At 42.7% G+C, this 72,089-nt stretch overlaps 1 protein-coding gene and 1 long non-coding RNA gene across 2 annotated transcripts in view; both read right to left on the bottom strand.

The window, feature by feature from the left end:
- Positions 1 to 2,226: 2,226 nt before the first annotated feature.
- LOC121953658 (cysteine-rich motor neuron 1 protein) lies at positions 2,227 to 47,267 on the bottom strand. Its single transcript, XM_042500845.2, has 15 exons — positions 46,589 to 47,267; positions 40,512 to 40,673; positions 40,049 to 40,219; positions 27,433 to 27,675; positions 23,122 to 23,301; positions 19,557 to 19,760; positions 18,595 to 18,723; positions 18,081 to 18,234; positions 14,149 to 14,270; positions 12,426 to 12,644; positions 10,416 to 10,631; positions 8,486 to 8,707; positions 7,087 to 7,209; positions 6,522 to 6,700; positions 2,227 to 5,321 (listed from the first exon to the last, which is right to left on the bottom strand). Exons 1-15 carry the CDS (start codon positions 46,884 to 46,886, stop codon positions 5,133 to 5,135), a joined length of 2,811 nt encoding a protein of 936 aa, XP_042356779.1. The 5' UTR covers positions 46,887 to 47,267; the 3' UTR covers positions 2,227 to 5,132.
- A 4,257-nt stretch (positions 47,268 to 51,524) lies between these two features.
- LOC148187474 (uncharacterized) overlaps positions 51,525 to 72,089 on the bottom strand; it is a 61,012-nt gene continuing 40,447 nt past the window's right edge. The window contains exons 2-3 of the long non-coding RNA XR_015778703.1: positions 59,256 to 59,362; positions 51,525 to 52,708 (exon numbers count right to left, since the gene is read on the bottom strand). This is a non-coding gene — a long non-coding RNA (uncharacterized LOC148187474). The remainder of the gene's footprint in view (positions 52,709 to 59,255; positions 59,363 to 72,089) is intronic.

Here is a 72,089-nt window from a genome sequence, read left to right on the forward strand (position 1 = left end):
CGCATGTCGAAAAAATGACCAAAACAGCAAGGCTATAGTATGGCAAAATGTCAAAAAGTGGCATGTCCCAAAAACAGCTGAAAACACCTTAAAACAGTATAAAATACTCTGCTAAGACACGCTATAGCATTAAGACGTGCAAAAACGGCCAAAAAACCCATTTTATAACATGTCGAAAAAATGACCAAAACAGCAAGGCTATAGTATGGCAAAATGTCAAAAAGTGGCATGTCCCAAAAACAGCTGAAAACACCTTAAAACAGTATAATAAAGTTTGCTAATAAACGCCATAGCATTAAGACGTGCAAAAACCGCCAAAAAACCCATTTTTTAACATGTCGAAAAAATGACCAAAACAAGGCTATAGAATGGGAAAATGTCAAAAAGTGGCATGTCCCAAAAACAGCTGAAAACGCCTCAAAACAGCATAAAATAGTCCACTAAGACACACCATAGCATTAAAACGTACAAAAATGGCCAACAAAAACATAATTTTGCATGTCGAAAAAATGACCAAAACAGCAAGGCTATAGTATGGGAAAATGTCAAAATGTGGCATGTCCCAAAAACAGCTGAAAACATCCCAAAATAGTATAGAATACATTGTTTAGACACGCCATAGCATTAAAACATGCAAAAAACGCCATAAAAACATATTATAGCATGTTGAAAAAATGACCAAAACAGCAAGGCTAGAGCATGGTAAACATGTCAAAAAACGGCATGTCCCAAAAACAGCTGAAAACACATCAAAATAGCATAAAATAGCGTGCTGAGACATGACATAGCTTTAAAACGATTAAATACCGCCCAAAACCCCATAATATAGCATATCGAAGAAATGACCAAAAAGGTTATAATATATTATCAACAGAGGCATGTCATTGTATCCAGTATTGAAAAAACATCCAAAAACATCTCCAAATCCCATAAAACAGCATGTTGATGCATCATAGTATACAAAAAGGCAATAAAGGCCAAAATTGGCTATAAACCTCATAATTTAGCATGTCAGAAAAAATGGCCTGAAATGCCCTAAAAAGTCCCACCACACCATGTCGTCTGAAATTTCACCAAAGTCATACTGCAGCATGCTGTCCGAAATAATACCAAAAGTTAAACTTGCATGTGATCCGAAATTGCACAAAACATTCATACCGTAGCATGTCTACTAAAATAGTGCAAAAACGTCATACAACAGCATGTCGTCCGAAATTGCACCAAAATGTCATACTATTGCATTTTCTCCAAAACAGAAATCCCACCAAAAAGTCATACTGTAGTATGTCGTCGAAAACAGCACAAAAATGTCATACTATGGCATGTCATCTGAACTTCCATCAAAAAGTAACACTATAGCATGTTGGCCCAATTCGCACCAGAATATCATACTATAGAATGTCTGAAATTGCGCCTAAATGTCATACTGTAGCATGTCATCCAAAATCACACCAAAAGGTCATTCTACAGCATGGCATCTCTCACACCTTCTGCAAACTTGAGATAAAAATACTGCATGTGCAAAACTGGGGTATTATTTGTCTTTTTAATCTTAAAGCACTTACAATAATCAAATTTTATGCATTGACTATAGATTGTATTAATCCCCGAGGCTGAATAAACTTTTCGCATTTGTGGCCCCCTCTAGTGGCAGAATATCCAAAAACTGCTTAGCGAAGCTCAGACAAAGCATCCGCAACTGTGCAAACAAGTGTGGTAATAACTACCTCGTTCATTTTTTATTTATGAGTATTTATTTAATTTAAACTTAAAGACAAATGACAAATGTTTGGGTGGAATTTCAACTCACCTGCCAATTTCAGTGAGCTTTTGTTGGACATTTTTTTCCTGCATAAAACACTTTAAGTGCAGAAAAATTAAGAAGATTACAAAAAACACTGAGTTAAAAGGAGGAGGAAAAAAAGAGTTTGAAAAGAGAGGGTGAAAAAAGAAAGAAGGAAGGCCCCCCTATGAAACAACCTACCACCACTAAACACATCTGCAAGTGCTACTGGGATAAGAAAACAAGGGAAAACGACCAGATTTAAAGCAACTACAAGAAGACAAAGTCCCACTTAAAGCAGAAATCCAAAACCAGATGTGCATGAGCTCGCAATTCTGTAAGTTGGGTTAAAAACCACTAACAGATACCATCTTGAATGACATCACCGCATTTTAGGGAATTATTCCTCCCAGCTAGTTAAAGTATCATCCAAGTGGAGCCACTTTGGTTCACACATTTATTTTTCAAAATAAGTGTAAATGTTGCAGTTCATCATCTAGGAAACATATTTACAAGTTTTGCAACAGAGAAATAAATAAGGTTGTATAGAATATAGCAGATAGAAATGGTAAATAGTCTACAATGTACAGCAGCTTTGGCTACCAAAAGTTCATTTTTTCAAAGAAAAAAAAAATCTCAAACTATAGTTTAGTATTAATAAATAAAGCTATGTGAAAAAATAAATAAGGTACTCTTCTGTCCTACTAATTTAAACTATTTTTTTACACATAGAAGAACAAAGAATTGCGTAAGCTTTTACAGTCACCTCTTCATTTTAAAGCACATGGTCATGATTCAAACAGACACAAATCTACTGAGTTACTAAAACACTTCAATATAAATTGGTCTCTAACCAATTTTGGCATCAGAACGGTCTTTGTGTTGAGAAATTGGCAATGGATTGAGAACTCTGATCCCAAACCTTCTCCTATGAAACAACAGTTAGTTTCGTAATGTTTCTCAGACCCCACCCCCGCTCCTTACTGATCAGATTGGTAAGAAGCCTCTAGCTGCAACAGCATGTTCACTTGAGTGGTTTAACATCTCCGTGGGCTTAATATGCCGATATCAAATCCCTGATTAGGGACTTTATCCCTAAAAGAATCCTGCAGGGAGCTCTCTAAAATAAGACAAAAGAAAGCCCAAAGAGCTCCAAAGAAAAGTGCTATGTCTCTTTAACATACTCTGATGTTGTAGTGTGTACCATTACGTACAGTTACTAACAAGCCTACTTTACACTCTTCCACAACAGATAAATCACATGTGAATGAAGAGTTGAGGAACATGTGACAACACTTTTAGTTTCTCATAAAGGTCTTCTGTGTAGGATTTAGGCTGTTATTGACAGGTATATAATATAACATGCAATACACGTTTTGTTTTGTGTCTAGCATTGAGGTTGTAGAACTGAAATTTCTCCTGTGTCAAACATGTAGAACTGCGGTGGCAGATGCGAAAATGCGTACGGGCTTTCTACAGTCAGTGTTGGGTTTGCACGCTGGGCAACTGTTGACAATTTGAAGGAGGCATGCCCATGGATTTATTATAGCGTATGCCCAGGAAGGCCGCTCAGCCTTACCCCTAAATTCCACCGAGTCCGTCAGCGGCACGTTACGGCCGCGGCACGGGCATCTGAAACACTAAACAGACGCGCTTGGTGGGGTAGAGAGCCGTGTGGGGGACGGAGCAAAACAGTGCCGCAGCCGTAATGCTCTGGACATGATGCTGGCGGAATCCCGGGGTTATGTCCAATTTTTTTTCCAGCAGTGGTATTGCAGCAAAAATCCCCACAGACCACTATGTCCATTAAACGAATGACAGAACACCTCAAACTGCAAACAAAGTCAATTATGACTTTTTCTATTATGATTTTTTGAACCATGTGATGGTTTCATATTCGTAAAACTTTCCTTGAGCTGAGAAAAGCGATTTGAAAATCTGTCACACCACAATGAGCCAAGCAGGAACTAGAAAAAAATGTTTATATTAGAAACTAATGAAAAAAATAGTCGTGAATATTATAAAACATTTCTGCCAATTGATGCCCCTAAATCCCACACACTCGACCTTTAATGCTGGGTGAATGTATTACTGTTTTCAGATTCCTTGATATGGGCTCACACTTACTAAATGAAAGCAAGATATGCATTAAGGCTATAGAATTAAGGCTTTAAAATGAAACAACACTAATCACTAATGCTAGCATTCAGTGTGAACAGTACCTTCACACACAGACACACACAGACACACACAAACACACACAAACACACAACTGTGAATGAAGTTAGGAGTGAGGCATGATATTAAAGACATTCCACATAGGTCCAGATGAAGGGTCTGGCACCACTCTGCAGTCAGTAAAAATGACTTCTTGGATGAACATCACTTCAACTCAGCAATTATCGTGATGACGAAGTACAACCGATTCCTTCTGGAAGAGTCTTTGACAGATGAGGCTCAGGGGAAAGACGGAGACCGCTGGCTACCGTATTGCGGACGAGCTCAGAGCGAGAGTTCACATTTCATCTCATAGAATTGCAGATATCTGTCGGACTTTTTCTGAATGGAATGACTCGGGTCATCTGAAGGTAGAAACGGGGCTATTATTTGGGAAGCGTGTCCTTCCTGAACTTGATCGCGGGAATGTTTAGACTGGCATTTTCAAAATGTTTCAATCTGGCCTCACGGAGACACCCATAATAAAAACGAGAGGTGGCCAAGAACAACACTACAACTAGTACAAATACTGTAAAAATATACAAAAACTAAGATGGAAACCACACATTCTAAAGCAGGGGGTTGGATCTGGGGGTGTACGTAAAGCCTGTTGACTTATTATGATTTGGCTGCTGGTCCAACAGGATTATCAGTTCCTTTGGCCTCCCTGCTGATGAAGATGATTACATCCATGAAGCACTGCTGAATTCAGGGGGGGGCAGCATCCTCTACACCCCCTTTCAACTGCAACCCCTGACCTAAAGCTTTTATGCTCCTCTTATTGCCTCAAAGTTCCAGTTTCAAAAGGAGGCAATAATAAGCATTGGAGTGGCTGTGTCCTCTATACGTCCACCCGTCCATCCACCTCCCAGCATCTCACTCCACCACAAAGATCCAAGCACAGAACAATATGGACACATATTAAAAGAAACAGAGGTCACTCGGTTTGTCTCTTGTAGAGCATCCTCGGTTTCACACAGACAGAAGGGTGGGAACAAGGTGGCACCCAAGGTGTGTTTGTGTGCACTGTTTGCACTAATCACCATGGAGACAGCAGTCAGTGAGAGAGAGTGGGAGGTGCCGGACAGCTCTGATCTGCACACTTGTAGCTGTGTGTCTTGTTGTGTTTGTTTTAGCGTGGCGTCCAGTCATTGCCCAGCTTGGCCCTGGGGATGGTCATCTTGTCTGCACAGGTGGAGCTCATTTCTGGAGAGAAATGGATGATGCCGCAGTCGTTCTTCACGTTCTGAAATTTGTTCTCCTTGGAAGGCTCCATGTAGACCACTGAGTTCTTGTTGACGTGCTTCTTTAGGATCACAGTCTAAGCAGGAAAAGGAGAAAGAACATAATCTCTTGTTGTTAGACTGAAGCAGTTCAGGCTTTCATAGCGTGATGAAAGCTCACAAATGTATTTTAGTTTGCGTGAGATGGCTTCTGATAATACTCTAGTTCTGATTTTCTGACACAGTTTTGGATTTTATGATGGATGTGGCCTTGTTCCAGTTGAAAGAACATGAAAAAGGGAAGCAAGGGGCAGCCTCTAGCTCAGGGAGTAGAGCATTCGCCCCATTTAGGCTGAGTCCTTTGCAGCGGCATGGGTTCGATTCTGGCTTACGGCCCTTTGCTGCGTGTCATCCCCATTCCCACTCCCACTCCCTCTTCCTGTCACTCTCTGACTGCACTATGATGAAGGCAAAAAAAGGTTACGATATTGTAACCTTAGTCCTATTAGCAAAGGCAGAGCCCAGCATAGGAGCACCAGCCTAAGCCTACGCCACTAGAATTAGAGTTAAAATATCGTAACCTTTATTTTGTCTCACACAGACTGCGCCCTCTACTGACCACTATGGTTGGAACCCAATAAATGAGACGCCTGTCACGACAGGGAAGATGCTCAGCCTTGCAGCTAATTTCTCTCAAGGGCCACTTGCAGTATTACCTATAAGCCACCATTATAAAAAAGACGTCTAAAACTGTTGACAGGACACCTCAAACTACAAACAGGGTCGATTAAGACTCGTTCCGTTATGAATTTTTGAGCCACTGAGATCTTATATTTGGAAAACTTTACTCAAGCTAAGAAAAGACATTTAAAAATCTGCGACAATGTGAAGTCTATGACCCAAGCGGGAACTCACAGGCGGCGCCACCGGGATAAACACTACTGTGCATACCGCAGAACTAAATCGGAAAACTTGTTTGGCATATGTGCAAGGTGAACAGCTTCCCTGGAATGAATTGGAACCATCTTGGGGTGCAGTATCACCGCATAACATCAACGCAGCCACACTTCTCCTGTACAGCTAAAGGTTTGTCACCACAGCAGTCCCGAAGGTCTGTTCTAGAACATTAATCCTAATATCATGAAAATTTTAGCACTGGTTGTAGCAGAACCTGAAGAATTGAGGAGAAATCTCTGTGACCCATCCACACATTAACACCGTCCACACCGTTAGTTAAATAAGGGAGTGTGTAAACTTTAGCAGTATTTTAAGCATGCAATTTAAAGATGTCTTCTCACCTTCTTCGGGGCGCTGTAGCAGGACATCTGCACCCACTTCTTCTTCTTGTTGATGAGCAACGCCACAACAAGGAAGATAATAATGGCCAGGAGGAGACCAGCCAGGATCCAGGCTGCTGATTGGTAGATGACAGCCATCTCTGTTTGGCTGGGGTAATTCTCACCCAAACCTGGCTCATCTGCGGGACACAGACAACATTAATATCAGATACCCTATAACTTTTTCAGTACCATACCCACCCTGTTAACCAAATCTAAATCAAAAAACAGCTCATTTCTTTTTTTTGGCAGACATCCCAGCTCAAACAGAGAAAAATTAACACTGGGTGTCTAATGTTTAGGCAGAGTCCATTTATTATTATTGTTTAGGTTTAACATAAGTGAGTATAAGTTTCACTCATTCATCAAGGCAGCCCAAACATTCTTTATTAGTATAAACATTTAGAGGGATTGACAGGGAAAGTACACACAATGACGCCAATAACTAGGATTGAGTTACCACTACACAGTGTACTAAAGGGAATAGAAATAGCAGAGTGTGTGGGGGGATTTATTGCACAGGTACCAGTATCAGCAATGATGGGTGGTACAGTGACAGTGGTGATCCACAGCGCAGTCTCCACTGTAACAGAGGCTGTTGTCTTGGGGGCGTTGGTGGACACCATCACCGGAACTGACGTTGTAATTTCTGTTGAAAAAGGAACAAGATCCATTACTGATATCACTGGAGAAACACTCCACATATAAACATTTCAGACTGAGAGTCACCGTTTGAACTCCTCTGTGTCTCGACGAATAAGCTGCATTTATAGGAGCTGTCCCCTAAAACCAATGGTTCACAAGTGGGTTGCTGGTCCATTCTCAATGGACCGCAAGTAACTCAGGAACACGCTTCATTTTAAAGTAGTGTGAATTTCCAGCAGAGCTTTAATTTTGAAGTGTTGTTTCCTGCTGTAGCATGAGTTTTTTTTTTTCTATTACAGCAACTATTTTATTGCCTTGTTCTTGGTATTACTTGGCCGAGCAACTTGCTGTGTCTTTGCAGCATTTTTGAAACTGCATGATCTTAAAGAAATAATATACACTTCTTTTGGTTGCAATGCTATTTATTCATTAAATTGTAAGTAATTACTCCTTATTCTTGCAATATGTTTCATTTTATTTTGCTCTAGGCCCACATGTTTACATTCTGTAAAATATAACTGAGTATGTGGTATTATATCTTATGTGTGGGCCTTGAACCAATGACCAATGAGAAACCCCGTGGCTGGACCAGTTGGGAAACACTGCCCTAAAATTCCACTGCACTGCCTTGAAAAGGCATTACGTAAAAAGCTGTTTTCCAGTGAGCAAATAACAAAAACAAAGGCCAGAAAACGGCTACATATCAGGGTGAACAATAGGAGCCTATGCTGAGGTTTTCCTCTATAGGAAAAGCTGACATGGAGCTTTGCCTTCCTGTGCCGCCGCACAGTGAGCGTTGCGGGGCCGATCCAGCCGGCGACAGGAAACACGTGTGAATGTGCGGATGCTTGAGGAATGTTTTTGCTCCGAGCGTGTGTGTGTATGTCACATGGAATGTTGTTGCGAATGATGGTGTTTGCCCATGTAGCGCCAGAGTGGCTATGTCTAATGAACAAACACACACACATCCAGTCTGGTAACCGGCATTCCCTCAGTTACGCCCTCTTTTTGACAAGTAGCATTATGAATTAGAACTTTCCCAACAACAGGCTGTGCCTTGTTCCAGTGGTACTTACTTAAAAACTCTGACAGTTCTTGCTCTCAGCTTGTGGAAGTGTTACATAAACTACATTTTAGCATGTAATATAAACCAATATAAACCATATTTAGTGTAAAGGTGAGTATATTTTGGTGTAATAAAAATATTCAAAGCAGCTTTTTTTGGCACGAGTCCTTCTAAAGGCAGCTTTCTCTTTAATGAGGCGCACCTAAATACTCACCGAGGCAGTGTGGGCAGCACTGGCCCTTGCGTAAGACGGGCACCCGGCAGTTGGCAGCCGGACAGCGCTGAGAGAAACACTGAATGGTGCCGTTGTTGCAGGTGCAGCTGGTGCAGGCGTTGGCCTTCCAGGAGTCCCCGGCCAGCAGCACGTCTCCTTCGATAGTTATGCAGTACTCCTGCTGGCTGTTGTTCACTGGCAGCAAGGGGCTCAGCGTCTCCTCTGTGGTTGCACACAAGTATAAACAGGGTTCATAATGAAAATTCACAAAGGTTGAGGTAAGACACACGGCTGTCTGCTAGGTCATTTTCCAGGCTCTTTCCTTGCTTAACAGGACTTGGTATATAAGGTTATAGTTTAAGTTAAAAAGATAATTCATATTTTTTAAAGTGGGGGTATGTGACATACAGTAGACGACAGTCAGCATGCCAAGCAATGTGCTGCTGTGAAAGGTTCAGCAACAAAACATATTTTATTGACTTGAAAAAATCAGGATCAGTTTAAGTATTTTCACCACTTTACTTTCCCATCACACAGCCTGTAATTTATTATTATTACTATAATTTATTGTTTATTATTTATTATTATTATTGTGTGGCTTTGATGAATCAGAACTAACCCTTTTAAACACCAAAGTCACACAAGCTAACTTATTGAGGCAGCGGTTGACCAGCAGCTCCTGTGCTCAGCAATGTTAAATCAATGTTTTTCTTAACAGAGTTTCGCTTAGAAGAACACTCTTAAGGTAGTTCACTTAAATTGACTTTTCTTTGGGGGCTAAAATACATTTAGTGGCTTCCCCCATTCACAGCAGTACATTGCTTAGCTTCCATGTTGAACTCCAGCCTGCTTCTCCAAAGTGGAGGTATGCTGACTTACAACTGCTGTTTGTAATATACTGTCTATGCATAAGTACCTCATAAAACCCAACTTCAAAAAAATCTGAACTATCCCTTTAAGCTTGAGGAGCACTGCCATTTTCAAAGGAAAAAAACTGTCAGAGTTAAATATAGCTGCTTCTACATGACTGCTGTATTTATCCCATCTGTATAACATCTCAATCCACTGAAGTTATTAGGCCTTTAGGGTTACGTTCAAGATAAGATGCTTTACTGTATGTTAAACACAAGCACAAGTGACTCCATATGGCAGATGTCAGCTCAGTGAAAGGCCTTATCTCTCCGTCTCCTCATACCCCGCAGGCCTGAGATCTATGGCCTCCTCACGACCAAAGACTTTGGCGAGGTTGTACACACTGCACTACCCTATTGTACACATACATCATAGGGCCTGTCAGTGAGATGTGTATTATTCCCACATTCCTGGTGACCAGGCCCATACATATATCAAAGGCCGGCCTCTGACAATCTGCTTTTGTGAAGGGAGATGCAGCGATAAGGCGGCCCGGCATTCTCAAGGAGCGACTCTCAGGCGCAGTCATGCATTGCTGATTTGTCGGCCTCATGCTCGGGAGTGCTTGGGATATGTTGACTCTAAGTGTATGAGAAGAGGCTAGAGTGTTTGGGTACAGTTGTAAATAAAATATGCGTGCGGTTTTCGCCTAGACATTTGTGTCAAAGTTTATTCCCATAACGGGAGCATTAGCACAGATTCAGCAAAATTGGTTGCATTCTCAGCCTTCCAGCTATAAGCTATGTATGAAGCGCCGGTTTGGGCCGCTGGGTGAAAGCAGTCCACATGTGCTGCTGCCTGCCTGGAGGATGTAAATCCAACCGGTCTTGGCTGGTTTCTTTATGAGTCTGTGTGCCTAACATAAAACTGCCCGACAGAGTGCAACATGCAAGACCTTCCAAAACCACATGCTGATAGAACATCCAAAACAGCTTTATACTTTCCTGCTCACAACCCCTAATTCTGTTGCCCGCTGAGTTTTATCTGAAATTACCCCTGCATTCCTGTTTTCTGTTACCTGGGCATACGTGGCAACAGGTGTCCTTGTTCCTGATCGGTGTCTGGCAGAGAGCTGGGGGACACACTTCAGTGTCGCACAGGACACGTCCTTTCCTGCAGGTACACCGTGTGCACTCGTCCAGGTTCCAGGTCTCCCCCTCCACGTAAAACTCCCCCCCAGGGGCTCTGCACACCACCATGTCCATCCCCTCTGGCTGACCGCTGCCTGACTCATCTGCAGGAGAAAGAGGAGCGAGGGGAAAAAAACAGTCACGTGTGTGTATTCAAATTCACATTCTGGTCTGTGCCAAACATTCACTCAGCCCATAACAATAAATACCAGATGACAAAGTGAAACAACAGTAAACACTGTCATAGGTTACTCGAATTAAGACCCATGGGAGACCCGCTGACATTAGAAAGAAGCCTTGGGCAGTTTCGGGTGGCGTCCAAGTTGTGTTTTGACAGTTGAAAACATCTTTGTGTCCAGCAGAGTAGCAGACATCTGCAAAGAGTTAACCTGTTGTCCCCTGACTGCAAAGTGTGTGTAGCTTCTGATAGTTGTAGACATTCTTTCACTCCTAAATATTTGAACAGCCAACTGAGTCACTTCTCCATAAATATCCAGCATGAGTTGGAGGGTTGTGGATTTAAAAAAAAAAATGTGGGTGTGGATCAGTGTGCCTTCCATTTTTAGAGAAACAGACAGAGACTGTGTGTTTGACAGTCAAAGTAGTCAACAAGTCAAAGGCCTAAAAGCTAGCTAATGATCCAAAGATCTCAGATGAATGAGCTGTCAGGGGACTGTATGCTGTGGGTTGCCAAGAGTTTTGTGTGCCTGTAAGCAAGCTTGTGTATTATTCACAACCATTTCTGACAGGTAGTCGAGTGTGTAACCCTTTGAAACCTGGAGTGACATCACTGTTGGTGGTGCTTTCAGATGCCTTTCACAAGTATTTAAACCTGTGAAGCCTGAGCAAAATGGTGTGATTTCTTCAAAAAACATGGAGAGAAGGCGATAAGCAATTTAGTAAGATATGTTTCAAAAACTGCAAGAAATTAGTAGATTTAGAAAGTAATTTTTAAAAAGCTAGAGAAAAAATGTCTTGGGAAAGAAGACAAAAGCTAGGGGAAAACGATATATATAATGTTACAGAATTAATATAATACGTAAGCACTTTTTCCAGGTCATTTCGTTGTTTTTACAATACTATTTGTCTGTTTTTTTCTTACTAATTTATACTATTAATTATAATTATTTTCTTGTACTTTTTTTTTTAAACAAAATTTCTTGCAAATTTTTGGATCAGTTCTTCTTGTGTTGCTCTTTGCCTTCTTTCCATATTTTTTTCAGAAATCTAGCCAATTTTTTCAGCTTTTTAAGGGTTAGGTGAGTCCAAAGATGTTAGTTCAAATTTAATAACAGATGAGATATTGTATGTAGGTACCTGTGGAGCCATGGCCTTAATTCATTGTGTTGTAATTTCCTGGTAAGAACTTTCCAAGAGGTTAACTGCACAAGAAACAGCCAAACTGATCTAACACTACTGGTAGAGTTTATTTGTTTGTTTGTTTGTTTTTTTTACAGTATTTAATTCTGGCACTGGTTTTCAGATATGAGAGAAAATGGAATCAATTATACTATCTGTGTATAATGCATTTGATTATAAACTATTTTTTGCATGCAAGTCTGGAAAATAATTTAGGCATACGCTTTTTAAGCCTTGAAATTGTATGTGGAAGGTTTTCTACAGAAGATTAATGAAAAAAATAATTGTATTACAAACAACAAAATTCCATGACTTACACCAATTTCATGACTTTTTCAGGCCTGACAAATGAGATTTTAAAATCCCAGCTTTTCCATGACAGTGGGAACCCTGACCTGCACTAGTAGGAATAGTGGCCTACACTATAAGTTTGAATGACCAGGAATCATGCTCATATGAAACCAGGATAACCTTAAAAATGGTAATATCCTTTAAAACTCAACGTAAAATTAAGTCACAGTGGAATTGCAGACACTTACCCTCACATGTAGGACAACACTGGTCAGGCCTCACAACTGGATTAGAACAGCTGGGTACGGGGCAGGATATGAGCACACACATTTCCCGTCCAGAGTGGCAGTAGCAGTCGCGGCAGCCGTCATGCCAGCCGTCACCCTCCTCGTATCGGTGTCCATTGGAGGTGAGGCAATAGCTGGGCATTGGGGCAAGGGCAGTGGTGCTTGGGACGTGGCCACTTTCTAGAAACACAAAGATGAAAGTCACAGGCATTAGTGGGGTGGCTGAGGACTCATGGAATAGCTGTGCAGAACTTCAAAAAGCAACAGAGTCTGTGAGAGCGAGGAACCTTGTAAATTCACTGTGGAAATTTCATTACGTACATTTATGATTTACAGTAAAACAGGCCAGTATTATTGAAATAGGTCCAATTTCATTAGAGGCTGAAGTGGTTATGGTTCCATATACTGGGACATTCATCGGTCAAGAATATTTGATCCTCCTTTATTGAGTTATTATGTCAGAATAATCAATTTATAATCCAGCCACGAATAGAGCCTAATACATTTCTAACAGTTTTTGTCAGCTGACAAAAAAACTAAAAAGTTGTAGCTGAGGGACATGTAGATCTTACTCTTAAGGGCCCAAGTTGCGAATAAGTGGGCCCCAGCATGTGTTAAAATCAACAGGGCTCTTAAAGTTTGTAGGGATCCACTGGGATCTGGAACAAACACTGTGAACTGTACGAAGTCGCAGAGTTCAGGCAGATGTTTCTTGTCTCTTCTCTTTCATTACACACAAAAAATATACTTCCAAAAAAAGTTTCCTATCCCTAAATATTTTAACAGTCCACACAGAGACTTATACAAGAGTTTCCAAATCAGGTAAACAGCAGTTTATTTGCAGTAGCCCCTGGTGTGAGAGTGTGTGTTTTAGGAGATGAGGAGCCAGCTGCACTGATCACCTTACCATACAGGAAAACCACAAGTATATTTGAATCTGAAATATTTATAATGCAGCCAAACTGGCAAAATAAACACATCACATAAAATGTGGTGCAGCGCAAATATGGCATCTGCATACTTGCTTTAAACTTGGGGTTGAGGGAATCTAATTAGAGTTGCACACACAGCCCCTGGATAGAGCTAAACACCAACAAGAACCAAAACAAGCATCCAAAAAAGTCACCTCAGTGGAGCAGCAGAAGGTCACAGGAAATCAAAGCTGCAGCTTAGTGGCACAAATTCAACTCTAACAGAGCTCTCCTATCTCGCACCATCCTCTGACCTGAACCCTGGTGGAACTTTAGTTATGTGCCAGAGTTACTCATAAAACTCTTAAAGTAATACTTCAAGAGAAAAGGGTGCTTCTGCTCAAGAGGTAGAAAACCTACAACTACCAGAATGCTATGCGCCTGACGTAATGTAGAACAGTCTGTGTGAAGCAATGGCAGCCAGCTGCACCTCGTATTACAGTTAAACGTGAAGCTAAAACATGTCTCTGAAAATATCTGAGGTGAGAAATATGCAACTCAGTAACGCAATCCTGGTTTATAGTTGATGAGCACTACTTAGTTTTACCATTTGACCATTTTACCATCTGTTATTTCGGCTACAGAAAGCGGTGGTGCCCAGATGTCATATACATTTATATATATATATGTGTGTGTGTGTATATAGCCAATGGTTAGATGTATTTCTCTGCATTTTGCAGCAGGTGATCTCTACACCAGATCAGATCAGTTACCTTTACACATGCAGATGGAGCAGCCCTTCCTGTTCTGTTGATAGCCATCGCTGCAGTGCTTGTCACAGGTGAAGGGGGGACACTTGACACAGCGACACATCTCGCAGCCGTGCTTGTTTCTCCTGCAGGGCAGGAGAACAGACATACACATGATGAAGCACACACACATATATAAAGTCACACTCACTCACACATATATAAATAAAGCCACTCGTGTGCAGCTCAAATAATTAAATGTAGATTAACAATGAGGATTCCTCCAAGATAAACAGAGGTCTAAGGGAGCAACATTGTGTTGTGAGTGAGTAAAACCCAGATGCTCGAGTCTGGTATAATCAACATCTGGACCTGCTTTCCCCCTCTCAATATTAGCCGCCTTTGAAGAAGGCCAAATAAAAGGCCGACACGTGACATCCCTGTGGTTTGCACATCATACCAACCCCAAAGACTCTGGAAGGAGCAATCTAAAGCCAATTCAGATGCTTTCAATTCACCCTGCTGCCATCCTTATTGCTCCAAAAGCCTTTGGTGGACATATAAGAGCACCAAAGATAAGAGCTAATGCGGGCTTGTTGATTGGGAAGTACAGAGAAGATCAGACAAACAAACAGAGAGAGTCCTCTGATAGTGAGGTAAATTAAATGACAACGTAAACTGAGCAGAAATTAACTTGAGTCCAGTTGTAAGAGCATTAAAGGGATATACTCACAAACACAGAGAGAAGTTTGAAGTGCAAAAGGCTAAAAATAGGAGCAGTTGGATCCAATTATCTGCCTAATAAAACATGGATGAGCTGCAGGTTGATAAATTGTGAAAAACAGATGAAAAGAATGACCTGTATCTACACTTCTTACATTGTAGACACCCAGTCTCTCCCTCCCTGTCTCTTTCAGCCTCTCTCAGCCTCCCTAGTGTCTCTCCCTCAAGGTAAGTGATGATATCCATTTTATGAAGCAGTGGCCTCATTAGGCCCGGGTAATGACTTCATTAATCTTCATCTGCCAGGCCAGCATTTATAAAAAAGAAGCCCTTGAAGTCATGGACAGTGCTGCGTCCCATAAAGAGGACGGAGCATCTCAGGCAAACAGAGGACCCTATCTATGCTGAAACAGCAATAACAGCTATTGAAACAACACTGTGAGGGGTTGGCCAGCGCCTCACTGTACAAATACAGAGACAGAGAGCTGCGACCTTAGAGCAAGGCTTTGTTTAAAGATGGTGTGTGGAATGCCAAGCAGCGCTTTGGGCTCCAGGGGGATAGAGGGGGCTTGGGGAGGCACTGGGGGCCCTCGAGGCCCTGGGGACTGCTGGCTCGGCACAATTTCCAGTGTGCAGCAACTGTGATGGCCAGGAGAATGCCATTCATGACCCCCTGAGGTCACAGTGATGATTTTGAGCTATGAAGGATGGAAAACACAACTTCAGCTGTAAGAGCTGCCCTGAGAGTGTCCTTCATCTGGACTGTTAACACTAGAGAGAGGAGTGCTCACAGTTTACATTCATCGCGCTTTGGAGACCTTCAGTTTTGGATATATTCATTACAGTACTCACAGGATGTCATCAATACAACCAGTATAAACACAGGGACTCTTTGTGCCTTTTGTTTCGTTGTGGTGGCTGCTTGCAGAGGTCCTGTGTGAGAAGACAGATCTGCATTGTAAGGCTGGCAGGCTCTCAGAGGATTTCAGGACTTCTGAGGCTAGACCTAAACAGCTGCTTATGAAGGATAAAGCCAGGACTTCCTGCTTCTTCTTTTCCCCACAGGGTCCCCCTCATCCTCTCTCCACTCCTCTCTCCTCTGCTCTCCGCTCCTCTGGTATCCTGTGCAGACATATCGGGCCCATCTTGAGCCGTGGCTCCACAGCATGCATGGTTGAGATACCCAAAAGAATCCCAACTGTATACGTTTCATAAAGGCCGCTTTTGTCCTGATGTGTTTTTGATCGTTGTTTTGAGACGGAACGATGATTTATGAAATGAGAGTGGTGCCTGGGGACCAAGCAGTGCCTGTAGAGAGCACTTCCAGATGTTTGATTGGGTTAAATGGGATTAGGAGGAGAGGAGTTGCAAGGGGGGCTGAGAGGCTGGTGCGGACCTCACAGTGAATTACTCACACACAAACATGCACAAACAGATTCAGAGACCTGGGATTGGCCACCAAGGTAGGCCCTTTGATCTTGGATGGCAAACTGCTGTTGCAATAGCCTGTTTGACTTCCTTTTCACCAGGACCAAACAAGCACTTGATAACATATTGAACTTTTCATTCAACCATACCAGTTTAAATACAGAGGGTGACTGATGGGGGAAACTTTGTTAGAGCTGGGGTAGGCAGTTTCATTTTAGCATCCTTGTGTGAAAATCCCATGATAAAATTTGAGAATGTTGTAATGCAAGTGGACTGAGAAACTCAAAACCCTTTTTTTTTAGACTTGCTTTTATGTGATGTCATTTTTTATTAATTTTTTAAAAGATTTATTTTATGTATTTTTATTTCTTTCTTTTTTATTTTCATTTCATCTATTTTATTTGTTGTTTGATTGCTTGTATTGTTTCTGTTTCTGTTGTTTTTGCGCTATCTCTTTGTATAATTTTATTTGACATTATGCCTCCTGCATCTTGCATTATTTGTCCACTTGTTTTTAATTTTATTCTAACTCCACCCTAGTTTCTTTTCGCATGTGTTCAATAGGACTGTTTGGCTCTCTGTTGTATCGTCGTCTGTGTATCCCATTTCTGCTTTGCTTTGTTTGTCAAAGCACTTTGTAGACTCTGTTTTTAAAGGTTGCTATATAAATAAAGTTGTTATTATTGTTATTATTATTATTATTATTATTATTGTAGTTGTTGTTGTTGTTGTTGTTATTATTATTATTATTATGCACCTCCTCTTGGCTTTTTTTAGGTTAAGAAAGGTTTTTTTGTAGCTTTTAGAAAGTTTAGCTGAGGCCATTTCAGAGATGGCATTCCTATTGGCTGTTCTACAAAAGCAGGCACATGTGCATGTCCCTTTGGTAAGCACCTGATTCAGTGTTAGAGATACTGGCAAAATGCTTTAAGGAAGGACAGAAATGTTGCTAACTTTACTGGGAGCCTAGAAACACAGTGTGTCCTCCGCCTTACTCTCCCAACCAGCGCAAACCCCAGTTATGGGGGACAGGCCAGCCCTGACTCCCCGCCGGATCAGCAAACTTTCTGTTTCTGCTGTTACAGAGGTTAGATGTAGTGCTACTGCTGGCACCCGGCCCTCTGTGACGCCTGGCGCTGAGAGGGTGGGCTGTCCGAATTTGAGCTGCTACAGTCACCGGCCGAAGGTCCTTATCCCGAGCTACTGCTGCCTCTCTTCTCCTGGGGAGGCAGTCTACAGCAACAGGGAGTGAGGTCAAAGGAGAGTGGGTTGGCTAGTTAGCTAATTCTTATCTCACTTGTGTGAGAGAGAGAGAGAGACGAGGAGGAACTGAGAGAATGCACTGTGTGCAACTGTACAATAAAATAGGATTAAATAAAATATATGGGAAATACTGAGTTAATGTATGAAGTATGTGCTTATGTCTGGTGGGAGGGGCTTAGGACAGAGAAGGGGAGCTGCAAGAGGAGGGTGTATTGAATCTGCCTTTTCCAGATTTCTGCTTACCCCAGCTTTAATGGAATTAATAAAAATAAACGCCCGTAATACCTGATTTTAAGACTGAACCCTTCTTCCTCGAGTAAAACTTTGGAAATTATGATACCGATCACCTATCACCGATGTTAAAGAAATTTCAATCACCACTATACACTTAGGTTTTTCTGACTTGTGAGCATGAGGAGTTTAGCGCGTCACATCATTGAGAGCCACAGATTTTTCTTTAGCCTTTGAACAGGCTGAAAAAACTGTTGACAAATGAGTGCAGCTAGACATGGGGGATGAAAAAACTCACTGGGTGTACTTACACATATCCATAGGGGCAAGTCTTGGTGCAGGTCAAAGGTCGGCACTTGGGCACAGGGATGCTGCACTCGCAGACCTCACAGCCATAATCGTCCCTCTCGTACCCCATTGGACATTGCAGGGAACAATATTTTCCCAGGTCAGGGCAGGAGTCATCTGAAAGAGTTGAGGGAGAGGTCATCTGATCACGGGCACAGCAATCCATCAAAGGCAAAGGCACGAGTTGCTGTGGGGCTGCTCACAGGAACATTCTTGTGACAGAGAACTTTAAAAAGACTGTACGCAAATAAGCTGTCACGGATACGAACATGTCTTTTGTTGCTGTCAAAACTAAATGGTTGTCAAATTGTTTTGACATCAGCATGAACACACAGGTAAATACAGCGCAGTATTTACACTATTATAATGCAAATCTGCAAGAAGCAGTATGTAATTAATCATGTTAATGCTTCTTTGAGAAAGTCCCTGAAACTTTAACCCTTTAGTTCCAACACAAAGTGAGGAAAGTAAACTTACTGTTGAGACACTGGCAGAGTAGACATCCATTTTTGTCTTGCTGGAAGCCATAGGGGCAGTCGCTCCCTGACAGGGAGCAGTTTTCCAGGGGAGGGCATAGCATGGGGCTAACTGTTTCGTAAGACGGCTCTGAAAAACAAGAGACGAAGGAGGTTAAGAACTTTGCATGAGAGCAACAACAATCTGTGATTTCTTTTATGATTTTCTTTCTGGTTTTTTTTTTTTAAATATGTGTGCTAGGATCCCCTCAGGTGTTATACCTCATCGATGCTTTTGGTGCCAACTGTAATAGCTACCTATTTACACTGCTCTTATTTTTGGAGTAAACAGTAATTACAGATAAATGTAGAGCAATTACACCAGGGTGGGTCGCACTGTAAGGGGGATTATACCTCTCCGTCTTATTGTGTGGAACTGTCTCCCATTAATAAGTTGAATGTGTCTAAAAAGCATAGCTCTAGGACTACCAGCGGAGACAATAGAGTGTCCCCTGGACTGAAGTTAGACAGCCAAGAGCCTCTTGAATCAGGGCCAGCTTTATTGTGAAGCCACAATAAAGGATGAGGATAGCTGGGAACACACAGCCATAGCACCATAGCGATTCCCGTCAATGTCCCTCGCCACGTTCTGTGGGAGGAGCAGCCCAATGAGCTGTAACTAATTACACTCACAAAAAAAGGATCCACTTCAATTATGTGGCCTCCTGTGTTAAAAGCACGGCATAGCCTCGCACACACAGGTGGGTCTCATTTTGGCGGGCAAGGGTAATAAAGGAACACAAAGAACCCTGCAGCTTGAAGAATGCTCCGTGGCCTCCCCTTTAATGAGCCCATGCCGACATGGCCTCTGTAGCAGAGCTGCGGGGCCACAGGAGCCTCCGACGTGTGGTATGTGGGTTATTATGTACCTCGTATCTATCTGAGCTATACGTTAGATGTGATAAATACCAAACACCAACACACCTTCACAGAAAGGACAGCACTCTCCAGGGATCTTGACAGGGTACTGGCAGCTCTGTTTGCAGGCCATGGCCGTGCAGTGCGGCTCTCCATCCACACACTGACAGAAGGTGCAGTCGTCTTCTTTCCACTGCTCCTCATGGGCCCGCAGCTTATTATTCACCCAGCAACTGGCTTTAGTGCTGTCCATCGACAATAACTCCACATCTGACAGGAAAGAAAGGACATACGCCTTGTGGGTTAAGGAATCTTTGATCTGATTCTTTGCTAAGTCACATGTATAGTTTGGTTTTTTGAAAGGAATAAACCCAAAGCGACAGTCTAATGTACCTTATGCTACATCCTCTACTGTAATTCAATTAACAAAAGACGGAGTAAGAGCAGAGCTGAAGGAAGCAGGATACTCCACGAGGGAGCTAACAATATATGGAAACTGGCTTGTCACCAAGAGCTGTTGAATTTTAGATGACTTATCAAAATGTATAAGTGGGAAGAGGCCCCTGGCTTTATGCCAACATACATAGTGACTGAAGTTGAAAAGAGACAGACGAGTTTTAGGGTATCACTATGTCGTCCTGAGAGAGATTTGATCATTGGAAACACAGCAAGTGTGATGACGTTCATAACTGCTGGTCCCCACAGTGTCCACTCACCTTTTGGCTGAAAGCCTTAGCTCATCCATAGAGTTTCAGCAGTTAGCTCTGATGTCAAAGGCTAGGTCAGTGTTTGATTTCAGTCCAAAGCAAACTAAGAACTTTGCATGGAAAGCAATTTTAGATCTGTAGTTATTAGCCTTAAGTAGGAACCATAAAGTTGCGGACAGTTTAAAAGCCAATCTGTGAAGCTGTTCGGCTCAGCTTGAGGTGAAGTCTGATGCCTGAGCCCAGCTCTGTGAGCCTTTTGTTTCATTTACTAAAAACAGTTTTAATTGTTTTTGCTGCACTGTTTATTGGTAACAGAGGCAGGTTAGAAGGTGGTCTCAGCATTTTCTCTGTGTGTCAGGCTGAAACAATGGTGCGTTCATATTTCTGTGTGTTTATGTGTTTGGTGCGGCTTACTGAATGTGTGTCAGAGGGAGAAAGGGTGCTGTGTATTGTGTCCTGTTTGCCCTATCTGATCCCAGCTGAGTTTTGGCTGCTGCGGTTCTGTTCATATGGCTGTGATTAACCTGAACGGGATCTATTTTTCCCTCTCCTTTTCTCTCTCTGCCTCCACGTGTACAGGTATGTTGTATCATGACCCTTATGCTGACATTTTAAAGGGTCACTCCAGGATAATATTTTACTTCCACAAACCTCAGGAACTAATGAAAGACAGCTAAAAAAGAGTAGTCTGAAGTGATGCAGCAGAAGCCCAGATATCCAGATAGTTTGTCCCTTGTACTGGTTAAGCTCCAAAAATCCTGAGGCCTACACTTCCCATAATGCATCTTTTAATTTGCTTCCTGTTAAAAAATTTGGTGTCTCCAAGACAAGATTATACTTTTTAGCACCTACTTGTATGCAATATGATATAGAGTTTTAAGTATGAAAAAAAAGCATCCACTTTAAACTTGCCATACCTTGACGTAATGTGCAAATGACTAACAGGTTTCTTCTGCTAAGATTCTTCCTGCAGTCCCTCTCTCTTTTTTTTTGCATCTTAAGTAAATGCTGTTTTCAAATTGTCCTGTTATTACTTAGTTTCTAAGTTTCATCTGGCAGACAAGGAACAACATTTATTTGGAGTCATGTTTCTGGCCACCTGACAAGTCCAATATTTACTCTCCTTTCAGCTCTGTTTTTGGTCTCCACCTACTTCTGACAAAAAAAAAATCTGACTTAAAAGTTCATAAATACCCCACTGTGCTCACAAGCTCGATGCTAACTTTGTCTGTCTGATGTTTGGATAGCATTTTTGCTAAAAATGGCTGCCTGCCCCTGCTAAAGTCAGTAAAGCTGTGGGCTGTAAAACCAAAACAATGAGCTGAAAGAAGTTAAAGTGCTTTATTGAGCTGAGGGGAACTGCAGAGTGTGGTGATACATCTCTAAGGCTGAACTTTTTCACATAAGACAAACATTTGATCCAGTGTTAATGGAAATATTGATTGGTAGAGGTTTAAGAATAATCACAACCAGGTAACCTTAATCCAGATCAAAAGCATTAAGAGCACAGCCAATGTTCCCCGCAAAGAGCAGTGTGTTACGTGCTTTCCATAAGTAAAAGATGAAAGTATTCCATACTATCTAAATGCCTACATATTCCAGGCGTACCTCCAAAACTGACCTAACATCATCTCCTCATGTGCCCAGTCAACTGAGGCCAAGGAGGCCCAGGCTAAAACTGGCAACCATCTCCATCACTGGCTTCTGGCAGACTGTAATGTGGTTGCCATATGCACTGCAACCCCATTTTTTTAACAAGTGCACATAACAGAACTCCCTACCTGGCTTTGAGCACATGTGTTTTGCGATTGGGTTCCCCCATTAAGCCAGAGCCAGATATAACAAAGTCAAACCAAACACGGTGAAAGGTTTTTATGTTCTTAAGTCTCCCAAGTGGAAATGAATACCTGGCTGGCTCTTTAGTGTGTGTCTTGTATGCCAGTCATGTTAACAACTGTGGCAGCAGGTTATATGAGGAAGCCATTAGGGTAGGGTCACTGGAGGTTAGTGTCAGGCATGGTGGATTTTGATATCACCTCTACCTCTAATGCATCAGCTTTCAACTCTTCAAGCTGACCACACAGGCCTCCTCGACTTAAACCTCAGTGGCACAAGTGTAGAACAAAATCTCCTGAGTCTAGTGTAATGTTTGGCAAATCAAAGACTTTAACCGCCAACACAGACTGCAAAAAAGAAGTGGCGCACTTTGTGATTGGCAAGTTGCTACCACAGCAACCTTACAGTTAGGATAGACTGTCAATCAGCATAAAGGTGTAGCAATGTCTATCCTTTCCAGCTCCACCCTTAAGTCCAGATATGATCACCTTTGCTTCGAAAAAACGGCAAATTTGCCATGCTCAAGGCTTCAAAATGGAAGTCCAAAAACCACGGGATGACGTCACAGTGGCTACGTCTAGGGCTGCCCCTTTAAAGTCGGAGATTCAGAGAGTCAGAGACCCCTCAGTCAACTGAGATTGCTTCAAGTTGAGCAGTCATTTTTTGTTTGGTTTGTTTTTTTGTTTAGTCAGTGTGCTGTGCAGATTACTTCTGGGGACATTTTGGTCTCCAGATATTGCTGCAGACTGAGCCCTCTTGACTTTCACGCTACTCTTTGATTTAAGCAGCTGCGCCTGTAGCAGCAAAGAAGACTTACTCAGCATGGAGGGAGAGACAGAGAAACTGCTCTTCTGCTCAGAAGTTTACAGCTCACAGCAAGTTAAGACGCTGCATCTAGTGTCAGCAAAATATGTTGCAAATTTGCGATTCATCATTAGTGCCGTTAGATGACATTATTGCCGCTGTCAAATGCCCTGCAGAGCCGATTAAAACTTAACAACTTTGTATGGAAAACCCTGCCATGTCCACTCATTTATACAGTCTATAGTTGCCACATGTTAACAAAATAATAAAGTAAATGAGCGTACCTATGCAGACAGGGCAACATTCACCCTCTGGAATGTAGAAGTTTTCGCAGTCCAGCTCAGCGCACTCAGCCTTGGAGCAGAAGGAGATTCCTCCCCGGCACTGACACAGCCAGCAGGGGTCCATGCGATACACTTCTCCCTCGGAAAACTCCTTCCCATTGTGGACACACTTGGGAGTGACTAAGGAGAGGAACAAGGAAAAGCAGAATTCAACAGATGCTGACAACTTTAAACTAAACACCATTTGGGGATGATAATGCTTAGCACACTATACAGTTGACGAAACAAGGCGCTGTGCTCTGTCAGGTATCCATCACATTTGGCAAAAATTAACACAAGGATTCTCTCCTCGTGACTGTATGTGAGAAAAATGCAGTTTTTCATCACAAATGTCAAGTTTGATCAGTGAGAGTCTATCAGAATGGTACACAATCAATTACAAATTCATAAACACACATCTACTCATTTTCTGCTATTGATGGAAATGTTTATCTGAACCAAATGGTGCTGAGGCAGACTATGATGGCTGAGGTTAAGCCTGTGGGGTGGAATGGCATTTATCAGACAATGAAGCCAAGTCCACAAGGAGGAATTTCACAGGGATCTATCAAGTCTTGAAAAGGTGTCGAACTCTTGCAGAGGCGGGTTAAAGAAAACAGTAGTGGGTCTGAGTCTTTGGCAGAATCTGGGCTCACAGTGCTGATGGCAGGTGGAGTGAATCAATGCTCTGGCCCGCTTTTCCCAAAAGCATCTTAGAATCTCGCTGTGTTTCCTCTACTATGAAATCAAATGAGCTTAGTTACAGCACCATAAGAAAACCACGGTCTGGTCGTGTGTACAAACAACAGGCCCAGTAACAACCAGAAGACGGAAAGACCTTGTCATTGCCCGCTTGACACTTAAAGGGACAGTTCACCCTAAAATCAAAAATATATTTTCCTCTTACCTGTATTGCTATTTATCATTCTAGATTGTTTTGGTTTGAGTTGTTGAAAGTTGGAGATATCGACCGTAAATATGTCTGCCTTCTCTTTGATATAAAGGAACTAGGTTCGACACAGCTTGTGGTGCTCAAAGCATCAAAAAATACATTTGTAAAACTCAACAGCAATGCCTTTTTCCAGACAACATGACCCAGTTACTCAAGATAATGAATAGACCGTGTTGTGAGAAGGCCTATGTAGTGACTTTTTTCTTTCTATCAATCTACATCCACCAACCGAATCACTGCACAGAAGGAAGCATGTATGTACTGCTAGCTCACCTAGCACCACTGAGCTAGCTAACATTACAGATCAGCCGAGGAGGACGCTCTTCCTTTCGTGTGGTGTTAAGGTAGGTGGGTGTAGCAGTGGAACAAAGTGGTCAACAAATTATCTTCAGTAAATGGGTCATTAATTTCTGGAAAGAGGCATTGCTGTTCAACTTTTTCAAATGTATTTTTGATGCTTTGCACACCACAAGCCGAGTGACATCTAGTTCCATCATATTGGAGAGAAGGCAGGCATCTCTACGGCCGATATCTCCAACACTCTGCCACTCATGCCAAAACTACCTACAATGATACATAGCACCACAATTAAGAAGAAAAATATGCATTTTTGATTTTGGAGAGAAATGTCCCTTTAAGATCATGCATAATAACTATAATAACCACATGAGTTGCAATTTCCACAAAATAAAAATAACATGATTCGTTATTCAAAATGAACAGTCGTTTTTTAGCCAAAGGAGCAGGAGGATTACAGTATGACATCTCAATGTTAATACTAGATTACTCATACAAACGCACCACATTGGTTTGGGTGACTCGACTTTCTAGGATCTTAACAAACCACACAGCGACTCTTCATCAAACACACCAACATTCAGGGACTGAGGCAATGTGGTTATGTAAGAAAGTCTCCAGACTCATAGAAGAGTAGCTGCGCTAGTTAGGCAAGTAAATGCATCGCACAGATGCAAGCAGATGTGGGTGCCAGCGGTTACTATAAATGAGAGGCGGAGGTTACGACAGCATCTGTACACCATACCTTCGGGTGCAGACTTATAGCGTCTGCTCCGATGACCCTATGCCTCCTGACAACCAGCACTGTGCTCTAATACAAAGCAGGTGGGCCAACTGAGTTGAAAGTAGAGTGGGATTTGTTGATCTTTTATTCTCCGCCTTGCCATCTTTTCTGTTCCATTCTTTCAGCCTTTTTCCTCTTTCTCTTTCTCTCTCCTGCCGTCCTGCTTTGCGTGCAGCAAAACCAAGCAGAGAAAATGCAATAAGCACTTTAGCTGGCCTAAATCAAAAGGCATGGCAACGTTTTTTAACGCTCACAGAAGCAATAGGAAGTCACATGAGAGGATGCTCACATGTGATTTCCGCAGTGTTTGTTAATGGTAATCCCTAAAACAACTTGCGGCACAGAGTCTAAATTCCAGTCATGCTTTGTGATGTTCAGTTTCCTCCAAATTGAGGTGAGGATTGGATGTGGAGATGTGGATGGGCCATAAAACAATGACCCTAAGCTTGTCTAAATCATTCATTACGGACTGTCATACTGACGCATCTTGTGGTTTACAGCCAATTGAAGCAAAGCCGCAGTGGGAAACATGAGTTTTTCCCAGAGTAGAATAATGATGGGATTTATTAAAATCAACTTTGCAGTGATACTGTTGATCAGCCCAGAATATCAAATGACAGAGCAGAAATATGAGTTTAACTTATGTCACAAAAACAACCACTCATCAGTGCCTGAGGAAATGGTTGTTGCGTGTTTATAACAAACTCATACTGAGCCCCCTGAGAACCGTTAGCGCGGTGATGTCAGCCTTATTGCCTAACACTGGCGTAAATCTCAAAAGAACATGTGGAGTCCCAAAACCTCCTCTGCATCCAGGGCTCACTACAGGGGACATAGTGCAGGATGAGTGCCAGCTTAAGTGTTGATAAACAGCAGACCACCACAGCTAAACAGGACCAAACAGGATCATCTGTAACATCAGATGACATCAGGTCAGGACGGCGCTGCCAGGTTTGCTCTGCCACCCAGATACAGCCATTCTCCGGCCAACAGTGGAAAGAGTCTATCATCGACTGAGGCCAAAACACACAGGTGGGATTTATTGTCACTGCACACACTGACCCTGACTAAATATGAGCCCTCAGCCAAATGGGCAATGGAAACAAGTTAATCAGTCCACGCCAGACACGCAGAGACAATGGGGGGCCGTGCTAAAGTTCGTTCCATTAGAGGATAGGTATGGTATTTGAAAGCAGTGTAGACTTCTAAGATACAGTATTTGTAGCCAATACTTTGGGGGCCTCTGGGGAGGTGACTAGGGGCCCCAGTGTGTGTCCTTGTCCGTGTCCCAGTCTGCGGAGCTTTCTGACACGGCGCGCAGTCATGCAGGCCTAACGGACGGTAGGGGCAGCACAAAAGGCATCAAGCCCCAGGCCCAAAGAGCAGCAGACACTTGTTATCAAAACACTGATCCCATGGCCCCCACGGCTGCCATTCAGCCCCCGCCGGCCTGCCGGACTCGATTACCCTCCCCACTGGCAGACTGGAGCACATAAAAAGCATTCCCATCAATGAACTGTTGAACCTTTTCCCTTTGGACGTGTGACCAGACAGGAACCCTTTGACACTGCACTTCTGTTGAGCAAATTCGTAGCCTAAGCACTTTTCTGGTCACTGGGCTCGTTAAGTCCATTAATTCCGGGACACGGCACTCATTTATGCATGTGGAGGGGCCAGAATGGGAATTTGTTCTGTTGGTAAAACAGCGAATATTTGTTGGGAGCACAGAGTAAACACACCAATACCGCAGGTCCCCTCCCTGCCTTCCTGACTCTCCTGGCTGCCTCCGAGCCACGTCAGAGAGCGCTGAGGTCTCTCTGTATGTGCTCAACATCTGCTCTCTTTTTCTCTGCATTTCCTGTCTCCTTCTCACCAGGTGAGGGAATGGAGCAAGAGCGTACTTCGCACCAGCAATCTGCTTTAAAAAAGACCCATTATATTTAATATCCCTTCAGGCAACAGAGATATTTGTGGATACACCCTTGAAAAAATGCCTTTGAACCGTGGTCTTAACCCTGGGAGGCATCGACCCAGCCTGATAAACAGCCCAACGGTAATTATCCAATCAGCAACTTTCCTTTTCATCTGTGGACATTTGGTCAGCAGGGAGGAAAGCCTTACTCTGAGGAAAATAATTGCTTCCTCAAAGGCGATGAATCTCACACCGACTGTGCCATTGCTACCCCCAGTGGGAAACCAATCGAAACAGATTGTGTAGTGTGCAGTTCAGTGCAATCACCTTTCTGGCACTCGTAAACATCGCAGCAGTCTCCAGGCTGGCCGCTGGCCTGGCTGAGCGGCACGGCGCGCTGTCCGCTAGGGCACTGGGGCTTGTGGCAGGCACGGAGGTCACAAGTGCACTGGGGTGGGATGGAGGGACAGCAACCAGCAGGGGGCGTGTAGCTCTTGGTTAGGACTGAGCCCTTGGGGCAGGACGGCACCTGCAGATCAGGACACGTGACCCCAGCACACCTCAGCTCCTCTGAAACACACAGACATGGACACATGTTCAGGTTGAAGGGATAGTTGAGATTTTTTGAAGTGGGGCTGTATGAGGTACTTATGCATGGTTAGCATATTACATTCTGTAGACATCAGTCGGCGCACCGCCAGTTTGGAGAAGCAGGCTTGAGTCTGACACGGAAGCTAGATTATCTACTACTGTGGAGGGGTCAGCAATAAAACCCCTTTTTAGCCCCCTAATGAAATCAGTATCAGTTCAAGTGTGCGCAGTATATTGAGAGTATTTTCACTGCTCTACCTTTATGCCAGGCAGTAATTTCCAATGGAAAAACTAAGCCATTATATCGCTCTGTTCAGAGCCAGACTCCATTGAAATAAACTGGGATTTTTAATTTAATTTTATTTTTTTTAAATTATTTTTGGGGCTTTTTATGCCTTTAATTGATAGTAAAGCTTGAGCGTGAAAGAGGGAGAGAGAGGGGGTGACATGCAGCAAAGGGCAGAGTTTTTGAGAAATAATTTGCTAAATGTATTAACTTCTTCCCAAGTTGCTCATTTCCTGTTTTTTCCTATGTTTTCTTAAATAACTTCAACGAATGTGCTCAGGGCTCAAAAGTTTAATAACTTGTAAAAGGCATCTGAAAGCAGCACAAGAAAAGTGATGTTGCTCCAGATTTCAAAAGGTTAAAATACAAGTGAGTATTTAGCATACAGTATAGAGAAAGGTAGAGACACGACATGTTTTTAAATTTTCTGTAACACCACCTTCAACTCCTCTGAACTCTGACAGTGCCCGCACTGTTCTCCTTGGGGAAGGAGGGTTTTTTCTGTGCATGCACATGTGGATACGTGTGTTTGTGTGTGTGTGTGTGTGTGTGTGTATGTGTGCGTGTGTGTGTTTGTGTGTGTGAGAGAGAGAGAGCTCCTCGTAGTGTCAGTTGAGCCACTTTAGAACATGCTACTCGTGTTACGATCTAAGTTCACACAGCCACCCAACACAAACTCTGTGCATGGTCATCAGATCCCCACTTCAGTTCGTGACAGCCTCACAGCATCCTGTCAGAGAAGTGAGAGCAGCGCTCTAGACACGACAAGGCTCTCTGCATATCCTGTCTGTGGGCCTCTGATCCCACCCAGCCTGGCTCACAATCCAAACAGCCCCTCACACTCTAAAACCAGTCATTAATACCAGCCAACCTTCAACAGAGCTTCTCTTCTTGCCAGTTTAGAATCTCGCCGTCGCTTAGCATACCAGGATGTGTTTGTCTTTTCATTCACCAGCGCCAACATAATAGCTCTGATACCCCTTGTAAAAGGGGAAAGAGGTGTAGGGGTACTGGAAATCTGGGCAAGGGGCTCAGGGGTGTATTTTGGAACCTGTTCAGGAAAAGAAAAGTGGAGCGCCCCTCTGTACAGCCATTGTATGAGAACAGTAGCTACCTTACAAAGATTGGATTACCCAAACCAAAGGGACGTGTTTATTTTGGTTCTCAGTGTCACTGTAACGTATACAGTGCAGGCAGAAGGGAAGGACTGGGGAGAGCAGATTCACGTCCTGTCCTATAATTGTCAATCACTGAGTAATTTCCCAGATCCCCTGCTGAAAGCGCAGTAAATGCATGCTTTGTAGCACTTTGACAGCTGAGAGGGAGAGTGGAAAAGGCAGCATTAACGAGCGCACAGATTACAGATGAGAAGGAGAAAAATCGGGTAATCGTACATCTAGTCGAAATCATCGCTGACATTTAAGGGGGAAAATGTGTCAACAAATGACTGCCTTATACTAAAGTTAAATGAAGTGGATTATGATTTAGTTAGGAGGAATGCTTGACAATCTTTGCATTCATATGGTTTTTGAGGAAAGGGGCTGAGGTTGCGTAACAGTGTTTGGGGTTTTGGTAGCGTTTCCAGAAGCTGAGTTTTCTTGATGGTCTTCCCAGACTGGCCCTGGCTCCACGGCGCAACACGACTCTCTCAGAGGATTCGCCTCATCCCTGACATTTAAAGACCTGTAAGTGGATCCCTCTGGGTTTCGCCACAAGATGAGGAAACTGGACCGGTGAGCAGATCGGGGTTCAGACTTCTGATCCTCTGATAATGGTTCTGCTCTGCCAGTCCTCAACTCGAGATGGACCTCTGACTGCTGTCTGTTCTCAATGATTACAGCTCTTTCAAGGCCCAGACACACCAAACTGACATTAAAGAACTGGGGCGATGCAGGCCGACTGTTGCGTCGCCACATGTCGAATGTGTATCGGGCCAAAAAGTTGCACTTTAACACACGGCAATGTCCACAGCCACTAGCCAACAAGCACATATGTGCGCCTGTGTGAGAGGAATAACTCTCCATAGCAGACGGCGTTATTAGTCTATGTCAGGCCCCCAGGAAGTGCGCTGGACTTCGAAGCCAGTTTTTGTAGTGGCCAAACAGTGCAATTACACCACCATGTGATGCTCTGCAGCCCAAAAAGACTTTTTTTCCATTGACTTACGTGGCAAAAGCTTTAAATCAGTGGCTTCATTATTTTGAGCATCACAACCCTTGCAAAATGAGCACCAAACCGGAAGTTAGCTGTTTGCTCTGTATTCATTATTCAAAAAGGGAAGCTGAAAGACCAACAGAAACAATTCAAGACATTAGGTAGTCAGTTAGCACATTTATCCGATATCAACATAACCTGATGTTGACAGAACAAAGGATATTTACCATACACAGGCAAACAATAACACATTTAGGAACTTTTTCTGCTGAAGAGCTTACTGGCTTAAAAAAATAACAATCTCACCTAATGAAATAAGTCAGATAAGATCTCATGAGCTCTTGACTTTAGTCATCTGTTTGCTTTACACACTTGTGCTTCTTTTAGTGCACTGAGCTTAGCTGCCAATCAGAGTGATTCATTCACCTATGGGCTTCACTTCTCTCACTGACGCTGATTCATCATGCTGAATTGGCCGCAAAAAGGAGACAAGGGCCGACCAGTGCCAATGGTGTGGGACACACCACCAAAACTAGGGCGACAGACAGACGCTCACTGACGGCCTGACATTGACCAGAAGACTGTCACCTTGGTGTGTCAGGGCTTAAGACCTGATGCTGTGCCGGCATTGTGGTTAAGTAGCCCTTTGATGTCTACCTGACCTAGAACAAACACAGAGTAGAGGCGCTCTTTGACTGTGCCTGCTGTATTTTGGCGGGTGGGGGTAACATTTCTGACAGATGAAATTGAGGATAAGGGAAATGTTGAATTTTTACAGGCTCCAGATAAATAGAGCAGGAGTGTGAGGTGTCTGTACTGTACTGTTTACTCAAGCAACCTGGGAACAGTGAGGACGACCACAAAGCTCTCATTGATAAACTTTGTAGCTGAATAGTGTCATAGAAAATGAGGGGGAAAACCCCTGAATTAAGGGAGCCTACAACCCTTTTAACGGTTTTTGGCCTAATTCCTAAGCTGGAGTTAAATAAACTTCAGTTGGAAGCGCTGATTGGTGAATGTTTTACTTCCAATAAAGTCTAACGAAGTCTGCTGCTGCTCAGTTGAAGACTGATTTTGCATATGAAAACCTCACGCTGTTTAAAGCCATAGAAAAACGCCCTGGGACGATCTTCCACAATGTTCTGCACTGAAAAACACTTTCTGTGTATTGTATGTGTCCCAGAGAAGGCTGATTACTCCTTCAGTTGTGATAATGACTGGGGTTAGAGTGCGCTGGGAAAAGCAGCTGGCAGACATAGCATTGTCATTTAAATGAACAGAATTGTATCCATCCATGGAAATGGTCCAACCCTTGCAGGTCCAATTAATATAATTTTCTAGCTGGCACATTTATAAGCACAATAGGCAGACAGAGGATGGAAAAAAGTCAGCAGCAAATGGATTTTATCCTGCGCTGTTTGTGTTCTATCTCTGAGCATAAATGGCTGTAATTAGAGAGTCAGCAACCACAGAACCAATCATCATATCACAATGGTGGCCATACTCCAGCTTGCACAAACACAAAAGCCCTAATTTGGTATGCTTGATAAATTCTCTGTGTAGATTAGGCAACATGTGCTCTTGTGCGACTGTAAGATTGCGAAAAATGGAAAACCTTTGACCTCATTGCGAAACCTGCAACAATATATACACACACACTCACACACACGCACACACCTGATGTTGGTCTGGAGTCTGGAAGAGGTGGGATACGGAAATTGCTTCATTACCACAGAATGGTCTCTTTTGTAACAAAGCATATTTCTGGCACCTCAGCAGCTCATTGAAGAAAAAAAAAAACCCACCTCCTATCTAAATGGCTTTTTTCTTCAAGCCTGGGTACAAGGAGCGCAGTCTTTCCCCAAAACCAGAGTGGCTCGGCCAGGCAGAGGAGGCTGTGTTGACAGCCTGAGTTTACTCATGGAAAAAGCGCACAATGTGAGTTCTGTTCACTGACTGACTTTGGAAGCAAGTCAGCAGAGAACAAAGCTGTCTCAGTCCAGCTGCCCTCCGTGGGTTTCTGGTCTGTCCTCAGGTTTTATAAAGTTGCTCTGCAAAAAGGGACACTTCAGGGCCGTCTCTCACGTAAAGCTGTGGGGACCTGGCCCGGTGCCTGCCAGCAGTTACAGCTGAGAAAGTCAGCATTGTGTCGTGTGCATCAGCGTGTGTGAGTATATGTGTGAAAATCGTGGAGTAGGTCTGGAACAAAATGCACAGACAGGGTCACCAGGAAGAAACACTTGGTGGGAACTTCACACCATGGTCAGAAGCTCGAGGTAGATGGCGCGTAGGCACACAGCGGCCGGCCGGCCTGCATCTGCTGCCTGCGCGCCATGCTCTCTTGCTCTTTGGTTAAATATTTGCAGATGAAAAACGTGATCTCAGTGTCCTAAGTAACACTGCTTGCAGCTGTGAATGAGCGTGTTTGGGTGAGGTAATGAGCATGTCCACATGTAGGTGCACATTTGCACATAGATTTTTCATGTGTTTGTGTGTGTGCATAGAAAGTGTACAGAGCGGCATGTGTGCATTCCACTGGAACACACCCTTTCCTTGCCGTCAGATGACCAATAAGATAAGGCCGCTGACAGAGAGCGTGAGGGCCTTTCCCTTAGAGATCTACACCATGCATGGTCTATCGTTATATCAGGCACAAGATGCATATGAAAAGAGTGAACATACTGTGCTCCAGGGTACTGAACATAAAGCATAACTGAACAGTTGTCACGTGTACCGTCACTATACCTCAAAAAATAACTCAGCTCTCATCTCTAGGAAATGTACAGAGACCTGGGTGCTGTCAGCTGTTAAATAAATTGTAGAAGAGGCAGTTGAGTTATGTATGAATTTTGGATTCATTCCCTTTCAGGGGAAAAGGGGAGAGGATGGCTGATGATGGATGAAATATGTCTGAGAACTAAGGGAGTTGGCTAAGGCTGCAGTTGGGGTGTCTTTGATTTGTTAATGGTTATGGTTGGGTCTAGAGTTTAAGGTCCAGATTTAGTGAATGGAGTGAGCTGGACATGCAGAAATGGTCTTCATGTGTGTGTGTCTTGGCTTTTCCCGCTGGCCCAATACTGACTGGTTTGGTTAGCGGCTGACCACGAGTAGTGAGTGGGTTGACAGCAATCCCAACATGCCTTTAAGGGAAGTTCTTTGTCTCAATCGCCACACAAGAGTTTTGTTTCCTTTTCGAAATCCCTACCCATACACACACAAATACGCACACACTGGGAAAGCGAGCAGCTTGCAGGGTACAACGGAGGCCATAGCTTCTGCAGACGGCACACAAACACAGCGCTGAGACGTCTCGCATCCCTGCCAGCCGGCGGCGGTCTGGCTCGGCCAGTAATAGCTCTGCCACAAAGAGGCTGCAGCCAAGCAGAACTAACGGTCCTTTCACAGGGGCAGAGAGGGGCAGGACGGAGGTGGCATAGGTGGACAAGTAGATTTGTGGGAGCAAGGTCAGTTTGTGCCATGGCATCCCAGTGGGCACTGCTCTCCCGTCTGATGAACTGTTTGTGAACTTCCACATGCCTGTGAGGGACAAAGTTTACTCTATTCTATCCCCATTATTAGTCTGAAAGAGCAAGTTCAGCATCAACTGCCACAACATAGTACCGATATGGCTCGACTCAACTCACCTTGCTTGGTACCTCTCTTTTTGGTTTTCCACTAGCAAAAGCTATGGGTAGCACTTGACACAATTTTTAGGGTGACTTACAACCAGTTTTTTTAAAGCAAGCTGAATCAATGCTTAGAAGGTGGAGTTAAAACACTGCAGGCTACTGATTGGTCAGGGAGAACTGCACTAGCGTGACACAGGACATCCTGCACAAACCTGCCATTCTTAAAAAGCCAAGCTGATCCAGATTTGTGAAAAATGACAGCCTGCAAAACCTTGCTGTGGTTAATAGACAAAAGCTATCATTCAGTTTGATGGCCAATATAAGGATCCCTGGAGGGAGCAACGTGCACTGCATTGTGTCCAAAATGATGTCATGGCAGTTTTACAAGGAGTTGCTAGAACGGTCAGCTACGGACTCTTTTATGCTCGAGGTCAGATTCACATAACAAAGACAGATCAAGCCTTCTGTTCGAACTGTGTTCATTTGATCCATATTTATGCACATTTTCTGAAGCTTACTGATTCAGACGAAATGAAGCAATACCACTTAAGATCGTGGGGAAAGTGTAGTTCAAGAAAGATACAACTGTAGGAGACGACTAAGACATTTTAAAAAAACAGCTGAACAAAACCAATCAGTAATACAGTGAAAATAATTATCCGTCAGCATATCCCAATGTATTCATTGACCTCACATATCACCGCTGTCTATTATGCTGCCACCGTTAACCGTTAAAGGTACATTATCACAACCTCCTCCACCGTTGCCTTGTTTGTTGTTGAGTGAAACTTTTGAATTTACCTTCTAGTGCTGTCTACATGATGTATCTATGCCATCATAAAAGATGCATGAAAGTATGAGGGCACCGACACATCTGTTACGTAGAGAAATCCCGCCCAAATTGACCTGGAGGCACCTAGTACCAAAAGTGAGTCGAGATGAGCCAAACCATGCAGTGGAAATGAGACATATGGGAGAACAGGGACAAAAATAAAACTTTTTAGTTTCTCACTTTTGTGTTACAAGAGAAAATGTCTGTGTTGCTGCTGATCCTTTTGTCCCCACTCTCCCCTAAGTAGACAACCTGACTGCCTCTGCATAATTGTGTCTTTCAACTATCCCTATTTTCTGAGCATGTTTGTATTAAGTGATGTCAGTCGTATGAATCACCTAAACACTTCCAAAAATGCACCGACTGCCGCTGCTTGTTCCCGTCAGTGAGCAACAGCAGGGGAATTCCTCGAAAAAAAGCAGTTAGGGGCCTTATCATGAATGAAATATGTAAACCATCCTAGAGTGTAAAATTACCAAACACCACCCTACGCAGACCCCGGGGCCTGTGCTAGTCACAAATACCTCAAACAAAATGGTTGGCCTCAGTTGCGATTTCCTATCTTCCAGCCTCTGCCCTTCCCCCCTCCCTCTCTTACACTTATCACATCCTCTTTCCCTGACATGTGGGTAAACGCCTGTTGCTCCTGATTGAATGTTTGCCGCCAAATTACATCAGCGTCTTGAATACCAGCAGAGAACAGGATCCCGCTGAAACAACATGAGACAACATTAGGCGTCTGAGCATCAACAGTGGTGAAGCAGAGATGTTGAGTCTGAACAGATCACAGGGTGTCACAGGGGAGGGATGAACTAACAAGACCACTGAGTGAGTCAGAGTGAAAGTGAGACTCCAAACCATTACCATGTGTGAGCGTATTCGAGAAGAGAATCTCTGTTCAGACTGATGTTGAGACACCAGCTCTACTTTAATGCTGCTATGCATGTTCAGTGCTGTCGCTAAAGTTGCATCAGTTCTGGGTTAAGCCAGTCCAGTTCGTGTCAACCTCAAACCAGTTTGTTTTAATGTAAGCCGGCATTTGTCATTATGACACATCCTGGCAAATTCAAAAGTAGCCTACATCAGCAACCTGTGCTGATGCCATCACAGCACTAAATCAAACTTTGATTAATCTATTATTATGTTTGTTCATAAACAGACTAACCGAGCCACTGCATCTGATCAAATTTCAGTGTCACGTTTCGCTTGTTTACTAGAAAGTTCATGTGTTTTTAGGGGTGATGACATTGAGATGATACATGGCAAAGAAAGTCCCCCACGAAAACTAACACTGCGTCGATGAGGCTGATTGGATTTAAAGCCGACGAAAAGATGCGTCTTAAGTGGCCATTAGCAACGTGTTGCGCCGTTTTGAGCTGAACTTTTGCTGGATGCCCTGTCTCTATTCCTGTTTTTAATGCTGTCCCTCACTTTAAAAGCGCTGTAGTGGACGAGGAATGGCTGATCGTGAAGTTGTAAAGACAAATAATCTATACCATGGGTCTTCAACAGCGGGTTCGCAACCCCGAGGGGGCAAAACAGACATTAACACGAATCAAATATATTAATTAAAAAGATATGTTGACTTATTTGTAGAAACACACACACACACACACACAAGAACAAACATTTCATTTACAGTGCACATGACTGATGATAGGCTAACCGTTATCTGTGAATCCTTGCCCAATGAATCCATTATGTAAAAATATATATCTGTCTATAATTTATAATTTAGTAGCCTAGTACTGTGTGCACCCAATAAAGGTTTGTTTATTCATGGCACTTTAGGCCACCTTACACCTTAATGTAGGCCCACTTTTAACATGCAACTCAATTTTATATAATTAGTAGGAGGTCCCTGCTCCATCTCTCGTTCAGATCAGGGGTCCCTAGCCTGAAACACCTTGAAGACCGCTGATCTATACAATACCTTCTTATTTTACAACAAAAACCTAAATAAGGTGGCAGCTGGCTGGCAGTGGGTTCCCAATGAGCTAAAGTTTCGGGTAGGGTAATTGAAAAAAAAAAAAGTTACAAATGTGGTAAGATAGCAAGGGAGTCACTCACTCATCTTTTAAGTAGTTACATTTACAGTCTGATCCCAAGCACACAGCTGATATTTTCGTGATTTATTTCTATAATGACACAACAGAAGTGCAAATTTCAGGCATTCAACGTGGACGGAGAACTCAGTTTTTACTTGTTTTTACGCAAAGTGACCAAATAGTCGGACACTTGTTTGCTGTTATGAGAGACGGTGACATAATGTTTCAATCAGGAGCACCTGTTGGCGTCAAGTGCATTAAATTTGGTATACAGGTCCAGTCTAGAGTTTGACTTAATATCAACTGGTTTGAAATTTTATCTTGGCCAAACCCTAGCAAACAGTGGAGCTTTCTTGCCCTAGGAGCAGGTTTATAGGATACAATTACTGTTGCACACTAGCATGGCATGCTAACACCTCTTAATAACTGCTTGTGTCTTAAGACAACGAGTGGCTGATGAACGCAGACTCTATGGAGACCAACAGGACCGAACGAATCCTAACCACAGAGTCCCAGTCCTGTCTTGGTGACAGACGAAGGGAAATCTCTGTCGTGAACATCTAGACAAACAAGATAATTATCACACACAGACGCATGCACAAACACCGACACGCATACTCACACATATGGGCTCACACACACACAAGCACACGTGATGATATATAAACACATGTGTGCATCTTTCCACATGCATACTTGCAGACATAACAACACTCACACACATCCTGGTCTCTTACTTAATGAGAGACCATCAGAAGGGTGGGTGTGTTGCAGTGAGAACTCATAAGCTGCTGAAAAATGTTGTTTACAGTTTTCACTGGTATGAGTTTAAACTGTCATCTGTTTGGCTTTGCGGATGAGTGAGTTACAAAACAGAGGACTGGAAGTATATCTTTCAATGTGACACTAGACTTCAACGATGGTACGTCGAAACAATATAGCGTTTGATGAACAGACTTCCTGTGGGATTTACTGATTGATAACATCCACACAGCTGTAGTGTAAATGTTCTGTGATAATCTCTGTGTTATTCGCAGACTAAATAATCTCAAATATGTTTCCGTGGCATGTCGCCAGCCAACGTTTTGTTCATCAAAAGAGTCGTTTTTTATGTGAAATGCAGGCGACTTGCAAAGAGTATCACAGGAGAACACCGTGTGGATGAAAACACACGGTCACATGCTTTGGACTTAATCTGTTCACTAAAGCGCCGGACTATTTTTCTTCAGGTTTCAGAAACAGTTTTTTTTTCATCGTTCTGGCTTGTTCAGTAAGATGAGGTTTACCCAACATCCACAGAGGTTCACAGAGTTCACTCGGTGGCAGTCCCATCCCATTTTGCATGAGTCAGTCAGGAGGCAGCCGCCACTTAGCGCCTGTCTATCTACCAGACACATCACAATCCAAGAATGGAAGCTAAATCGCCTGTGCCAGCTAAAGTTTTTTCACCTTGAAGTGTCAGTCACAGAGACTGCTGAGAGTGGAGGTAAACACACATGCTCATATTCTCTCACGTCAGTCAGTGGTCTCTCTTTTTTTAAGTATTCATATTACGCTCTCTACATTTAAACCCTAAAGACTTCCATCATCAGTCTTAGCAACTCCTTCTCTTGTAATAAAAGAGCTTTTGTGTTTTTTTGCTACTCTGTCGATCAGATTCACACCTTCTTTATTTCACTCATAACTCATAACATCTTTTCTTTTCTCGCTCTTTCTGTCTCTCCTCATCCTCTTTTTCCTTTATTTTATTTTATTTTATTTTATTTTATTTTATTTTAACTCCACATGTTGACATGGGAAGGGCTGTCTGTCTGATGCTTTCCCAGTGACTCTATGAGGGTGACCAGATGTCCCAAAAAACAGTTTGGAATCACAAGCCGATATTCCAAATTCTGAATCTTGTTCTGTTTGTCCCTGCGGTGAGAATCGACTTACTGAGGAGACCAGTCTTGTTGATAAAGAATACTGAAAAATGCTGCACTGAAGGTGTATTTTGAAACAATGCCAAATCATCATGAATAATTCATGACATACCAGTGTGCATGCAACAAGCTGCTGCTGTTGCCAGAATAGATGAAGATGAAATTAAATTCAAATGAGAGAACCCTTTAATTTTCCATTGCACTGATTAGGCTATCATGAATAACAGATTGTTTTTGTCTTTCTACCTGTGTCAAACGAGATGAGAGAGTGCAGCCACCACTGTGGGAGAAAATAATGTGCTAAAAATACCTAAAAACTAGAATTACCATCTGGTGGTAGTATACGTCTGTGAACCAGTCAAGTTGCAATAACAGTTTGTGTGAAATTTTGTCATAATTAACGCACAAATTCTTGAGTTATGGCCAAAAACATGTTCATTGGATACTAGTCAATTTATTCTTAAGTCAAAGTGAAAGTTTGTGCCAAATTTGAGGAAGCTCCCTAAAAGTGTTCCTGGCATATTGCATTTATGAGAACAGATGGGAGGGGGTCAGAGTGACCATGATCTCTGACCACCAAAAAATAATCTAATCAGTTCATCGTCTAGTCCGAATAAACGTTTGTGCTAAATTTGAAAAAAAAAAAAAACAATCAAGATGTTCTTGGAATATCCCTTTTACAAGAATGAGAATGATGAGGTCACAGTTATCATGACCTTTGACCTATGGCCACTAAAATCAAATCAGTTTATCGTTGAGTCCAAGTGGACGTTTGTGTCAAAATTAAAGAAATACCCTCAAGGCGTTTTTGAGATAGCACAGGAATGGGACGGACATCCCAGAAACAAAATGCAGCCATGGCTGTCTCTGGCATGGAGGCATGAAAATGTGTTTGTAAGCTCTTACAACTTAATAACAACCTAAGCTGCTGAAAGGACGTTTAGAATGACCGTAACATACCTGTGTAAGGTTCCTGCGTCACTGTGCACACAGATACTCACTCCACCCCTGTTTTAAATTTCACCCATTCTCTTCTGTTCACCCTTGACTCCATGCAAATATTAAAGCAGACTAATCTGTACAACCACAGTTTTCAGCAAATTTTAAGCACTTGATCTTAAAAGGATCCCTTTGCTTAAAATGAAAAGTGAAAAAACTTAGAATAATGAGGTTTTCAGTGGTCGGCGGCAATATGCTTCCTTTCAAACATAATGAGCTGGGACAAAAGGAATTCGATTTTCCACTCTGAGGTGGTTTGCACAAGAGAGGGACAAAAATGTCAGCGGCCACTTCATATTGAAGTTTAAACTATTCATGGACTATGAATGATAAAATTCTGTTGTGTCAAAGTGACTTTGTAGATGCAGAATCTATTTCGGACTCAGGTATAAAGCCTTACATCTTAGCACTAAGCTAAGCAGAGCTACTGGTTGGCTGCTGTGTGGTTTGTCAGTTCCAGTTGCAGGTCGTTTGAAGGTTACCTGCGGCTTCCTGGCACTGGCTGCGGTTGATGTAGGCGAAGTGGTGGTGGCAGCTCTGAGACTCACACACACAGCCCTCGGCGGTCAGGTTACACCCAGAGAACATGCAAGCCGGGTTGGATGGTCCCACATACTTCTCTCTGTGTCTTTCCCGGTGCTCGTGCCTTCGACCTTGTGAAATCCAGCCGCCGTGGTCACACACACACACACACACACACACACACAAAACCACAGTCATCAATGAGTCACAGACACCGGCACCACTCAAGGGTGAGTGCGGAGCCACTGCAAAAAGTCTTAGCATGTGTGTCATCACTATGATATGTAAGTAGCATTAGTCACATCAGAGCCACATCTGTTATGGATTAGCTTCTCTGAATGGACAGCATTATTCCCTCAGACTCAAATTCTGCGCATGCATCTGTGTTTCGACACACGTGTGTGATGGGAGGAGAGGGCTCACCTGACTTGCTGGCCTTCATGCAGGTTTCTTGATCTGGGTAGGCAAAAGAGCCCAAGCAGGAATGACGGGCGTCGCACACACACTGACCTCCAGCTCTGTCGCAGCCTGTCATCAGGGGACAGCGCTCATCCTCCAGGCCTGCTTCTGGATGCTCACGGAGCTCTGAGAGGGAGGGGGAGAACAGAGGACAGGACAGAGATATATTAGGGCTGCACACAATTCAGAATTATGATACTTGAAAGGGATCTGGTGGTTCAACAGCCACTTTTGACAATTCATTCCTTTTTTCCATACAGACTATTAAACAACCAGTGTTTCCCACAGAATTAGAATCTATGAGTGGTGGTAGATGACCTGAAGCCAGGGTCAGCAAACGTGCCATTTTTTTTTTTTTAAATCGTGTCTTTGTGTCCATTCTTCATAATTCAGTGTCCCCTCTTTAAATTTAGACATGTGGGATCTGTGAACACAGCCCAAGGGAAACAATATGGTTGCCACTGATTAGGTGGATGGATAAAAGGAGCAGCTGCTGCTAAAGGCAAACATTTAAACACAGCGCAATTAACAAGTGAGTTTGACTTTCACTGCACCTGGCATTCTACTGCTCCGTCTGCACCCAGAGTACGCTCTGCACTCTGAGAGTGTGGTGCAATGCATAACCGAACAGTCGGCTTTACATATTCCAACAGTGCACTTGATGAACAGTCCAGTTCCAAAAATAGAATATCTATACGTGGCGGCAGATGTTTTAATCATGGCGAAACGCCACAAATATTGGATTGCACACTTGCAATGACATTTTCTGGTGACACGAGATAAAAAACAAAAATTTAGACTGTATTGTATTAAGATGCTGTGAGCTGAAAATTCATCATTTGTAAGCAGAGGGCAGAAAGGGGCCTGACAGGTCATAGCCTCGCTTCCTCAGGGGAGCTTCCTCCATCTCACTCAGACTCACCATGAGTCAGGGTCTGCAGCTGCCTCTGCCCATCACAGACATCTTTAGCAAGCAGATGGGACAAATTCAAGTACCCTTGTCAACTGAGAGGTTTCCAAATGATGATATGAATCTTTGGCTTTTAGTGGACAGCCCTAGCAAAGATCATGGATTTCACACTTGAGCTGGTTTGTCTCTTTTGCCCATTTTAGCTGGGAATTAACAGACATTGGGCAGATTTACAGATAAAGCGTAATCACAAACTAAAATGTGCCAGAAACCAAGATTTTTTTCCCAGAACTGCTGAAGGGTTAGCCAGCTTACAGCCTTGGTTGCAACACATTGCCCTGGCACCACCGTTACTGAAGTGACTAATATATTTCTGGGCTGCCATCCCTCCTCCCTCCTCGTCGCGCCATGCTACTTCAGCCATTGAGCCCATTTGTTTGCTTTTGTTCCACAGCATGGGGCCCTCCCAGGGTTCCCATCTCTTCTGGCAGCTGGAACGCCTCTCCAGTACCAAGGCCACTTGCACCATACCCACACATTGTTCCCTCGCCCACTAGTGAGCGTCGCCCCTCTAAGATGGCACCTCAAGGCTTAGCCTAACTTGGACGAAACTTTACCATAGATAGGAATGTACAAGGGAGTAATGTGTCCCAGCATCATCCATAGTGTTCCTTTCACATGCACGCATGACTAACAACACAGTTATACCCTCCTTCACAGTTGTCCAAGCGCAAGAGTGGCATCAGAGTAAACAGGATAAGACAAACTGTAACCCTGAGTAACCTCTTCCGAAAGCATTCAGCTCACGCCCTGGCCTCAATCAACAGTGTGGAAGCCTGATTGGAGCTTATCACAATACTCTGGCTTTCTTCTCCAAACAGCGATGCACCACAATACACAGAGGACAAGGTGTAAAGGTATATAAGCATGAGCACCTCATGGTATAATTCCCTATCTACTGTAGCAATCTTACCAGAAAAAAAACATTCTCACTTAGAAGTTAGACAAACAATAACAGGCCGACTCAAAGTGCCTGCAAAGAAATTTTAAATGCTGCAAATCATAAGAAAACACATATGTTGATCCACATTAATATAAAACAGACCTTCCATTATGGGGAAAAAGTCTCGTACTCTAAATCTTACGGTTGAAGTGAATCTATTTGACTGCAGAAAAAAAGCATCCTTGCAAACACTTTCCCTAATCAGAAGTGCCAGCAAAAGTGAAAGCCAACACCAGCTTTATCTGACTAGCATTTTGCTGTAGTATATTTGTGTTTTTTCAGCACTACACACCACCACATTTCTAGTTGGTCATAAGTGATGACTGTAGGGTTGCAGAGATATACCAATTTTAAGTAATACAGTAATGTGACAGTTGACAATTATCATACAGTGTACATCTGCTTATCTATGATATTGAAAACAAAATGCAACTGGACAGATCATCCAACCTAGACTTTTTACACCTGCTGCCATTTAAAAAAATGGTTTTAACTCTTATTTACAGTCATAAAAATTTGTTTAACCACTATTTACCCTTCTGTTTTCATTCCTTTAAGGCTTATTCTGACCGATACTAATAATAATTCTGTGATACCTACATATATATTCTGTGATGGTTATTGTACCATAAAAATCTCATACTCTTGCAACCCAAGATTACTGAGAGAAATAACTTTTACATGACTCTATACACTGTTTTTTAATTAAATCCTGCATAGTATACCTTTAAGATGACTTTTCAGTGATGGGCGATGCTCAAGAGTACCACAGTAAACAGCAGCCAATGGAACAGGTGAAGGTAATACTACCCTACCTGAGCCAGCCTGCACTGTTAATAGCTCTCCCAGACGGCCAGCGAGACTGGCAAAGCACAAGCAGCCTTTTGAATAAACCACACCAAAACTTTCCCCGTGATTTCCTTTCACCTTAAAATGATCCTCAGCTCCACATTTTTTCCATCCTGAGGCTTTCCTGTGCCTGGGAGGGTATTTTCATTTGCCTGTCTGTGTGGGGTGCTAAATCTGGCATGTAGAAAAAGAGGTAGAAGTCAAAACAATGAATGAAAGGCTGGACACTAAGGACGTTGTCTTGTTAACTAATTCTTGCTTGACCCCTGTCAGCCCAGTTTGTTATGAGCTGGTCTGCCTCAGCCTACCCCCCCTTTAGCCTGACCCTGGTCTGGTCTGGTCTGGTCTTTCTATCTATTATCTAGCCTGGCATGACTCTAGCCGAGGTCTATGGCTTCATCCCAGGGGGATTCCTCTCTCAGCCGCTGAGACTGCTTGTCTTGGCATCCAGGGCCAGGATGGGAAAGCTGACCTCTAGAGGCCCTCTGGCTGATAGCGAGCTAAAAAGGAAGTCTTTGAAACATTAGATAATACCAAAGGAAGGGAGAAGTAGAAGGCATGCGAAGGAGTGCAGTGGACATAGCGTCCCTGTAAGACAGACATTCTGTTACGTGGTATGTTAAGTGCCTCTGGAGCTCGGGGAAAATTTGGCGTGGGAGGACAGGCACGAGAATATAATGAGAACATAAAAACAAATCATTTAAATGCAAAGACTATTTGATTTTACCTGATCACGGAAGCAAATGAGATAAGGTACCTGGATGAGTCTTGCCTGAAGCAGGTGTCTGTATTCATAAGACGCCTGACATGCTCAACCTGAAGCTGCAGCATTTGATTCACTTTTCTTTGTCAGTTCCAGCATTTAGGTGCCAAAGTCCTTCATGAGACTAACTGATTTCAACATCCCAGGTATTGTTTTTGTGAAGCTATAACCATTTCTTGAGGCTCAAGTAATTATTCCTGCTTATCATACTTTAAAAATTGGCAACAATTCCTGGATTTAAACTTCCCCAGTAATCAGTTAATCTCCTATTTCCAATCTTTTGTTGAAACCAGTATCTTACATAACATTTAACCATAATTGGAAAACAAAAGTTCAATGACTATTGCAGTTTTCCCCTTCACCATAGGAGCCCTAAATAGCCCTAAAATATTTATGATAATAAGCATTAGCTATTCCAACAGTTTTTTCAACCCTATCAGCAATAACGGATTAAAACTGAGTGATGGCGCATTACAACGGTATATCTCTCATAAAATATGCAACAATTCATGGGATCTCTGCAGTGACAAATTCTGACCACCCAGAAAATCAAAACTGTGAGCAGAAAAGCAGGGGATCAGAAAGCGGAAACATTTACCCCCTTCTCCTGATTGCGAGTCTAATCACTTTAAGACTCTTGCAGCTTCAGGAGGGAAATCTGGGATCAGCCTCCAGCAGCCTGCCTACTGTGGCCCCTGAAAACACACTAGGAGGTGTTGATTTACCCCCACACAGAAACCTCTCGGATATTGGGATTGTGTATGTGTGTCGGATTTTGGGGTCAGCAGCATGTGCTTCAAGGCCTCTGGAGCCAGGGGACCAGAGGCACGATTCAATCACAGGAGCCATTAGGTCTCCCAGGCTGTTAATTTGCAGAGGAGATGTCCTCCAGGCGCCAGCCTAACCTGTGCATGAAGCACAATCAGTAGCAGAGTCTCCTGGGATGTCCTGGGGGCTTGAGACCTTTGAAAAACCCTCCTGGAGGCCTGACTTGGACCACCCCGCAGAGGGGTGATGGGAGGGCAGGGTCAGGGGACACCGACTGAGAGGATACCAACTGCTTACTCTCTCCTACAGTCCTGTCAGTCCACTTCAATCATTGTGAAACAGGCTGGACACAGTGCAGGTGAAGGGGCTGCCGGCAGCTATTTGTTTCTCAGGGGAAGGCCATTGCTACTGACTTCATTCACTGTGAGGAACCTGACACCCTTCGCTTTTCTTTGAAGTTCAAAAAGTTGCCCAAATTGTGCGTAAAATGATCACATCCATGATACAGCAGCCCAGCTCTGCTTGGCAGGAACAGAACAGGAGGGTGGTGTGGATTCACAACATTACCAATGAAAAGCTGCAGGGGACTTTTGCAATCGTGCCGTTACAGTATTACATCCATGAGGCTCCCACCATGGTGGTAAACAATTCAGACAAGACAGGGGGGCAGCTTATTATTACATTACAGTGTATTGTTGTTGGCCACGCCATGGGTAATCCACAATTTTGCCCTCACCCTGATTCAAACAATCATTTTTGGCTCATCTTAATTCACTTCCTTTTTTTAAAATAAATGTCTCTTTGGGTTGTAAAGCAGAGAAAACAGAGCCTACTAAAGCTGAAGTGTAACCTAGTGCCAGATCACTGCTGCCAAGCTTATTGTCATTCCTCCGAGCTGAGAGTGAATGAAGCTTTGAGGGGAAGAAAGAGCAGTTGAACATGACTCCTCTCCTGGCAGTCAAGAGCCCCTCAGACCTGGGGAGCTGCTGCAGGCAGCCGGAGACAAGGTAAACACTGACACAGTCCCTGCACTGAGGACTTAACTGACATGTGAATGGTGATGCCCTAAAGCCAGGAAGAGGATGGTTGCCACCTAAATGAATTGACACCAACAGCTCTTTTATTGCACTGTTAAAGACCTCAATGGCACATTAAGTCTCTTAATACTACACTACTATGAAAAAGGCTTAGGCCACCTTAAACTTTGTTATTTTAGCAAGGTTTTAATGATCATACATGTTTATTCATCAGCTGTCTCTTTACTAAAATACAACCAGAACACACAGGAAATATGTATACAGTATTAAAAACACAAATATTTCATTATGAACTACTTCAACATGCTAAAGTTGCAAGTATTTAGTGTGACCTCCCTTTTCACTGCATGTCTTGAACTCTCTTTGGCAGACAATATTACAAAATTACAAGACTAAACTTCTGGTACATTTACATCAGGTTGTATTCAAGACATGTCCAAAGCGTAATATTGATTATTTAAGCTACCTTTTGTTATGTTTGTATGATTCCATGTTTGCTCTTTATCCCTTTCTTCGCTGAGCATCACATACACCATTTCTGTTTAACTCACTGGATGCTGGCTCCTATATAAAACCAGATCCCAATCACATTATTCCACTCAAAATGCCAAAAATTACACAATTTGACAGGCAAGACTAAATTGTGCATCACTATGGTGGCTCCAGACATTTGCATAGTGTTGTATATTCCATAAAATTGGCACTACACACCTTTACATACTCCAGTTTCAGGGATTGTGGCTGCTCCTGTGCTGTTAACAGAGGCGCAGGTCAGCCCCAGGGAGCAGTAGCCGAGCGCCCAGTCCTGTCCGCCGCAGGGCTCCCACTCCAGCCGGGCACACTGGTCACAGCATCCGCATGGATCCCTGGCCAAGGTCCGGCCACCCTCGCAGCCGTGCGCGGCTTTGACGGGACAAGTCCGGAGATTACATGGCGTGCACTCGTGAGCCGCGAGCGCCCGCACCAGAAAAAGGACATTCAATAACACCACGGAGCACTTGCTGAACATGGTTTAAAAAAACAACCCAACAGTTAAGTTTCCCAGAGATATAGTCCGCTTCTGTCAGAGGATAAACCACATGAAGTCACTACTACATGTAACTCCAAAGTTGTAAAGTCTTCTCTAAAGTTTTGTGATGAGTCTTCCCTCGGGGGTGCTGTTTTAAACACAGATCACTTTGAAAGCAAAAGCACCACGAGACTCAAGTGATGCGTTTCAAGTGGCAGCGATATCCAAAGGTTCAATGTAAGCAGGTAGACGCGCTTCTCGAGCGTCTCTTCTGATGAAGTAACATATAGAAATCCCAGACCGAGGCTGTGGACGCACAGTGAGGCTTTCTGCTGCTACTGACAGCGACGCACGAGAACGCAAACTGACTCTTAAATTGACATGTAGGCATATAGAAATTAGCGGTGCGCCCTCCCTCTGACTGACGCATGCACCGACCAGTCACAAGGAGCCAAAGGAGGGCGGATTTGAAACTGCTGTATCCCCGCTCTGCAACTCCTCTCTGTGTTGCGCAATGATGCAACTTTGAATGCGTTGAATGCAAGTTCCTTTTACCCTGCCGAAACAACTGGTGGGCACCTTGGAAACATTGGCTGACATTACTTATGGGGACTAAATAATGCTTCAGGGTTAAGCAAAATTTTGGCAAGAGTAAAACAGGCACAGCTATAAACTCTCGCCTGAAGATATCTGGATGAAAATGACTTCTGTGGTCACTCATGAGTCTCCCCTGAACTTGAGAGGACTAGTTCACAGTACATGTTTTTTTCCTTTTACTCAATACACTCCTTCAAATTAAAGCTTTCTATTTGTCTTTTTTAAGATTATTTTTGGCTTTTTGTGGCATTATTAGATAGTATAGATGCAGCATGAAAGGGGGAGAAAGAGGGGATGACATGCAGAAAAGGGCAGTGGGTTGGAATCGACCCGCAGCTGCTACAGCAAGGACACAGCCTTTCGTACATGGGATGCCCACTCTACCAGATGAACAACTGGGCATCCTTTTTTTTTTGTCTTTTTAAGGAAAGGGACATCTATCCCATTTGAAGAACCATTATTCAATGAACATGTTTAGATATATAACTCATTACAACGGGATTGTTGTGGAACTCAAACTGTTGATTGTTCTGTTATTAGTCTATGCAAAGGACTGCATAAAATAATGGACATAGCTACAGTGATGTCTTCCATGGGTGGACTCTTGTTTTGTAGCCTCAAGTTTTGTCATTTCAGCCATCATCATCTTGTGATCAACTTGAGAAGTGAACAGAAGTGACCATATTTGGGCTAGAGACTGGCGCTGTGTAGGGGTGAGGGTTGGATCTGACTTAGAAGCCAATGGCCCTTAATAATGTCTAATTTTAAGCCTTCATTAAATGTAAATGTGGGAGATGTGTTGAAAAATTCACCTCCCATACAGTTGTCCTGAATGTTACAATTAGCTATAGAGACAAAAACTTTTTTTTGTACCAGGTGGTAAATATTATGTGGTTTATTTCTGCTGTAAAGTTGGACATTTTAACATGGGGTTCTATGGGCAGTGATTGATTTCTGGAGCCAGCCTTAAGTGAGCATTCAACGCTTCCATGTTGGCTTAATTTCTTTGCCTCAGAGACCAACGCTTGGCCAAGGAGCCCAAAGTGTAAGGGGATCTGAAATAAACAAGTACTGACCAAAAAGAGATTCAAAATTACCACAAAAAGATGTAAAAATACCCCATAAACTGATACAAAGCCACCAAAACAGACACTAAATTAACTCAAAGACACAAAATAACTACAAAAAGACACACAACTCAAAAAGGTGCAGTACTACTATCAGGAAATGCAAAACAAGGACACAAAAAATGGTTCAACAATTATAAATGTGTGTGTCTTGCTCCTATGTAGGGAGGTGGGGGGCATTTACATATCTTTCCCTATTGTCTTCTAATCTGCCCCTGAGGGCACCACTGGTCATATTCTGTAAATCACTGCATTTTTGTGTCCATGAGAGCTTTTTGAAAACTGATTTAGTAGTTAATCTATTTTTTTTTATAAGATAAACATGAATGACTCAATCTTCAATCCTTCTTTAGGTCATACTATTATGACTTTAAATCATTGACACACATACACACACACACCAATAAAGGTGGTTTGACTGTAATTGACCTATTAAAAGTATATACAACTGTGACAGCACAATCAGAACACAATATGTCTATACACTCCCTCCCTCGGCAATATCACATCTTTTATGCCACAGAGTGAATTTGCAGCAGGGCTCTTGTCACCAACCTCCTAATTGTTCTCTATCTCTGTTCAACAGCACAGCCACAAAGTATGTCAAAGCTCCATAATCAAACATTATCAGGGCTGTATATCATTCCACAGCTTTACCTTTTGTGTGTGGATGAGTGCGTGCTTACTTGTGTTTGTAGAAGCCTGATTGTGTATGCAGGTGGCTTTGGAAAGGCAAAAGGTCATCTGTTGTTTGTTGAAGTGGTGTTTGTGTGCTTACATTGGCAGATGGATGGTGTGTGTGGGCAGCGGGCACAGCTGGAGGCTGATTGTGTCAGTGCCACAGACATTGAAGGACTGGAGAAAGCCATACAATACATATAAAAACACTGTTTGTCCCCCTTTTTCTGCTGCACAAGTGAGCAAGAGCAAAGCAGACAGATTCATTTTCCCACGGTGACAGATGATGTAGTCTTCAGAACCAGTCAAGTGTGATGGTAACGCTAAGTCCGCTTTACTTGAAGCTGGCTGCCGGCCCTGAGCAACTAATAGGAATCACTGGAAAAAAATGATACAATAATAGATATCACATATGAAACCTGTGAGGACGGTCCAATATCGGGGATTTTGGAAACATTTCCTCTTCAAACACCAATCAGATGTCATCCGGGATGATTTTTCCCCCACAATGTCAACACACAACAGCACCTCCTTCATTTGCAACATCTGCCTGGAGCCAGCAGCTCCAACACAAACACAACATCCAGGAAACAAGCCCCGCAGCACGCATAATCAGCCCTTGCAACACAACTCAGCTCTTGTCCTCCAGCTCTCCCTCCGCCTTCCCTCACTCTGTCCCCTCCTTAAAGCTCTTGTCAAATGGGCCGACCCGCTGACCGCTGGCCGGACACCCACTGCTGGTTGACGACAGATCGGACCAGGACCTTGGAGAGCCTCGGTTTCCATTCACTTGCAGAGATTCTGGCCAAGAGGCACTGACCTATTTGCCTGGGCGATGGGCTCTAAAATGAGGCCAGCTGGCGATTCTCAAAGGCCCCTCATCCTGCTATCATGTACCAGAGTTTTGTTTTTGCCAACCAAAAGGTCACCACAGCACCTTGTGGTTCTCACTCTCATCTATCTATACCAGTAAGTAAACAAACAAACAAACACTGGGCGATCATAAAGGGTTTCTTTTGTCATAGTGGCAACTGGGGTAGAAATCAACAACAGAACCAAGCTAAATTTGCCCTCATTAGACTCTGAGCATTTGCCGACGTCAAATGTTGCATGAATTTGGAAAACTTCCCTATTGTTAAGTACCGATTTAGGTCCAAACGAAATTAATTTGAACTCTTGAGTGCCATGTTCACTGAAACCAGAGCACAATCTGCTACACCAGTCATGTCCAAAGTCCGGCCTGGGGGCCAATTGTGGCCATCAGACCGATTTAAAATGGCCCTTGGTTTGTCTTTCGAAATACACTATATGATTAACACAATGTTTGTTGGTAAAGCAAGATCACTTTACATTTATTGTCATTAACTTCACGATTACTGGACAATCATGCAGTTTGTAGACATGCACCAAGTAGGGCCTTTGTAGGCGAAACTAATTTGTTTTCATAAATAGATGGTAAAGAATCCAACAACCTAACAAGGAAGGTAGAAAAAAAAAATGACAGCGAGGGTTGCTGCTATCAGGAACTGAGTCTACACAAGACTCAGTTTGTACATATGGTTGGAAAAAGGTCAAACAAAGGTCAAACACAGAGTCAGGGAGGGTGAAACATAGGGTTCGTTCTGTCTGATTTAGCCAGTTTCCATGCTGCTGACTAGCTCCTTCACACCTCAACATCATCAAGTTTCTAATCACAGAACATACCTCTGTCAGACAGGCCGTCAAACTTCCTCTTGTGTCACAAGTGTGGCTGCAGCAGAAAAGCAGAAATGTGAATAGGCTATGTCTAAGACAAGTTTAAAAGGCTAACTCACAAGATAAAATCTTCCGTAACAGCTATGTGTCACTGAATGAGCAAATGAGGGGAGAAGGTGGGGCCATGAAGGGCGTTTTGCAGTCCCCAAATAACAGTAGTGTATGCATGCTAATGACGCTCCGAGTCACAGATTTCTGGGAAAACACAGCAGTAGGGGCACCAGTTTCTGCTAAAGCCCCTGATGTGACGATTGTAATCCAGACTTGTGATAGCAGCTTCACTTGGGACTAATCATCCCTGACCCCATAAGAAGGAGGGGTCACAGTGTGGGATCTGCCCCAGATTGGTTGACCTCTCCGTCGTCCACCCCTGTCGCTTCTTGTCTGTCCACTCCACAGTCAGCTGATTCGCACCCGCCTGCTGCGGAGGCGTCAGGCTAGTGGTGAGGAGGTGTTTCTGGGATGCAGATGGGTGTGAATGATGGTTTGGAGGTGAGCTAAGCGGCAGCAGCAATACAAGGCTGACGGTGACGCAGGGCCGAATTTGGGGTGTGATGTGGAGTGTTGAGCGTGTGTCGAGTGGACAGCATGCGGCACACCTGATTACAAGTCCCCAGGATGTGCAGGATATTTCCCCCAAGGATCAGTGTACAGTGCCGGTTATCACCAAAGCTTAGCTTATCTGTGAGCACACGGTTCTGGACTGAACCATACTCTGCAGATCCAGGCCAAGGGTTGGGGGCGGCGGTGAGGAGCAGTTGTATAATGGCAATGCGTACTGACAGTTGAAAGAGTTTCAAAGCCATTCAGACATCCACTAAATTGCGGAAATATGGAGCATTTAGTGTGGAGGCTAAGCAACACACAGACTAATGAATGACCTGTTTTAAACTCAGAACAGATGAGATCATCTGTTTTTTTATACCAGCAGCCAAAATAAGAAAAAAAAAAAAACACAAGATACATGACAAAGAGGTCTGAACGAACCAAAACGTTTCTGAATATGGGCCCAAAAAATCTTAACAACACAATGATTTTCTTTTGAAACAAACATCTTTACAGTGTATTGAGGTAATAATCGACAGAGATGATTACTTCTCTTTTCCATTACTGCCATCCAGAGGGACTCGTGAGTGCTTTTGTTTCTTACTTTGCTCTATTCATTTGTTTGGAACTCTGTCGAAACAGTTTGGAAACAGTCAGAGGAGTCCAACAGAGAGAGTCACTCATGTTGCAGGAGATCGGATCTGATTCCCAGGTCTAGTTTACAAAAATACTTAATAAAATGTCTGTCTCCATGTTGTCCTCTTCTCTTTCTATGGCCTCTCCTTTCCTCTGTCCTCCGTTCTCTCTCTAGCCTCTCTGCTGCTCCTCAGTCTTGTTTTTTCTTCCTTTCTGTGAGGTCTGGTCCAGTTGCTGTTTTCCATGCGGGAACTATAATAATGTGTTTTGACACCGTCAGGTCTCCTGCTGTCTTCTTCTCTGTGTCTCGCAGAAGCCCCAGAGTCATCACAGCAGCAGTGATACAAAACTAAAAGTCCCCCTCCTTCTTCTTGTTCTGGCTCTAAGAAGTCCTGCTTGGACGTTGAAGGGTTCAGTGGGTTCAACCAGCCCTGAGGGTAAGGCACTCCACTTTGTCTTTGTAGTGTGCGAATTGGCTGTTTTCTGTGAGGTAATGGGGAGAGGACGTAAATCTTAGCAGATGCAAGGTCATTTAGTGAGTGGTGCATCCCAAACATGACATGTAAATCGCTGCTGTGTGAGGTGACGTAAATGTTTTCTAGGTTGTTTTCGTATGGAGGGCAAAGCAGATAAGATGATAATTTGATAGGACAAGTGCTGGAGGATGAGACCTTCACCTGCCACGAATTCATAAATTTGATCAACTCTTCTAAAAAACAACTTGATGGATTGTTATGAAATTCTCCACAGAGATTCATGGTACCCAGAGGAAGAAGCCTACTGATGTATTCTATGAAATAGCTCAATTTCGATAAGATGGATTGAAGCCATATTTTGTACAGACATTCACGGTTCCCAGATGATATTGATGACAAGACTTATCCCACACTATTCCTTCAACACCACCATGAGGTTGACATTTCTGATTTAGTGTAACATGTCTTGACATATATTGGATGGATATCCATGAAATTTACTACAGATGTTCATGTTACCCTCAGGATGAAGTGTAACAACTTTAGGACCTCTTCACTTTTTGTATAGCCCCATCATTCAATCCAGTCGCCAGAAAAACTGGTGTTCTGCTAACCACAGATATGTCACCTGTGCACGTTAATATTTAGTGAATACATTGAAACTTTAAGTTTCAACAATGCTGTGGTTAACGTGTGGTTAGGTAAGGCACAGAAACCATTTGGTTATGATTACTAAAATCATGTTTTACCTTAAAATACACAGTTTTAGGGGCACAATCCTTACTTGTAACACAGCAATATCTTGGTTAGAAACAATCGGTTTTCATGATATTATCTGAGCAGAAGACACAGCTATATCTTGGTAAAAAACAATCACTTTTTGCGGCACTATCTCCGCCTTTCCAGCAGAGATAGTGCCACAACACACCTCAAAAATACTCCCATGATTGGGGCTAAAAAGCAGCAGGAAACATGGCTATGGACCACAAAATACACCCAAATTTGGGAGCTGAAAAACTGCAGAAGACACAGCGATGGACCTTGAAAAATCACTATGTTCTAGGACTAAAACGCCGCAAGAAACACAGCAACTGACCTTAAAAAACACCCATGTTTGGTGGCCAGAAAGCCACCAGGAACAAAGCCACAGACCCTAAAAAAAATCCACATTTGGGGGCAAAAAGCCACAGGAAACACAGCTACAGACCCTGAAATACACCAACATTTGGGGCTAAAAACATACAGGATAAATAGTCACAGGTTCTTAAAAAACATTTTTGGGCTCAAAAAAACCACTGGAACAGAGCAATGACTCACTAAAAAACAGCTGTTTTTGTTATTTATTAGTCTTGAACAGTGATCTAAGATGCCATCCCATCCATCTCCCAGAGAGAAAGTCAGGTTATATTATATCACTTTAGAAAAAGATTGATATTGTAAGTTGGAAATGTGACATATTCATGGTTATTTTTATTTTTTTATTCTATTTAAATTCACTATTTTCATTCTTATTTTATATTAATAGTTTTGCACCAAAACACAATATACAATTCATTGTATATGTTAATGTACTTGCCAATAAAACCGGATTCTGATTCTGGTTTGTAGAAACGTGCAATGCAACATTTTTTTTTGGCAACTGGCCTGCATCAAAAGATCAAAATTTTTCCATTTGTCCAATACTTTTGTGACAGATCAAATTTGTCCTTACCTGCAAAACTAGCTGCTAACATGCTAAACTTAGATGGTAAACATAGTACACATTATACCTGCTAAACAGCGTGTACAAGTACAGCCTCAGAGAACTGCTGACTCTGGCTGTAAACACTGTTTTGTGAGGTCTTAGGAGGACATATCACTCATGTATAAAGTAACAAAGTTAAAGCCAGCCTGTCAATGCTAACAGAATCACTCTAAACTCTGCACCACACACAGCGTCCACTTTCAACATCTTCTGTTACCGACTACTTCAACACTTTCTAAAAGCGCTGTAATGACACATAAGGTTTTTGGGTTCGATTGGCATCAAGAGTCATTATGAGTCAGCCTCAGACCCTTCCTCCAGTCATGGCTCAGATCCTCTGGCTGCAGATTATGCCCAGCTCTGGGCCTCTCACTCTCCCTCCATCCCTCTTTGCCGTGAGATCCTGTGACCTTGTGGAGTGACTGGGCACCAGCTTGTTTGACAATTATAAGTGGCATACTTGCTCACCCCTGTCATGCTCTGGCAGAACGTTAAGTGGACCTCTCAGAAGTTTTAATCTTAAAATCTATGTGAAGATGATAAATTCCTCAGTGGATTGGGACCTAAAAGAACCCTGTGTCCCATTCCCACAACACCTGCCCGATGTAATCTTCCCTTTCATACATGGGATCATTGAGAGTATTCAACAAGTGAGCCTCCAAAGGTCTGTGGTTACAGTAAATGAGTAGAGGGCGAGGCTATAACCCAGATTTTCTACCTGGTCATAAACTACTGTGTGTAGGTGTTAGCTGGAAATATTTGACATACTGTTGAACTGAAAATGTCTTTTACTTATGTAAGTGTATCATTTACAAGTTCCAATGTGCCTGTAATGCAAGATTGTCCAGTAAAAACTTCACATTTAAAGACAGAGAACTTGGTAGCTCAATGTAAATCATGGTGTTTGACATGAACAGACATGATTTTGTACTTTTAGAGTGTTTGAAGAGTCATTACAAACACAGCTGTTAGTGTTCGGGTTCAAGGGGATGGCATGGGTGGATGCAGGGGAGACACGCCCTCCTCAATATTTAGAAAATGTGTATTTGTTGCTTCCAGTTACAACCTGAAAATAACAGAGGACGTTTATATATTGACAAAATTAAAGACATTTACATCATAAAATGATGCATTACAGGCACAAATTAGCGCATACATATTCACCAGAATGAAGAAATTGTTCGATGCTCAAAATTTTCTTGTGGAGGATGCCCAAGCACCCCGTTTCACGTGTTACCCCACAGTATTATAACGACACCATGCCCTTAATTTTTAACCTTCATTAACTAAGAATTTGTCAACTTGGTAACAGTGCAACAATCTATAAAAACGGACATATATATTGACATAGGTACCCTATGAAATGGTATTGTTGTTGACATATGTGTGAGCACTTCACACATCCAGCAGATACTAAGTAACTCACTTTGCATGTAATCATTTGATCAATTTTTCATTAAAAATAATGATTAATGCAGAATTATATTTAACATTTTCCACTTTGCGTCTATTCTAATAAAAGTGAAATTCTAATATGCTTTATATAATTCAAATTAGTCAACTTTTAGCATAACCTTGGCCTCTGTGAGTCTGCTAACTTGTGTCATGTCAGCCACTGATGTCTTCTAACCAGCTTAAACTTTTGGTCTTGCATGTTGGAGGTTGTGTCCCTGTTTTTCTTCTCAGAGGATGCCTATCTCTTCTTCTCTTGTTTTACCCAGAGCAACTAAATAATATATTCTCCTATCTTGACAAAAACAAGAAAATGAGCAAAAGTAGGTGTGATGTGATTTCACTGATTTAACTCATCAAATAATCATTTAGTGACGATTAATCAAGCTATTAAAGCACCTTATAAATTATTAAAATATAATTAACTTTATCTCCTTGCAGTCAATTGTCTTTCATTCTTATTCTGCACATACAAACCCTGACTTTACATAGATGGTTCTAGCGGTTTCTGTGGGCTTTGAGGGGAGGATCCTCAGGTAAAGGTGCCAGATTTACAGGCAGATCTCCAGCTGGCACAGGAATGTCACAGCCTGTGTTTCAGCTGTAAATTCTGACATAATTACAGCGCCACTAACTCAAACATTGAGGTGAAACAACCACCTTGCGAGGGGAAAATGATCACTGCTTAATGTTATGTCTGGGACACAGATTTACTCCTGTCTTTGTGGGGGAAGGAGAGGCGGCAGGAGCAAGAATGTGAGAAATGTTCGAGTTCTCTGACCTTTATGAAGGTGAAGCAACGGGCTGACATCATTACCATAGCCGGCATGTGCGTGCTTGCACTCACATGGGCCAAACGAAAGTGGATCCAGGTCAAATGAGGGGTAAGTTATGTGCTGTGTAAATACTTCTGTGAATCCATAAACTTTTTGTTTACTTGATAAAACACACGTCAGAGATGCAGATTGTTGAACTGTTACTTCATAGCAATAGCGAGAGCAGAAAGGCCATTTTTAAAGACTTTTCCTTAAAGGGACCGTGAGTAGGATTTAGTGAAATCTAGTGGTGAAGACTGCAGATCGCAACCAGCTGAAACTCCCATCTGCCAAGCATGAGCTAGGATTTCGTCAGTCCTCGTTGGAGGTTTTAACCAGGAATAAAATTCAAATCTTTAGAGGTCTCTTTAAAACAGATGGACCAGGTGATTAACACTGGTAAAAAACACTTAGTAAAGCAGTTTCACGTTACAAATCAGTCTTTTTCCAATGCATATGGCTCGTGACAGATGGGCCGCAAGTCTATTGCTAGTGTGTGCGCTACTATTTTTTCTTTAATAACCCAAGATCCAGAAATTTAGGAGGCGTTTATCAGGAGCTAAATGATCCACAGAGGTTTCTTCCTCTCTAAACAAACAGACTCAGTGATTTTAACAGGTAAAAACACTAAATAAATCAATCAGTGTTTTTCCATCGCTGATCAGCTTATCTCCTAAGCCTGTCTCCTACACCAGCTAATGCGAAAACACGCAAATGTGAATGACCCTCATCAGATCCAGTGTTTGATTTGTCTGTTTTGAGCTCCTGTAGAAAAATGGCAATGCAACAAAGTAAGAAAAAACACATCAATTATTAATGATGACATTAATTTCAGGTGATTATACACAAAGAAAACATACTTATTTTCTATTCAAATGTATTTCCCTAAATCCTACACACTGCACATGTAAAAAAAAAATCAGATTTTGGTGCCCCAGTAACCCAGTCCTTTTTTTTTTAAGTTAAATCATTTGAGAATTACCCTTATTCACTTTCTTGACAAGAGATAGTTGAGAAAATGTATATATCTGTCTGTATGTGGAACTAGCTTAGCTTAACACAAAGACAAGAAACATTAGTTTGTTGACCTAAATCTGTGCAAAAGCAAAAGTAATCTTTCTACCAACACCTCTTAAGCTCTGGTCGTTGCTTCATACTTATCATACAAAGATATGAGATAAGAGTAGTAGCAATCTTCTCATCTGAATCTTGTCAAGACAGAGAATTGGCAAACTTCTCCAAATTTCAAACTATCTCTTTAAGGCATTGCTAAGTAAGGCATTGCTGGCTTCAACCACAAATTTTTCTTGCGTGTCATTCCCCATCTGTCTCTCCCCTCATTTAGTATTAGTATCCTCATATTGTTAACCCTTTACATCCTGCTTTGACAATACTTTACTAAACTAAGCACACGTATAAAACATTTTGAATTTGAGAGCAAAAGGAGATGAGAATTATTAGCCTGAGTGCCAGAGAGAAACAGAAAACGTATCTTTATCTTAATTTTTGTAAGGTGCTGCCATCATGTGGTGAGATGCAGGCAGTGCAACCTAACTTGAGATTCACCTCTGACACAGTGTCCAGGTTCATTTTATCACGCATAACATCTACTTAATAATAATTCTGCCTGCCAGTTAACTCACGTGTTTGAGGAAACATCTAAAGGCCGGAAGCCTTTATTCCTCCCGGGCCCGGGGTTTTTACTGGCTCAGTCACACACTCTTCCTGTTTTTCTCTCACCACTAACCACCAACAAACAATACTAGGAAGGGGTCTGCTCTTTGTCTAGACGGTGATCTGTCAGCTATGTCTGATCTGATTCAATGTGCAGCTCAATAACAGCTACAACAGCTGACCTGTCTGGCTGAGTTCAACGGGACTACTGAAGCAGGTGTGCGATCCAGTAAGATCAAACAGAACCAACTCCTTCATACACCCTTCAGCCTCTATATAAAAAGATTAACAGAAACACAGCAATGCTCCACAGTGCCGGGTCTATCTTCATGTTGCATTGAAATCAAATGTGTGCTGCATTCTTGCGGTTTAGGTGTAATGTAACCCACAAAAGATGGGCCTCAACAAAGCTTGGATGGCCCTGAAAAAAAAAACCCAAACCAAATTGGAAAGCAAGAGAGCATTTTGCATCATAAAAAGGTAGATAGATATTCAAATTGAAATCTGGCTATTATTATCATATTGTATCACCTAAAACAATATGAATTTTTAAATGGGGAAAAATACCCTGCATGTAGAATTATGCAAACCTCTACTAAGTGTTGTGAGGGGTGTACCACGCACGGACTGCAGGTTAAAATGAGTTAATTTCAAAAGCAACCTTCAAACTTAAACAAAAAAACACTTTAAAACAACTGATCCTCACTCACCTAATTATCTTCAGTAGCTTTAAGAAGCCAGGATGAAAACAGAGGACTCAACACAAGAATGCAAGTTAACACCATCCACTCGACGCAAACATGAAGGAGCGTGAGGACATCAGATTAACACAAAATTGACGCAAGTCAGGCTGGCACAGTGTCACTCACCGCAAGATGGTTCTGGGCCTTTTTTCTTCTCCTGTGGAGGTCAAGTTTGCATGTTTCCCCTGTGCCATCATAGATTGTCTCAAGGTGCTCCAGTTTCCTTTCACCATCTAAAAAATTAATGTCAGGTTGATTTTTGACTCTAAATTGTCCATTTGTGTGCGCATGAAGGGTTTTCTGCATCTATACGAAAAGCCCTGTGATCTGGGCTTGAGCTGTTTTCTTTGTCAAGCAAAATTATGCTTAATAAAAAATACCATAAAAAAATGTAAACATGCTTCATCTATTTTATATGGAATTTAGTAGAAATTGCCAACCCAACATCCCAACATTGCCAACCTGTTGATGTTTCTGTGGGTTTGTGTGCTTTCTTTATGCTGCAAACGAGAAATGTATTGCTTTAGGTGAGAGGTAAAAATGATAAGGGAGCAAAAATCAGAAAAAGTCAAACGTGCTCAAAATAAGCACTAAAACAAACAAAAAGGGACAACATTTATATTGCAATTGCTTCGTTTGATCAATAGAGGGCAGAATGATACAATTCTCCAATATTCAGAGTTTCTTCAAGGTCACTGCAAAATGCAAAGAAATGAGTAAAAAGTTTTTTTCGTGGTACAGGGAGGTTATTACAGATCAGTTCAGGCCAAGACAGAGTAAAGGATCATTTAACAGAAAAAGTATTATAATAATGTTCATCGTTAGTCTGTTGGGCAGAGAGAGAGAAATGATTCTTTCCTTGTGTAAAAGCTCAGAAGTGTTTTAAAAATCAACTGTGTTGTACCTATTTTTTTTGTTTTGAAAATCAGTGTTGCACAAATTCCAATAAAATCACAATGCAAACTTTTCTCCTAACTCTCAAGTACCTCCATCGTCGATGTAGTTAGATTCATGAACAGCTGCAGTGCACTCATATCTGTGCAAGTCAGTGCTGAGGAGTGTTAGTCATTTAACACAATGACTACCTTCATGTGACTCATTAGATATTAACAACACTTTTCTCTCTCTGAACCTGTAAGTCTCCTTTGACACAGTTCTTATCTGACATTTGACATGACTGGTGCACCATGCAGGCTGAAAAATAAGTGAGTGGAGAAGAAAGAGTGGAAGAGCCAGTGTCAAAGTAGGTATAGGGGCAGACTTTCTGGAGCCGACTCCCACATGCCCTCTGACTACCTGTCAGTGGTCAGACCAACCTCGTCTCCCTGAGCAGATGATGTGATAAGAGTGGCAGAGAGAGCAAGACAGGCAGACAGACAGACAGAGAGGGAGATGGAGCGAGAAAGATGAGAGGTGCGACAGGCTAGAGGGTGCAAAAAAGTGTGAGTAAGTGAAGGATGGTGAAAGAAAGAAACAAAGGAGAGGGGGATCAGGAAGAGAGAGAGAGATGGCAGGGAAAGACTAGAAAAAGAGAGAGAGCAGAAAGTCTTGCCCTGAGGTGTCGTTTCTCTGTCTGCACTCGGCGTACGGAGGCCAACAACAGTGTCATACACAGCTGAAGACATTCGCTGGCAGCCAAGACGCACATCTGGATTTCTCATAATGAAATGCAGAAGGCTGCAAAGTTTTCCTGTGCAAATATACAGTAGAGAGGGCAGGCTCTGCGTTTGTCAGTTGTGAGGTTTGTTTTTTTAAAAACTTGGCACCACGGCTTTTTTTATGCACATGCATATATGCACACTCAAATTTACATTTTTCATATCGTCACCAGACACTGACACATGGATAAATTGCCATCTGTCTGTCAGCAAGTGAAAGCCGTGTGTCTAATTCTGCCACGGACTGCGCCACTGCCAGCCACAGGGTAAGGAATCTATCATTTCATGCTCTTATTAGGTATTTACTGCTTCCAAAATACACCCAATACACACAAACACACACATACACACACACACACAAACATCCATGCAAACTCACTGCCAAGCTGTCCAATCCTCTGCATGAGCAACATATCCTTTTTTCTTTTTTTTTTTTTTTTTTTCTCCCCTCCTCTTTTCAACATCCTTGCACAATACAGAAGAGTTGCACTCGGGTTACACATTCAGGTTGGACCTCTCGATTGCTCCCCAGGGCTGTTGGGAAAAGAAGGTGGAGGTAGAGGAGGGGAAAAGCAAAAAAAAAAGAGAGATGATGGAAGGAAGGCCCACAATAACAGTCTGTTTCCTCGCATGTCAGGGCCTGCAGCCTAACCTACTGCACCTGTTGTGGAAGCTCACACTAGCTGTAGAGCGATAGCGTGGGGGTGAAGGGTGGAGAGGTCTCGCTGGTGATCTAGTGTGGCACCTGTATCATGGCCCAAAGCCAGCTGGGAAGAGGCCAACTTAATGCACTTTGTCAGTATCCACTCACACCATCCGTGCACTTGACGACCCCTGTAGCCTCGTGCTAACCCTGCGTGCTTATATATCTGTGTGGTGTGTGTGCCCCCCACCTGCCCATGCTCACTGGGTAATTGGGTAAGTGTGTAATAAGGTTGGTCACGGGTATCTTCTGCGACCACGCTGGGGTTAAATGTGACCCTGGCTGCATCTTGAAGATCTGTTTATGATTTGGGGAGTACTGTGGGGGGACGGAGGGCGTGTGTGGAGCTGCGGTAGCAATCACATTTAATTTTGGTTGGAGCTGCAGGATTGTAATATGAATCACTCACATCCCCTGTTTTATTGGTTTCTGTGTAATCACGCGTTGCTGGAGTACGTTTTGTTTAACAGCCTTTTTTACATGTTGGCGCTCGTTGTTATTGTTTTGAGAGAAACTTATTGGGACACAAGTTTCAGTGGCCGACAGCGCACACTTCCTCTCACCTCTCCTCATGACCCGCTGCAGCTGTCTAACGTGGGACAAAAGGCAAAGATCATCCTGGCAATTTTTTTCCCCGGCAAATTAGAAGAAATTAATACTTTTTTAAAAAGACATTAAAAAAATTAAAAAGCTAGGGAAAATGTCCAGATATTTAAAATGATAGTAATTCCATACTGAAAATTGTGTTACAGATGTACTTTTTTTGATAGGACAGAGCGTACGTGTGAAAGGGGGAGAGAGGAGACGACATGCAGCAAACGGTTGAGGCCAGAGTCGAACCCACGACTGCTGCGGCGAGAACTCAGCCTATGTACAGCCCGCTCTGTCCACTGAGCCACCGACACCCCACAGATTTTTTTTATTTTTAAGCACTTTTTTCATTACTTTTTCTTCTATTTTTTTTGTGATAATTTTTAGGTAATTTTCCTGCACTTTTTCTGAATTTCTTGCTAATTTGGGGGTAACTTCTCCTCAAGTTGCTCATTGCCTTTTTCCCATGTTTGTCAAAGAAATCAATTTGCTCAGGTTTCAAAGGGTTAATTTCTGCAGCCGAAGTGGACGGTCAGAGCATCGTTTAAAGGACTTTTGTAAAGTCTTTTCATAAGAACAGCCAACAAGATATTTTATTTCACTTTTGTTTCTCACTCGTGTTTACTGCCATTTTTGTAGTTTTTGTCTTTTTTTCATGTTACATTTTGTACAGTGTACTGATGCATTCTGCTATGTTTATCTTTCAAAATAGCCTCAATATGGGGATGCTTCAGAGAGACAGAAATGCACAATAAACGCCTGTGTGAGAGAACCGACCTGTGTCTGTGTTGTTGTGAAAGGAGCCACAGTCGAGGCCCCTTTGGACAGAAATATGATCTTTTCAAGTTTCCGCCTTGCCAATGCTCCTCAGGGGACTGCCGCTTTTAAATCTAACTGACTATCTGTGCCACACCACACCAGAGGAGCACTTCACTGTAGTCGTCACTTCAGACAAGAAGATGAGCAATCTCCTTTTGGTTGCGTTGCATTTTGTGGTCTCCATGACATGTTTTCAACACAGTCTTCCTAATTTGCTCTGGGGAGGGAACGCTCACATCCATCATTACAAGAGGAGGATTTAGTGAGACAGCTCTTTGTCCTGCCCTTTCTTTCTAACTCTACTCTGACTGGCGTATTAGCGAGGTTGTGTGACCGCATCATCAAGAGCAGTAAGCGTAGCGTAGAGCTTATTATCCCTCATTGCCTCCGCCAGGAACAGGAAATGAACTAAGCAAGGCTAGGGGCTGTTCCAGGCCATGAATCCTCCGAGGGGTTCGCACTAGAGTGATTACGCGACTTTTTATACCGACTAACCAAAACACAATTACCCAATTCCCTTAACTACATGTTACATTTGTATAATAGGTTGCAGTTGGTTTTGATATGTTGAGGTAAGTTTGTGGGGAGGTTTTTTTAGTTGCTTATTTTCTAGATCTGGTTAACTTTTATGACTTTGTACCATTGTTACTTGGACTGTCAGGCAGAGGCCAGAGATGACTGACAGCCGCGGGCAGTGCACAGGTGAAGTGTCAGGTCAAAAAGGCAGCACAAGCAGCCGGGTGAGCCTGCCAGAGCTCTACATATAAACATGTCTTCATGCTGTTTCCTCAGTCTGACACGGCTGTCAGGGGGCATTACTGCGTACAACAGCCTCCCCTCACTTTCTTTTTCTTTAGTTATTTCATCCTGTGTTTTCTCACGATATAGGCGAAGACAACATGAAAGTAGCAGGGGACATTTACCTTGACATGCTCTCATCCAAACTCGTAAAATATTTCCGCTTTGTCTTTCACATCTACATATGACGTGCTGGGTATCCTCCTATGTCTGTTGTCTGACGGCCAAGTCATTGTTTTGCGAGTCATCAGTCAAGTCCTAACTTTGAGTTTTGAGTCCAAAACAACTCCTAATGCACTCCTCAACAATTGTAATGGCAATATTAAGTTAACAAATATCATGAATGCATCTTAAAATGTGCTTTTTTTGTTAAAAAGTTAGGTGTGAAGCTAACATTAGCTAAGCATTAGCTTAACTATGTTAATATTAGCCCTGATTTACTTATCTTGGTGCAACTTCGTATGCAGAACAAAACTGAAAGTCATTGCGACTTCGTGGGCAATTTTTGAGGCATATTTATTTATTTTTTGTGCACTGCTGTTTTTTGTTTGTCTTTTGGACACTGGCAGATTGGGTCAAATGAAATGGAGTGAAGTTGCTGGTTGCAGGTCTTTTTTTTAATCTAAAGTCATCAAATTTGTGACCCAAGTCTGACTCGAGTCCAAGTCATGTTACTCAAGTCCACATCTCTGGTTTACACCCTAAATCAATGCAGAAAAGGTGCATTAATATTAAGTGTTTTTAAGCTCAAAAATTTCACGTGCCCTCCCAATATTGAAATGCAAGATACACCCTTGTGTTTTCTGCACCAAAATAACCTTCCCTGGCTTTTAAGTCCCGCCATTCAGCATGTTTCTTTCTATTAAATGCCTTCTCCGTCCCTCAATCTATTCACTTCATATGTCTCTACCTCTCAGTGTCCCTTTCAACTCGTCTTCTACCCGATTCTCCCTCCTCCTCCTCTGTTTGACCAAGTTTGTAGTTGTTGTCAGACAGAGGCGGTCTCTGTCTGAGCACTGCGCTTGTGTGAATAAGTGCATCTGTGTGTATGTCTGTGTGTGTGTGCTCGCAACTGTTGATATCTGCGTGCATGATCGTGCTCTTAATGTGTGTGTGTGTGTGTGTGTGTGGTGTGTGTGTGTGTGTGTGTGTGTGTGAGTTTAAGCACGCCTGAGCTGAGCCTCGGGGGCAGTCCTCCTTTGTCCTCCCAACCATCTCCCAGAGATGGATGTGTCTCCAGGGAATTGGCCTCACAAGAAAAGCACCTCCAGCTCGCTCATATTAAATTCTGCTGAGCAAATACAATCTAGCAGCACAGTTTTTTTCTCCTCCTCTCTCTTTCTTTTTGAAAGGAGCTAATTTAATGTGTGCGCATGTGTGTGTATTTAAGTGGAGAAGCCAGAGAAAACTAGTTCTAGAGAGTCAATAGTTGAAAGAAAAAGAATCTTCACACTCTACATTTGGAGATTTTAATGTTGGGAGTTATTCCTGCTCCTCTCTCACACATTTTGGAAAAGCTCACGGAAAGCATTCATCATGCAAGCATATGTCATGGCTCGGATATCTTTAGAAAATGCTTCAGTTCCTTTTGTTGACACATTCGGATGTCACGCTATTCCCTTTTAGCCTTTTCTGTCATTGGCCTTGACGTGCTGTTGGCCTCATTGTCCTGTTTGAGGACATTTGCTGTTATAGAGTCATAAAAAAGTGTGCCCATCCTCAGAGGAGAATAAGAGCCAGAGGAGAAGGTTTGGATTAGAGCTGCTTGCAAGCTCTCTCTCCTCTCCTTTCCCCTAGTGCGTCCACTTGCCTCTCCCTGATTTTCCCTCCTTCCACTCCTCCCCCAGACTTAAGTCTCGGCACCTGTGTGCCCCTCCCCCCACCTAAACTTTTTCATTCCCCCTCCCTTTGGCAGAACGCCCGATGGGCTGACACAATCTCGGCTCTTTGCGTGAGAGGGAGTGCCTTTCTCTCCGTGCTTCACTGATTTGTGTGTGAAGAGCTACACATGCATGTGTGTATGAAATTGAGGGAGCATATTTAATTACACACACCCCTGTGTGTGCAGCAAAGAAGTCAAAGAGTCCAAATTTTAGCTGAATCTGTGAACTTCGTGTGATTCAACTCTTGCACCACTAACCTCTAACCCATTACTCCTCCACTCCTCTATCTTTACTTGCTACTGCCTTGCTACAACTCCTTATTTGTCATCACAGACTGGCTGCGCAAGATGTGATTTTACTAGTAAGGAGAGATTCGAATAGCCTTGCACCTGCTCTCTAGTAAATGGCACTATAAAACAGCTGGGGATGTAAAACTTTATTTCCACATCCCCATGACCGCAGCTTGCCAGGCCGTCCTCCCTCCCCACGCATCTCTGCTTTAATTCTTTGTCACTTCTCCCCCTTATTGAAACCCACAGCCAACGCACAAGCTTGCGAAATCACCCTGCCATCTCTCCTTCCTGGCATCCCCGGCTGCATGGCACTGCCCCAAACACATGGTTTTAATAACCCTCCTCGCTCGCTCTTTTTGATTCACTTGTTTTGCATTTCTGTTTCAGTGCACATGTGTACGTCCACACGCAGTAACCCCGTATCAAGACGTTTCTTAACAGAAACACAACTTTAAGACCGTCCTGTCACGGAGATGTGATGGATTCCTGCTCTGCATGCATTGCTCCTTGCGGCATGTGGCATTGATTGCACTATTCTGATCCCACCGTCAGCCAAGCAGTCCCTCAAGGTTAGGCGGTAATGTATCACTCATGGCCTCAGGCTCATCTACTGTTTCCACTGCACATCTTCCCCCTGGCCAGAGGAGTTGTGTATGGTTTTCATTAGCAGAAATGCTGCCAAGGAGCAATCATTCTCTTAGGTTTCCTCAGTATTGACCAGTGTGCTATATGAACTAACTGCATGTGTTTCCCTGCAGGATCTGATGTTGCATCCAGAGCAGTGGAGTTACAGCACATAAACATATGGATCCAGAGAAGCAATCCAAAGTTCAGAGGAGTCCAAAAGTACAATCAGTTCCCTCTTTTATACAGTTTTGTTATGCATGTATCTCTATTCTCTACACACCGATTAACCAGCTTGGGACTCAAGAATATGCACTTTGATAAAAAGCAAGATAAGATTTTAAAGAAAGCTGATCTTTTACAACCTTGATTTTTAGATTTTTTTAGTTGCATCAGGCTGCATAATGCGTTGATGAGATGCTGACGAGGGAAAGTGTTTTGTTAGTTGGTGTGTTTGTGTGATCAGCGCTTCAGAAGCTGTGTGATCTTCAAACAACCGACCGTGACCACGAGCAGAGGATAATCCCCATCATGTGACCATGGAGCAATTTGAGTGAAACATGAATGAATGAAGAGCGGTAATTAAAGCAGCGGATCTCCTCCATCAAAAGAAGCCGGGATGAGATGGCTGCTCTTGAGTCATGCTGGCTGCTTTAATCTAACTCTCTAATTAGGCACCAGAAGAGCTAACGAAGAAAAAAAAACAACGGCCCAAAATGCTTTGTTTTCCGAAGTGACTCAAACACGGAGATCCATCTTCATCTGGCTGCGGTAACTGCACGTTGCAGTGGATTGTGTCTGACACGAACAACAATTACACAGTGTGTTTCGTTCTCTGGCTGAGAAAAGTTTTCACACAAAGACTCAACAGGCACTGCCAAATGCTGTCAGCTGGCCGATTTCCAATGAAAAACTCTGCGAGCCAGACACACACATACACAGCAAACAGCATCCACTGCCCTCCTATAATGTATCACCTGGATGCTGGGCAGTGGCCAGCAAAAGCTCCCTGCTGCACAGGGGATTAAGGTTTTTAAAACAACCCCCTATGGCCAAAAGCCTCCTAATGGGACAGTGATTACTGACTGGTACAATGGGCCCTCAACTGCATGTACTGGTGGTGTGCACATGTGAATGTAAGTGAATGCTCATGTGTGCACACAAGTGTGTATGCACCCAGTGTGAACTAGGCCACAATTAAAATCCTTTTTGACTATTCCTGTATTTCCTATTCAAAGCTTTTGCAGCCTCCAGTAAAATGGTCAAACAATTAAAATGGCAGCAGACAAAAGAAAAGGAAGTATGTGTGAACAGAGGAAAAAATATCACTCATAAAAGTAACATAAGTGATAAAATATTACGATATTCCAGGTTTACAAAAGACACGCTTTTGATTAAGTCATTTTGTTGTTCCCTTCTTATAGGTAGGCTAATAGTAATAAAAAACTGTATTTTCATTTGTGTACATCTTGTAAAGTTATTTAAAAGAATTAACAATATTTGAACAGAAACATAACTAAGTGCCATGCAATTACTATTTCTATTATTATCATATATTTTGGCCATGAGGGGGCAGAGAAACATCAAAACAAGCTAGCCATGAGAAAGAGGGCTCAGCTCCGTGATATTGTAGTTTTAATACAAATCATTCCTAAAGGTCTAGTGCGCATGTTTAACGCTGCCACCAAAACAAGGCTTTAAACCTGTGATGACATTCTGTAGTCTCATTTAGCCACTTGTTGGCGACCACCTTTTTAAGACACCTAAAAGCTTCAAAATTTGCAAGTCAGGTCTTTACTGACATATTTTATGTCTTTAAACCTGCCAAAAACCTAAAAAAAAAAATCAAAAACTGTTGACTCCAACACGAGGGAAGTATAGGTGGTGAAATGCTAACTCATTTCAAGGTCTCTTAAAACAGTGTTTGGTTTGTCCATTCTTGGCTACTTCAGAAACAACATGGCAGACTCTGTGGATGAGGACCCGTGTAAATACAGGCTAAACGGCTCATTCTAAGGAATCAAAAACTCAATGATACTTAGTTTCAAGTGATTAAAAATTAATGAAAACATAGCATATTATATTAACTTTCTACCTATATAGCCCCTAAATCCTACATACTGTACCTTTAACAGTCAATTCCTTCAGTCCTACAATCCTTCAATCCTACAGTCAGTGTGGTCTTAACATATATAACCTAGCTCCTACAACTAATAGCAGTCTGCCAACACTTAACATGCTAGCAGATTAGCTTGCTAGCAGTAGTGCTAACTTGGCTCTGCAGATGACATTTATTATGCAAGTTGCAGCAACCTGTCAAAAGCCTCCTTTGCTTTGGCTGACACGTTAGCAAACACTTGTACAAAGCAACATTATCTCAAACTTTGAGTCTTGTGTCGAGTCACCTGATGAATATAAGTCCAAAATGTATGCTTCTTTTATCTCTTTTTTGGTCTCCACCAACTCCTAAGGAAAAGAATCAGGTACTTTAGCTTGATAAATTTGACTTTTTTTGAAAAGCTAGTTGGCTTGCTTTGGTATTTGATGCTTGACAGGTAACAATAACACAAAGCAGCAGTTCTTATCAATATTTCATCACCAAATCTCACAAAACATGTGGTCTCTGCCACATGATGACAGAATGAACCTGGTGAAAATCTTGTCATTGTTGCAAGACTTCTAATCTGTGTGTGTGTGTGTGTGTGTGTGTGTGTGTGTGTGTGTGTGTGTTTGTGTGTGTGTGTGAATGTGTGCATGTGCAGCAGAGGTCTGACCCTTGGTGCCAGCTATGAACAGTAGTCCCTCATTAGCACTATTTTCATGTGACCAAGCTGCACCGCAAGGGACACACACACACACACACACACACACACACACACACACACACACGCACACACACACACTTTCAAACAGTTGCATACAAAATCACACGTGCGCAGACACACACACACACACATACACACACACACACACAAACACACCACATGACCAGATGAAGAGGAACCATTGTTAAGCATCACAGGACCTCTTAACACAGGCACACACAATTCTGCTTCTGCGCTGCTGTTTGTGTGACCACCAGAGTTGCCCTTGTTTTAATATTCTGTGGGTTACATGCTTCCACATGCTTCCACTGACTATAAACACCCTCAGTGTTCATGTCTGTAACTATACAGCCTCTGTGTTCATGTGTGTTTTTAAGATAACAGAAATCAGTGTTGTGTCACACTAAGGCATATAAAGATCTGACACACAGACAAACCCCCTCGGCCTGCCCCTTGGCCCTGCTCTCCAGTTTGCCCAGAGTGTTGAGGACTCATAGAGCTGTCAGAGCTGTAGCAGGCGGTGACAGTGGCAGGCCATTAGCTCGCTGAGCTAAAGCTGGTGAGGTCAGGCCCCTGACCTCCATGTCTGAGGTCTGAAGGGGAACCCAAGGATCAAGGGTCAAGAGGTCACAGCGGGTGGGGATGTTTGACCAGCCCTAACCTCTGTTCTCCTTTCTGTGGAGACCAGTCACAAGACAAACACGTTCAACTATGATTTATGAGCTAATGGAAGTTTGACTTTTTTTTTTCTTTTTTTTTTACACGATGTGACTTTTGTTCTTAGACAGCGTTTTATCAGGCTGGACATTTACGACTTTAACCTTTTCCACTCACTGCACGTAAAGTAAAATCTTTAACTGCTCAAAACAGCAAAGCTTTTTGTAATATGTTTATGAGGATCTTTCATCTTGTTGCTGCTGGCTTGAGCTAAATATGCCATTGACTTGTCAGATAGACATTATGTCACAGTACTCTTCCAACACTGACCCTGACAAGTGCAATTTCTCATTAGCTATATATAAAGAGCATATCCAGGCTTCATAAATCAGTTGTTTTCAGTGTTGCATCACACTCCAGCATGCAGAATTACTTTAACAGTAAACAGCCATGTGCTTATCAAAAACTATTCTGGAAACTCAGGGTCATGTAACAGTTTTTAGCAACACATCTGTGCAAAAGTCCATCCCTCCAAACTCCAGAAATCATATGGTCACTATCGACGCACTCTTCTTACCGAAACTCCGACAGCTGTCGTCTCTTTGTTACAGAGTGAACGCAAACACACAGCTGTGTGACTCGTGTGTAAAACCACAGATACTCGAGGGAAATGCACCTGTGACAGAGTGAGTTTTTCACCCCCCCGTCTAAGCCTGACCTGAGAACCACATCCCCTCACCAAGCACATACACCCAAAACCAGTACACGACACTGTATTTACCCCATTCCTGCTCTCTTCATTTTTCTAAAGGTGTCTTATGCACTTGTGCTGAAAAGTGAAGCCAGTGTGAAAACACATTTCAACGTGGAGCATTTAACAAAAAGCAGCTAAACTCAGCACTATCACTGGATATATGTAGTAGAATGTAAAACCACCCATTGCATTTGACAGTCTTTGGGGACGTCACTGCTGTTCCTGTTTTCGCTGAGGTGCACAGCCATGTGTCACAATATCGCCTCATTCCCCATGAAAACAAGCAAGTGCCACACTGTCACTTCCCCTCTTGCACCATGACCCCTGCTGGCATCCTGTGTCAGAGTGATAAGCAATCCCCTGATACCTCCCGGCCCCTCTCTGAACAAAAGAACTACAGGAAGAGGTCAGGCACTTGCCACATAAGCCTGCCAAGAAATTATAGTGCTCCATATGTTTCAGGTTGAGGCTAACTCAAAACAAATTCCCCAACTGCACAGTCCGATCGTGTACAATTAGGAGAAGTACAACTCACTTATAGGTGGACTGGTGTTATTTGGTTTAGGTAATGATGATATACTTGCACGCTGTCAAATATTGTCAGTCTGATCATCATTCATGAGTACACTCATTGACCTGCTAATTATGTTGTTTGTTGTGACTGTGCACACAAGCTTTGCGCTTTTGGGTGCATTTGAAGTCAAAGTGTCTCACCCCTGAGAAAGCAGCTCCCCATCCCCGATATTAGACTGATATATTCTGCTTTATGGGTTGTTAAAGTTACAAAGAGGCTTTTTAACCAGAGTCACAGGGGACACGTGTTGCTGGGCCTGGGTGTCCAATGCTTAAGTCAATGTTTAATAAATAGTCCTGGAACTAAATATATAGGCTATATAATAAACAAAAAAAATACTAATAACGATAGGCCTAATTAGTCACATTCTACCACTCTTAAAATATATGTAACTATTTCTTACTCAAGTAAATACATTTTTAATGATGGCATTTGCAGAGTCAGCCCCTTATGTTTTTGTGATTTTGTGATTACATTTGATGCAAATTCAGCCAATCCCCTTTCCAATTTCATACAATCACTGCAACTTTACTGCAAATTTGACTATTTATAACAGGTAAAAGCTCATTTCACTGTAGAACTGCAGGCAGCATATTGACCTGCTTAGCCCCTCTCTCTCTCTCTCTCTGTTTAACATGAGACTGCTGCTGCAACTATGACAGTCACGCACATACTGACAGGAATAACTGTTAGCATCACAGAGCAAATGTTACCCAGCGTTTATCAACGGGTTTAATGACACAGCCAAAGCTGTTTTGCTGTTGGTGTGAGACATTTCATC

Source organism: Plectropomus leopardus, chromosome 14, assembly GCF_026936395.1.
Source record: "Plectropomus leopardus strain MGB_pleo_1.0 chromosome 14, ASM2693639v1, whole genome shotgun sequence".
NCBI lineage: Eukaryota > Metazoa > Chordata > Actinopteri > Perciformes > Serranidae > Plectropomus > Plectropomus leopardus.

Bases quoted from the DNA above. Each gene is read 5' to 3' on its own strand.
- LOC121953658 (XM_042500845.2), bottom strand. From the start codon at position 46,886: ATGTTCAGCAAGTGCTCCGTGGTGTTATTGAATGTCCTTTTTCTGGTG. The intron at 18,235-18,594 runs GTAAGTTTACTT...CAACTCTTTCAG, and splicing joins ACTCTGCCAGTGTCTCAACA to ATGACTCCTGCCCTGACCTG. The intron at 10,632-12,425 runs GTAAGTGTCTGC...TTTCTCCTGCAG, and splicing joins GTGTTGTCCTACATGTGAGG to ATGAGTCAGGCAGCGGTCAG.